Here is a 72,089-nt window from a genome sequence, read left to right on the forward strand (position 1 = left end):
TCCTAGAGTCCTGCTTATCCCCTTCTGATAGCAAATGACAGGCCTCTTAAGAATAGCTTTGTTGGAATCTGATGGAAGACTCAGGGCCACTCACATCCTTAGAACCAACCTTATGGCCTGACTTCAGAGCTCCAAGTATCAAAGGTCATGGGTTAAGTGGAAGCACACGGGGAAGGTGGCAAGAAACAAAGAAAGACGTGCAAGAAATGAGCATATCAGAATGTCACAGGCTGAAACATTCCCTTTGATGGGCTGTGACAGGTTTAATTTCCAGAGTACACCCATTAAAGTGATAGATAGCGGCATTCAGCTCACGCTCAGTCTGTTTGTGGGTCCCTGATGCTGCAGAAAGCATGATATTTAATGGTTCTAATTTATGAGTGTTTCTGCTATATCTGGGCTCCTGTCCAATTTGAGGGGAGCCATGGTACTAGAGAGAGAGGGAACGGGTTGATTTAATGTCACACAGCAGCGTGACTCAGAAAGTAAACAGACATACCATATTAAAGAAACATCTTTTGCAGTCTACCTCAAACCCAAGGGCACTTGCAAGGGTGTTTCTAGGATCCAGAAATTTCTTTCTAGGACATGAAACTTGGGCAGGAAAAAACACTTTATGATTTTGCCAATACAAAACTGTATTCCAAAATTGATTTGTCTAAGACTATCTGAGGCTTGAGAAAGGATAGCAGAGTTTGTTCAGTCCATATGCTGGGCTGTACAGAATACACCCGCGAACCTATGGCATGCGTGGCAGAGGTGGCACACACAGAGCCCTCTCTGCTGGCATGCGTGCCATTGTCCCAGGTCAGAGCTCTGTGGCGTTTCTTTCATGAGCTTCTGTTTTCCTGCAAACGATGAAACCGAAGCTTACGAAAGAAAAAGATCTTACCTCTTGCCGCACTGCCGGTGTTGGGATGCCCCACCTCTCGCTGGCCATTGGGTCTCTGCTGCGCATGCACGTGTGCATGTTTGAACATACGCAAAGTCACACATGTCTGTGCATGCATGCGTTCATGCACACACACCTTTCAGTTTGGGCATGCGCACACGCAGTTTGTGCACTCGGTGTCTAAAAGGTTTGCCATCACTGGAATGTACCAATACCTCTCCTTAAGGCTAAAAACGAAGTGACTCTACTAATAATTAGTAGAATAACTGATATAGATGATTTACTTGTCATTAATATAAGTATTCATTAGCATTACTAATAATTTGCAAATATCTGACCATTTTGCATAATGACTCTACAAGAACATATGTGGGAGAAGCTGCTTAGATATTTTTTATAACAGTCTATTCTCCTTTTTCCCCCAGGGCCTCCTATGAGTAGCTTTTCCAAGTTCATATTTTTATCCTTTACCATAACAGAAAAATATTTAGAATCGAGGAAAAGGCCAAATTACATTAAAACAGGTTTTATTAGAGGTGTGCAGAATGAATTTAAATTTGAATTTAAATCTTAAACAAAGAAGGAAGGAGGAGAGAGAAAAAAAGACTGCTCCTAAACAGATATGTGGAGATTAAGATATGACGATTTTTTAAAAAAGTGAGGCAGAAGGAAGACCTGCAACTGACTTAATAAGAAATCATCTAAGGCAGCAATGTCAGACTAATAGAAGAAATCAGGTAGAGCAAATAGAACTTGTTTGGAAAAGGAGGTCGTGTACAATAAATCCACTTATTTGCTCAGATTTTTCTCTTTTCCCCCCAGAAAGAAAGAAAAGGTTGCAATTTAGGACAGTGGCCAGACTTCAGTCGGCTCTTCTGTACTACCGAATAAGAATCAGGAGAAAAGCAGCGTGTTTACAACGTTCGTTCAGCGCAGGGGTCTCCAACCTTGGCAACTTTTAAGACTTGTGGACTTCAACTCCCAGAATTCCTCAGCCAGCTTTGCTTTGCAGCTTTGCTGGCTGAGGAATTCTGGGAGTTGAAGTCCACAAGTCTTAAAGTTGTCAAGGTTGGAGACCCCTGGTTTAGAGACCATAGGGAAGCATCTCTTTTACTTTTAGGTTTAGGGGCCCGCCGCATTCCAGAGACTGCCTTACCCGCGCAATCTGGTCGCGTCTCTTTCTCCTCCAAAGGCTATTCGCTCTCTCTGCTCTTTCGCGTTAAAGCAGGGAGACCACGAGGAAGCGTGTTCCTCTTCGGCTGCCGTTCTTGGTTGCCCGGGAAACCGGCAGCTACTTCCGCGTGTTGTTTCCGTAGCAACGCCGGCGTCTCGTGTTTTTCAACTTCTTTGATCTTGTGTTTCTGTTCTAAAGCGTTCTTTTCCGGAGCTGGGCGAAGGTGGAGTTCCTGGTAGGATCTTCCAGTAGTGCAGCCACCATCAGCGCCCACTAAAGGTTTACGGGGGTGGAGTAGATGCGATGTTGGATCTCCTATTATTTCCTCTTAACACAACATGTGTGCATATACATATATGTGGATGCATATACTGTACCCATAACGTAAGGCATGCATACAGGTGTCTGTATATAAGGCAAACGAGGTAGCAGCCAATGGATAGAAACTGAGAGATGGGGGCCTCAGAATTGCTTTAGTTAGAATTACTATATCTGGTTGCAAACATCTGGAGAAACACTAGATGGCAGCAAAGCATTCTCCGAATTCCTGCAGTCTGGATCTAGTAGCCTGCCTTCCCAAAGTAGTTCTTGCCCAGGCACTGTTTATCCATATCTTCCTAACCTTCATGTTCCAGGTGTTACAATTTGCATAGGGGTGTTATCAAAGAGCCAGTGTGGGATGTTCTTTTTTTTTTTTTGAATTTTTTTAAACAAACAAAACATAAAACATCCATCATCCATTACAATTGCAAACAGTGTGTCGATTGCTTACAAATCCCTTGTGCTTCTTCCCCATATTCATATTTTACTAATTTCTCATATTTTCAATCTGATATATATCTTTATATCATTATCCTCATTTGTCAATTATTTAACAATGGCATTATCATTCCAAAGAATGATATTATATATATTTCATGGAAATGAAATATGGAATATAAAATGAATCTTATAATATAATATATGAAAATAATTTTCTTTGCAGTGCGGGATGTTCTTAATGCCTTAATGGTATGCTGCATATCCTTAACCCACCAACAACCTTTTGCTTTCTGCTGTCTTTAATAAAAGCTGACAATTCCTATGAAAATATTTTATCCTATACAATTATTCTAGATCTCCCAAGCAGAGGCAGGGCCATGGTGAACTTCAGAAAAAACATGCACTGGTAGTTCCCTCTTTTGATTTGTGTAAAGTCGGGGTGGGGATGAGGTGGTTGGAAAGTATTTGGATAAAATTGGAAAATATTTGGAAATGAATAATACTGGCCTTGAATATTTTGTGTGTAACAACTGGATCATTAAATTGACTGAGTTTAATAGGAGTTACTTTCAAGTAAACAAGGATAATATTGGAGCTATATCATGATTTGATCAAATGCCTTTTTTCACTTTGTATTTTTGAATTGAGAGATTATATTATAAACTGATCATCAAAGGCTCCTGTTTTTTGTAGCTTATTTGAGACTATGATATTTGAACTCAGAAACATGTGAATAGAATTAGTTTTGAACTTCTTAGGTTTTACTTCTGAGTAAACAATGGCTGTCGTCTGGTGTTAAAAACATTTAGAATTCTTTATTAGAATTAGAATTCTTTATTGGCCAAGTGTGATTGGACATACAAGGAATTTGTCTTTGGTGTATATGCTCTCAGTGTACATAAGGAGAATAAAATACATTAATCAAGAATAAAAAGATACAACATTTAGTGATAGTCAAGGTTACTAATAAGCTATCAAATTGTACTAGGAAACAAAACAATATAAATTGAAATATACAAGCGACATAGTTATAGTAATAAGTAAGTAATAAGAGATAGATACTAGTAAGGAAGAGAAGAATAATAGTAATACAGTCTTAGTAAATTATTTGACAGTGTTCTGGGAATTAGTTGTTAAGCAGAGTGATGGCATTCAGAAAAAAAACTGTCCTTGTGTCTAGTTGTTCTGGTATGCAGTGCCCTATAGCGTCGTTTTAAGGGTAGAAATTGAAACAATTTATGTCCAAGATGTGAGGGGTCTTTTCACAGCCCTCTTTTTGACTCATGCAGATCCTCAATGGAAGGCAGGTTGGTAGCAATTGGATGGCAGATTGGTAGCAATTTCTGTAGTTTTAAAAAATATTTTCTGGAAAAAAGCAGTCAGGACCATAATTTCAGTAAGATCATATTGTTACCTTTTGTAGAAAGTAGCCCTGAATTTAAGACAACCCATTTACAAGGAAGTTTAGATAAAAGAAACCAGTCTGCCTTCATTTCTAAATTCTGAGCCAATCTAAGATACCCCCTCCGCAATTGTAAAATTACATAAATGATTCTATTGAGGATTTGGCCTTCTTTAGGTACATATAGTAGGTGGTCTCTTGTGGCTAGCATGTTTAATGCTCTATAATGTTCTATAATTTTATTTTGCTTTTCATTTTCTCAGATGCAGAAATGCTCACTCATCTGCATGGATGTACAGCCAAGAAAGATTCCATTCAAAGACTCTGTCACAATGGTACCAAGCAGGTGTGTAGGTTTTCTAATTTAGTTAGTACGAGATTTCTAATTGCCATTATGTTGAAATCCATTTTCACTCATATCATCTAAACTATCCCAGGTTAGCTGCTGGGAAACATTAGTGGGAGGGTACAGTTCCTTGTGTTAATTGGTTGAATAAAATTGGTTATCAGCCTTCAGATAAGATAATAAGCTAAGCCATAACTTGATTTTTCCACTTCTTCAGACCCTGATGGGTGTTTCTCAGATGTCTTTAGATTCTTCTGTGAGAAAACCCAAGAAGAATATTTTCTGGGGTATTGAAGTAGCTGAGACTCTCAACTGGCAAAGATGGTCACTAGGAAGAGAATTCACTAAACATCTAATATTAAGAAATGTGTGTCTGAAACCCCAGAAGCTGAAGTTCAGGTTTGTACACCATGCAATTGTAAAAGGAGCTTTCCTTTGTTATTCTTTAGCTTTTCCTACTTTTTACCATTTGTTATTCTTTTGGCTGTTCCTCACTTAACCCAAATTATATTCAAGAAAAACACTCTTGAAATCCGATATTGTTCTCTTGAATCTCAGCAGCTATTTTAAATGTCATAAACTTACGCTTCTGTTTTGTGCAAAGCCACATTATGACTTGCTTGGTTTTGGTTTTGCTTCCTTTCTAGACATTATGGTTTATGGACTATATTCTCTGGTTTTATACAAGGAATATATATCCAGGCAACTGTTGATTATTCAACCAGGATTATGGTTGATGGGGGTATGATACGCCCAATGCGTAAATCCAGATAATTTTTCACATTGCTTAGACCAGATCTTATTGTTTAAGTCTTATCCAGCCTGATCTTACGTGGAATTCCTTGGAAGTAATTCCTTGAGATGTCAATGGAATTTTTCCTGAGTATTTAAGTCCAGAAGTCTAGAATTATTATCTTATCCCTTCTAAAACAAACCTGACAAGATGGGGCTTATCTGCCTGTCTTGCATGTCACAGCATGAGGATAGTCCATTAACTGATTCTTGAGGACAGGAATTCATGATCTCACACTTAACCTAACCCATCCTACTGCCACAGCAATCTCTATCCATGGTTTTTCCCCCCCTCCATATCAGTTTTCTCCAAGTAGGGCTATATGGTCTGCCTATTGTGCTTTGTTTCAATGTAGAAGACTGCCTCCACTCCAACTGGCGGCTTGCACAGTGATGGTGATAACTTTCCTCTCTGATCATTGTCCTCCATGGCTTTCATGATACAATGGTGGAACAGTTGACTTTTAAATAAATAAACAAACAAACAAGTGAAATTGATAAGAGTTCTGACAAATCCCTCTTCTAGCTCATGTGACAGGAAGAAGGAAAACTGGTGTTCCACCTTCATGGATCACTGGCAGACATGCCGAAAAAACTGTTAAGTGTGAGGAGGAATCAGTGAAAGGGGGTTCTTAAAATGTGATGCACATGCATAGAATTAGCGGCTGTGATGATTGCCATCAGGCAAAATACCTCGTTGGCATTATTGTCAAAGCTGAAGTAGGAGAGCAGTTTCTTAAGCCAACTTCATTTCTAGCTGGTTTCTGCCCAAGAGATAAGCAACTTAAAGCATCCATGCAGAAGAGCCTCTGGGGTAAATTGCTGACAGGGCAGGAGAGTGGTTCAAAGCTAATGGGGCTATGAGGCCAGTGATGGGAAAACACATATTCTCCAAACCCACCCACGCAGAGGAAAGCAGTTAGAATTAGCTTTCCTAGTCGTAGTGGGAACGATGCATAGGCAGGGCAACCCACCAGTGAGGACATACCGTTGTCTGGAACACATGGATAGCATCGTTGCTATAGTGGAGGATCAGATTGAAATCCAGGATGAAATTCTTAAACTGGCTTCATTTTCAGTTGAGCCCAGGACAGGACACTCACAGCTTAAAGCTGCCATGCAGAATTGATCTTTCTTTATTTGCTACTATCTTTTGGTTGGTTTTCTATATTTTTCAGCGCCGGGTTAACCATAGTTTCCATTTTAACAGTTTTGGAAATACTATCGTTATCTTTCTGTCTCTGAATATTTCAATTTCTTAAAATTTTGCATGCTTGTTTTTGTATGCTTCATATAATGTGATTTATTATGTAATTTTTTGCTTTGTTTACCCAGAATCTCTTCAGTATCACTTCATTTATGCTTTTTGTGCTCCTTTTGTTGCAGACCTCCCACTACACGTTTCTTCATCACCATTTTCCCACAGCCAATTATTCTGACCCCTGGAATGTCCTTAACTTTGCCAATTATCTTCCGCCCTTTGGAAAGGGTAAGTCACGTTTGTACTTATTTCAGAGTTATTATTATTTAAAATAACAGCAGCAATTCCTCTGATTTCTTTGCCCAACTTGGCAGACAAAGAGATTTGGGGCGCTGAAACGAATAGTTTACATCAGGACTGGGATAGTACAATGCTTAATAATACAGTGCTCCACATAAATGCCTGCTCTGCATCAAAAACAAAACAAACAAAAAAAGCAGACCAGGAATAAACCAGGAAATCAAAGTCAAATCTTGTGCCCTTGTTGCCATACTATACTGAGTCAGAACTGCAAGAAAAAATCCCATTAGAAAAAATATTTTGGAATTTATTGCTCTAAAGCTATGGCTAATTCACCAGTTCTGTTTACACATTATACTAGGCCAAAAAGAAGCAAATCTCATTTAAATTTTACACAAGCGGCTAGTGTGTTTTGTTCATTGTGTATTACTTAACTTACTATCTTATTACTTTTTTACTATCTTGTCATATTCGATTCCATATGGAGTCCAAAGTGCTCTCTTTCATTTTGGGCTAATAATCGAAAGAGGTATTTAAATGGAAGATATTTTAATTCAGAATCTGCTGCTTATTTGTTAGTTTGGTTCATTTTATGCTTCATCATGCTTTTAGTTTTAATATTTCCACACAGCAATCTTGCTTCATAAGCATTTCAAATCTTACTTAAAAAAACATGAAGAAATAATTTACACAGACATTCATTAGGTACATTCATCTGTCTGTCCCCTTGTCAGTTATGCATAACAAGGAGATGTCCATCCCAACTACATTTGAAATGGGACACATATTTGAACTGATTATCTTCTGTTCTTCTTATTCAGAGGGAATATGAAGACAGCATCCTCTTTGAAAAGCCAGAAGGAGAATTTTCTGTTGCACTGCTAGCTAAGCTACCACACCTTGAACTCCTTTTCCCACATACCATCCAGCTTCCTGCTTGTGCTGTCCATCATTTTGTGGAGTCCTCCTTTCCTTTGTACAATAATGGGTAGGCACACTTTTTTTATTTATACCCTTCAAAGTTGTTTACTTTTGGGTTGCCACCAGATGTTTTGAGATACAGAAATGCTCCTCATTTCTGCTCTAGATAGTGTAAAATGGCTTCCCCAGCATGGTACCTTCAGATGTTTTAGAGTAAAATTCTCACCTGATTTATGGCGGATGGGAGGAGGAGGCACCAAACTGGGAAAGGTTGCTGAAGGGAAGTGAGAACGTGTTATCAAAACCAGCAGTTTTGAGAGCTATTAGAATCCATAATAGGAACCAACAGGCAAATTAAACTCTTCGCTTGACTATATAAAGTCCATAATACTTCAGTTCCCAGACTTATAAAGGTGGAAGACATATTCAGTTTTCAAGACAGTTTTAAGAGCACAACATAGAGCTGCCATTGGATTACAAAATGGCTGTTTTTTACTGGAAGTAAACCCACAGGGTTCTGTATCAGCCCAGTTTATCTTTGTCTCTTCCTTGGAGTAGGTGGGCATTGTTTCAGAAAAAAACACTGAGCTACTGCCATCTGCCATATTTTTTTCTAACAATTCCTGTGGGGCTCAGGAAGGGTCAAGTAGCAGCCGTATGCTTGTTAGAAATTTTTAATTTGGATTTTTCACTACGGAGGCTTGTTAGGAGACAAGTTAGCTAATATTATATGGACTGGAATATATCACTGTGATACATGGCTGGGTAAGGATGAGAAGGGAGTCCTTATATGAAAATATGCTCTGGGTTTCAGTAACTGCAGCAAGTGTGACTTTAAGACATGGAAGATGAGTAGCAGTAACCTGATGCCTTCTACTTTAGCTAACTGTGAGTGATCCTATGTGTTAAGTTGGACATTAGGAAATTGCTAGTGGTTCTACAAGTGTTTAATTTCCTGCCAAGCAACATCTAATTCTAAAGTCAGGCTGGTCTCTGAATTGGAGTTGATTATCCAAGCCTTTGGTCTGGAGAATTTCAACCTCCATGCACTGGGGCTAGGTCAGGAAAGGTAGGATTTCCTGGCCATAATGATAACCTTGGATTGTCCCAGGGACTCACTTACCACAGACAATACATTTTTTTGTCACCCTGAAGCTTTCAGAATGCAGGGAGGATAGGATTAGGAAGGTCCTCTTCAGGTGTCTTATTACTGCTAGGGTTTTCCAGAGTGCATTTGGAAATGTACCAATGATTATATTGGCAGTTTCAAGTTTCCTCTCACTGAGCTATGGGATATGAAGTTGGCAAAGGCATTGAATGAAATTGCTCCTGAGCAGCCTCTTCCTGATTCCCAGAGGAGTCCAAGGGAATGAAACAACGAATACATAGCGTATCAAAAGGGAAAATGAAAAGCAAACATGATCAGACACAACCAAAAGTGTTTAAGAAACCAATCTTAGACCTCCAATATAGTGGAGGATTACCTGCAGCTACTTGGAGAGTGATGGATGAGAAGATCTCCCTTACTGTTACTCTGATTTCATTCTTTTTGAGATGGATTCATTGCTGACAGAATCCATTGAGATGACTGTAGTGACAATTTATATTCCTTGAAACACGTGGAGTCTAAGGAAATGGGCAGGATCATCTGTAGTAGATCCCTGCCTCTCTTAGATCAATTGAGTTGGCACAGAGAGGGTAGATCCATGGCTTTGAGGAATACTTAATGCTTTTCTGAGAGAAGGATCACATTTATCTTTGTGAAGGAAGCAATGGTGCATCTCAATCCAGAGATTTTAGGCAACTTCTGTCCAGTCTCTAAATGTTCGGCCAAGATCTAGGGGTTTGCCTTGATTCATACTTCCTGCTAGAATAGGAGATGGAAGCTGTAGTCAGAAGAATCTTCATCTGCCTATAGCTATGCAACAGATGCAGCCATATGGAACATGATGCTCTTAAGTAACTCATTCCTTCCTCTCATGGTCCTTATGAAATGACCTGACTCCCAATAGGACAGACCCAATCTAACAAAATCATACCCTCTTTGTGGGTGCTGCATTAGACTGGGAGTACTGTATAATTCCCCTTCATGGATTACTGTTTTGTCATGGTGAAGGGGCTTGCGTAGCTCAATGAAGCTATGAGCTATGCCATGCAGGACCACCAAAGACTGACAGATCATAGCAGAGAACTCTTACAAAATGTGATCCACTGGAGAAGGAAATGGCAACCCACTCCAGTATCTTTGCCATGAAAACCCCATGGACAGTACCAAACGGAAAAAAGATATGACGCCGGAAGATGAGCCCCTCAGGTCGGAAGGTGTCCAATATGCTACTGGGGAAGAGCAGAGGGCTAGTACTAGTAACGCCAGAAAGAGTGAAGCGACTGGGCCAAAGCCGAAAGGATGCTCAGCTGTGGATGCATCTGGTGCTGAAAGGAAAGTTTGATGCTGTAAAGATCTATTCTCCATAGGAACCTGGAATGTAAGATCCATGAATCAAGGGAAGCTGGACGTGGTCAAACAAGAGATGACAAGACTGAACATCGACATCAAATCAGCAAACTAAAATGGACAGGAATGGGTAAATTTAATTCAGATGACCATCAGGTATACTACCGCAGGCAAGAATCCCTCAGAAGAAATGGAGTAGCCTTCATAATTAATAAAAGCAATACTGGAAAAGCAATACTGGAATACAATCCCCAAAATGACAGAATGATCTCAGTTTGAATCCAAGGCAAATCATTCAATATCACAGTAATCCAAGTCTATGCCCCAACCACTGGTGCTGAAGAGGATGAAATTGACCGGTTCTATGAAGCCCTACAGCACCTTATAGAATTAACATCAAAAAATGATGTCTTAATCATCATGGGGGATTGGAAGCCAAAAGATAACCGGAATAACAGGCAAGTTTGGCCTTGGAGTACAAAATGAAGCAGGGCACAGGCTGATAGAATTTTGTCAAGAGAATGCAATGGTCATAGCAAACACTCTTTTCCAGAACCTAAGAGAGGACTCTACACATGGACATCACCAGATGGTCAGCATAGAAATCAGATTGACTATGTACTCTGCAGCCAAGGGTGTAGAAACTCTATATAGTCAGTAAAAACAAGACAAGGAACTGATTGTTGTTCAGATCATGAGCTTCTCTTTGTAAAATTTAGGCTTAAATTGAAGAAAGTAGGGAAAAGCACTAGGCCACTCAGGTATGAACTAAATCATATCCCTGATGAATATACAGTAGAGGTGACAAATAGATTTAATGAATTAGATCTGATAGACAGAGTGCCTGAAGAACTATGGATAGAGGTTCGCAACATTGTACAAGAGGTAGCAACTGAAAACATCCCAAAGAAAAAGAAATGCAAAAAAGCAAAATGGCTGTCTGAGGAAGCTCTGCAAATAGCTGAGGAAAGAAGGGAAGCAAAAGGCAAGGGAGAAAGAAAAAGATACACCCAATTGAATGCAGAATTCCAGAGAATAGTTAGAAGAGATAAGAATGTCTTCTTAAATGAACAGTGCAAAGAAATAGAAGAAAACAATAGAATAAGGAGGACTAGAGACCTCTTCAAGAAAATTGGAGATATGAAGGGAATGTTTCATGCAAAGATGGGCATGATAAAGGACCAAAATGGCAGGGACCTAATAGAGGCAGAAGAGATTAGGAAGAGATGGCAAAATTACACAGAAGAACTATAATAGAACAAGCTTAACATCCCTGATAACCAAGATGGAGTGGTCACTGACCTCGAGCCAGACATACTAGAATGTGAAGTCAAATGGGCCTTAGGAAATCTGAGCAACAACAAAGCTAGTGGAGGTGACAGTATTCCAGCTGAGCTATTCAAAATCTTAAAAGACGATGCAGTAAAAGTGCTACACTCAATTTGCCAGCAAATTTGGAAAGCTCAACAGTAGTCACAGGATTGGAAAAGGTCAGTTTACATTCTAATTCCAAAGAAAGGCAATGCCAAAGAATGTTCAAACTATCACACCATTGTACTCATTTCACATGTTAGTAAAGTTATGCTCAAAATCCTACAAGCTAGGCTCCAGCAGTATGTGAATCGAGAACTACCAGAAGTACAGGCAGGATTTTGAAGAGGCAGAGGAATTAGAGATCAAATTGCCAACATATGCTGGATCATGGAGAAAGCTAGGGAGTTCCAGAAAAACATCTACTACTGCTTCATTGACTATGCTAAAGTCTTCGATTGTGTGGATCACAACAAATTGTGGCAAGTTCTTAAAGAGATGGGAGTACCAGACCATCTTATTGAGAAACCTATATGCGGGTCAAGAAGCAACAGTGAGAACTAGACATGGAACCACTGATTGTTTCAAAATTGGGAAAGGAATCCGGCAAGGCTGTATACTGTACTATTGCCCTGCCTATTTAATTTATATGCAGAGCACATCATGAGAAAAGCGGGGCTAGACGAATCAAAAATTGGAATTAAGATTGCCTGGAGAAATATCAACAACCTCAGATATGCAGATGATACCATTCTAATGGCAGAAAGTGAAGAGGAACTAAAGAGCCTCTTGATGCGGGTGAAGAAGGAGAGTGCAAAAGTTGGCTTGAAAGTCAACATTAAGAAAACTAAGTTCATGGCATCCAGCCCTCTCAATTCCTGGCAAATAATGGGGAAGAAATGGAGGTAGTTACAAATTTTATTTTCCTGGGCTCCAAGATCACCACAAATGGGAACTGCAACCAAGAAATTAAAAGATGCTTGCTCCTGGGGAGGAAAGCTAAGACAAATCTAGATAGCTTACTAAAAAGCAGAGACATCACCCTGCCAACAAAAGTGCATATAATCAAGGCTATGGTTTTCCCAGTTGCAATGTATGGCTGTCAAAGTTTGACCATAAGAAAGACTGAGCACCAAAGAATTGAGGCCTTTGAACTATGGTGCTGGAGAAGACTCCTGCAAGTCCCTTGGACTGCAAGGCAATCAAACCGGTCAGTCCTAGAGGAGATCAACCCTGACTGCTCTTTAGAAGGCCAGATCCTGAACATGAAACTCAAATACCTTAGCCACCTAATGAGAAGGAAGGACTCCCTGGAGAAGAGCCTAATGCTGGGAAAGATTGAGGACAAAAGAAGAAGGGGACGATAGAGAACGAGGTGGCTAAATAGAGTCACTGAAGCAGTAGGCGTGAGCCAGAGGTGGGTTCTAAATTTTTTTACTACCGGTTCTGGGGGTGTGGCTTGTTTTGTGGGTGTGGCTTGATGGTCATGTGACAATTCTTTAGTAGGGTTGCCAGGTATCCACTATTTGAGCGGACAGTCCACTTTTTTCACATTATGTTCACTATTTTTTTTCACAAAATAGTGGACATTTTTTTTATTCAAAAGCTTTATGATGAAATGGTACATAAGTTTTGCGAGTCAGAATTCCATGAAGTTTCGCGCCATGTTCCAACACATTGGTTAAGTTTGTTTAAAGCGGTCGAAAGACTTCTTTTAAACTGGATACTTCTAAAATCGTATTTTATTTCTCTTGGATCCGATGAATGCCATAAGGTTATCTGGAACCTTATTTCAGATCAGGAAAATGAACTCGTAAAGGACGATGAACCAACAATTTCAGAATTGTATTTATATTTCATGCACTTTTTCATGTCAATAATGCAAGACACCCTACTGAAGCTGGAAAGCAAGAAAATTCTTGCATGTGATCTTCACATTATTATGTGTAAGCTGCATGATTCTTTGCAAAAAAAATACGATGAGCAGTTTTTTGGAATGAAAGTTTTATTTGCCTTACATAAAAACATTTGCCTGAGAATGCCGTGCAAAAGTTCAAGAAAGAAGCCATCAACGTGTATCAAAGAGCCATTGCGTACCTAGAAAAGTGGTATAATTTCACCGATTCAGTATATGAGACACTAAATTGTTTCAATCTAATTGATCACAATAATCTTCCAACTTTAGAAGAAATGACGAAGATCTGGTTATTATCACCATGGCGAGAAGAACTTCCACCCAACACTCTCTTCGATGAAATTTCTGCCTTAGAAGAAGTTTATGTTCATCTGCAGGGCAATTCATCCCTTGATAAGTGGACATACTTTTTCAAGAAAGAGCCAGCTCCGAGTTTACTGAAACTGTTCCAGTATTGTGCATCAATTCCGGTATCAAATGCAAATGTTGAATGAATTTTCAGCGTCAAGGGAAATTTGTGGACTGACGAACGTAACTAACTGCTTGTACCATCAGTTTGAAGTGAACTTTGTATATTTTTTAATATTTCTCAATGTTGTACTGAAATTAAAGAATTATTCCTTAAACACAAAGAATTGATCAAAGCTGCGCAGTCAAATAAAAAATACACACGACAGCAAAGTAAAATGTAATTTAATATTTTACATATTACTATAATATATTTGATGTTTTGAATTTTAAGTAAAGTTTTGAAGTGATTATTTTAATACGTGCTAAAATGTTTGTAAGAAAATATATAATTTAATTATATATATTTTAAATTTTTTTACTACTTAACCCCCCCACCCCCGCTTGTCCGCTATTTTTTGGAAGCAGACCTGGCAACCCTATTCTTTAGGATTGAGCAGAGGTACTGGTCTACCAGGCTTTTAACTGCTTGCAGAGCTGTACCAGTCTACTCATTTATTTTTGCAGGCACTGGTCTACCCATTTATTTTTGCAGGCACTGGTCTACTCATTTGTTTTTGCAGGCATTGGTCTACCATCAAACTGCCTTTTAACACTGATCAGCTGTAGGGCGGCCCTTTGAAGTCCAGCGGCAAGAGTTTAAACAGTTTTTTTCCTTCTAGCCAATCAGCTGGGACTCAGGAGGCAGCAATAGATTGAGGGTGGGTCCAAATAAAAGGTAAGAATAACACAGGGGGGACAGGGGGAGGCGGGGGGGGGCAGAACCGGTTCGGTGATGTCATATCGTCACCGCTACCGGCTCGGTGGAATCGGGCCGAACCAGGAGGAATGGACTCCAGAGGATAGTAGAGGAAAGGAAGGCCTGGAGGAACGTTGTCCATGGGGTCACGATGGGTCGGACACGACTTCGCAACTAACAACAACAACAATAACTGTATAATTCATAACACTAGTTATGACGTATGAAGCCTTTTATGGGTCAGGTCCACAACTTCTATGGAATTGCATTTTCCAAGTAGAATCTTTCTATCCTGTATGCTAGACTAGTTGTTCCCTCTTCCCAAATATCAGCATGGGATAATTGTTTTATGTTTTAAGTTTTGTTTAAAAATTAAACAAAAATTCAAAAAAACTCCAATATTTTGAGAAACACTGTTTAGGTTTGATAAAGAACTTTTGGTTTATGGACTGTTTTTTTGCAGGGATCTACTGACATGCTTCAGCTGGGAGGTGCCCGAACCTTTTTTTTTAGTTCCTTCTCGTGGCATGTTGGATCCCGGTGAAGAATGCATAATGAAGGTGACTTTTCAACCTGAGATGGCTTTGGTGTATGATGTTTTAGCAACATGCACCTTTGGAGACAATCAGGAGCAGAAGACTCTTAAACTGAAAGCTGTTGGTAAGAACATTTACACTCTAAAAGTATCAAACGCAACATTTGATATGTATCTTCAGCAAAATTTCAGCCTCCTGGCAGCTCCATTCATCTTTCTGACTTTCAGCTGACTAACCTTCAGCTAGATATGCTGAAGAGCTTAGTTTGTCCATCATCCCCACCTCATTTCTTGTCAAAATTGCTCCTTTGGTAGATACAGTAGTAATTTCTCCCTACATCACTGTAGGGGAGAAGAATGAAATTATATTTTCTGTTCCAGGGGTGAAATCTAAAATTTGTTACTACTGGTTCTGTGGGCGTGCCTTGGTGGTGGTGGTGGGTTATTGTGACTGGGTGGGCGTGGCCAACTTTTTTTTTTTTTTACTTTTAAAAGCATTTTTTCTACAACCTTAAGAGGTTGCAGAAATAACATGTATAAACTTATTACCAAAACCTCAACGATTGTTTTAATAGTTTCCCATTGTACAGAGTCAAAAGCTTTAAAAATATCTAATGATACTATACCTATTTTGTCAGCATTATATTCAGCAACATCTATAATATTTAATACTCTTCTGACAATGTCGGTCATGTATCTACCCTTCACAAAGCCTACTTGATTATAACTTATATATCTATCTATAAATCTACTTAATCTATTACTTATAATGGCGGTAAATATCTTTGCATCTTGATTAATTAAGGAGATGGGCCGATAGGACTCAATCCTTTCTAAGTCTTTATCTGGTTTAGGGATTATAGATATCACCATTCTATTCCATGACAACGGAACTTCTCCACCATGTAAAATTCCATTAAATAATTTTTGCAATTTTGGTGTTATTATTTCCTTAAATTCTTTATAAAACTCAGCAGGTAATCCATCTTCACCTGGAGCTTTCCCTAATTTTATTTTTTGTATTATTCCATTAATCTCGTTTTGTGTTATATCTTCTTCCATCAAGTCTTTATATGTTTGGTCAATTTTCACAACATGTTTTTCTAAATAACTTCTCAGTTTTTCCCGATCAATTAATTTTTTCGAATATAAATTTTGAAAAAAATTCCTGACCACTTCGCATTTTTCTAATTTTTTATAGCATCTTATACCCTTATCATCTATCAAAGTTCCAATTTCTCTCTTCTCTCTTTTATTTTTCGCCATCCTTGCCAATAACTTAAGAGTTTTTATTGCTAAATTCAAAAAAATTCCTATTTAAATATCTCATATTCTTTTTTACCAATTCTATATCCTCTTCTATCAATTTATTTTTTAGCAAATTTAATTCCTCCAAAAAAATTTTTTCTTTAGTAAGCAAAAATTGATTCTCCAATTCCTTAATCTGGCTTTTATCTTTTTCAATTTTATTTTTATAATTTCTATATTTCCTGCTTGATAACTTAATACTTTCCCCTCTAAACACTGCAATTAGATGCTTCGGTACCTGTACCCCGAGAACGTGGATTTTGGCGATCATGAGGATATATCCGAAGAACCAAATCTTCCTTTCTTATGTATAGCACAGGGTGAAGTATTGTATATGTTGTTTGTTTGTAATGTTAATTTAATAATATATAATTAAAATAAAATAAAAAAAAAGAGGTTGCAGAAAAAAAATGCTTTTAAAAGCTTCTGACGATCAGGCAACTCAGCTGGGATCGTCAGAGGTTTTAAAGGCATTTTTTTTCCCTACAATCTCTTTGGCCGGAGAGGTTGTAGAAAAAATGCTTTTAAAAGTAAAAAAACCAGCCTCTGATGATCGCGCAACTCAGCTGGGCATGGGGGGGGAACCCCACAGGGATTTTTGCTACCAGTTCTCTGAACTACCCGCTGCCATAACTAACGGATCGGGCGATCCGGTCCGAACCGGGAGCATTTCATCCCTGTTCTATTCTAAGTCTATATGCTTCTGGTGTGTGTATATATCCTAATGCATCTCCACCTACCAAGGACAAACAATGCATTAGGGGTTACATGTATGGTTGCCAATACATTTATCTGCAATGTTCAAAACCGAGGAGCTTGGGAAGATCTGTAGTCCTGTCCAGAAGTGGGTTCTACTTACCTTTACTACTGGTTCACAATGGGGCTGCGCACAGAAACTTCCTGATGATGTTCGGGTCGGTGGGTGGAGCCTCCTGCTGGTTTACTACCAGTTCTTGTGAACAGGTCCGAACTGGGGGTAACCCACCACTGGTCCTGTCCTATTATGCAGTGTAGCTTATGGCTGTTTAAAAAAAACCAATTTCAGTTTGGGGTTTTAAAGTCGTTTATTTCTTTGTTTCCACAATATCATTGTATTGCCTCTGAACTTTTACTCAGGATACTTCCAAATTGTTAAGAAACATTATTTTCTTGATCAACATGTATAAATGTTGTAGCTGAAAACTGACAAGTCTTTCCCATGTCTGGATACTTGCTTGCAAGAAAATGACAGTTGTCTTATTATTTTTTTCATTTTCTTTTAATAGGAAGTTTGATGTCTCTCGTGTCCATGTTTTGTAGTCAATTGCCCATAATTTAGAAGGCTTTTGACCCTCACCATAAAACTCATGTTAGGAAAATTTAGAAGGGAAATTAATTTTCCCAGAATATTTTTCTTGTAACACGTTTCAGGTCAAAGCATGAATAGTGCCACACCATTGGTGCAGTGACCCAAATGTCAAAATTGACATAAATTCAGAACACAGCCATCTCCAACATTAAACACAGTGATTTTTTTCCCTAGGCAAATATCCCCACCTGCTGGTCAATGTGCCAGAAGACACCTATGAAGATATCAAGCTTATAAAGTTCAGGGATGTGCTTTCCTTTGGCTCTGTTGCTGTTGACAGCACTGTGGAGAAAGAAATGGAGATACTGAATGTATCTGTGGTATGGAAAGGTGTTTCTTGAATGTGAAGAAGAGATTGTTCTATCCAATGCAGCTTGTTCTTCTCACAGGGACATGTTTCCTTTCCTTCCACTTTCGAAGTGGATGATTTTATCCGTACAGGCAACACCGTTTGGGGGGGGGGAGGGGGCAGAAGGTGTCTTCAAGCACCAAATGAGGAATGCCAGTGATACTATGGCAACATTAGTGAGGAACAGGATCACATGTTTGACTTCTTTGGGAGATTATGTGAGATCAGGTTTTCTTTTTTTAAAAAAAAAAAAATCAAATTGGTGTAATCAAGTTAAGTGAAAGAATAACAGATCCATTTCCTTACAATTTTAGGAGAGGAAAAACCCAAATATAGTGCTGAATGTTGGTAATATAATCTGGACGGAGTTCTAGATGCTTCAGAAAATGAGCCTGAAGTCATCCATCTCTGTTGTAAAGGGAGAAATCTGGATGAAAATCTTTTTCCAACTATCAATTTTTTAGGGTTGTCTCTGTTGCTATGTGGACAATTCACGTGAACCGAATGGACCATTTTTATAATTTTATTGGGTGTAAGAAACTGGCCAGGCCTTGCTTTAGTTAACCGATCTGCTCAGAAATGTGGTGGAAAGAGAGGGTAATAGCATGTGTGGCCAAATTTCAGAATGCAGCTTTGTTTTACTTACAGGCCTGCAATTTTGCTAAAGGACCTCTCTAATTCCTTTTCAGCTCGGTGATCCTTGATTGTAAGACTGAGTTAACAGACTTGAAAGACTGGCTTGGCCTATTAAGCATTTCTCGATCCTTAGAGAGTAACAAACAATGAAACCAACATGGAAAGAAGCAGTATGTCAGTGGTTCTTAATGTCTAACCACATCAGCTGCCAACCTTCTTTCGTTCACTTTCCCAGCTAGGCGTTTGTGGAGACAGACTACTCTTTTGCTTTTTAAAAGATAAAGTTGTGAGAAAATCTGTTTCATGCTTTCTTGGCCTATGCTGCCCAATGTAGAACAAACCTCTTTGCTCGGTGAGGGAGAGCTAACTGTCTGTCTCTTGACAGGTTGATGCTCCATTCAGGATTGAGAGAACAAAGGAGCCAATGCTTCGTGATCGTGTCTTTTCCTGCGATGTTACCCAAGCCATTGTTAAAGCTGGTGGCACATCAGTCATCCCTGTTAGGTTTAGCCCACACACTGTGGGTGTGAAAAGTGTGGATTACTTCACTATTGTGCCTTCGGGAAGTAACACACATTCTGTGTTGAAGGTGACAGGATCATGCAAAGGTACGTGAAGGGGGAGCCTATTTGCTTCTTTGCGCTGTAGTGAAGCATATTAGTAGGGACTGGAGAAAAATTTAGTTCACATTTAAATGTAAATTCAACCAATGTGCCCTTCTCAGACCAGTACGCAAATCACAGTATATTTTGCAATCCTAATTTTTTCCATATTTTGCAAAGCAGTTCGCGCATCAAAAAACCTCAAACAAGGCATACCTACGGTATATTGGAGAAAATGTGTGTGGTATCATTACCCCAAACTGCTTATGAGAAAGTCTTATCAAACATTGAGGACTGTTGTAAATTCCTTCCTTCAGAGCTGTCATAACTTGAGGGATACTTGTATTATAAAAACTAAACCACGTAATGATTTTGTGGCGTGTCAACAAATTGCAATGGTGTTGATTTTTGTCTTAATAGAAATACTTCAGGAGATTTTGGAATATATTTTAATACACATGACAATTTTAATTTAATTTAATTTAATTTAAATTCCCTGTTGTGTTGAGTAATGAGTCTGTGTGTCATTACTCAAAGAAAGACCACTTTTATTCAATTTGGTGTAATTCACCTAGGTGTGGGAAGCACTGCCTCATGCTATGTATATTAGGAAATATGGACACAAAAATACAGGCAGGTACAGAAACGCAATTTAAATGTCCTTAATATTTTTTTAAAAAGGAGAAACTGAGCAAAAGCAAATTTCACCACTCCCTATGTCTCAGTCCTAATTTTAGTAAACATAGGTACAGAAACTTGCCTGATGTTGGATTCTAATCATATTATGTAGAACATTTTCTAAAGAATATAATTGGCCAAGTGTGATTGGACACAGAAGGAATTTGTCTTGGTGCATATGCTCTCAGTGTACATAAAAGAAAAGATACATTCATCAAGAATCATAAGGTACAACACTTAATGATAGTCATAGGGTACAAATAAGCAATCAAATCATATTAGGAAACAGTCAATATAAATCGTAAGGATATCAGCAACAAGATTACAGTCATACAGTCATAAGTAGGAGGAGATGGGTGATAGGAATGATGAGAAGATTGAAGTTGATTGGGAATATATTTGTAGCCAACAGAAACTGATTTGTTTGGATAGATTCCTATGCTATTTTCAAGCCTAAAAATTTGTTGCCCTGTGTACTATTTTCTGTTATCTCAATATGAATATACAATTATTCATTATCTGTTAGAAATATTTGAAACGATCCTTTTCTATAGAAAACAGAATTCTGCTCACCAAAGAGGAAGAAGCCGATCCGTGCACTTCTGTTCCTCATATATGTGAGAATGGATCTGGATTTTGGGCACATTTGGAAGCCTTGAAAAATAGGTGACCAGAGTAATTATTTTATAGATAACGTGCAGGACATCCATACTTCAAAGTAAAACTAATAATTGGGAGTTTTTATTGTACAAAAAAAACCATTCCTTGGTTTTTCCTAATTGTCATAGCAGAATTAAAATTGGGTTTGTTTGTCATTCTAGGCCCTGCGGTAACTTTTCTGCATCCCTTTGTTTACTTCTCCTACATTAACCTTGGTGAATACTTAAATCAGCCATTAGACATCAGTAACAACTCCGATGTTCCAGCTTACTATCAATTCGACATTGATTGCACACAGAGTGTGTTTTCCATTGACCGTCCTTATGGGGTCTTGAATGGAATGTCAACAATCACGCTGAAGGTGACTTTCCAGCCTACTCACCCAATTATATGTTACCGGCGTGTGGTTTGCCTTGTGCATCATCAGGTAAGAGAGTTAGAATACATCTTGCCCTGAAACTGGTCTCTGAATTGTGTACTCCCAATCAACTGGATTGGTACCATTCAATGAAATGGTACTCAAGGATGGTTGAGTACCATTTCATTGAGCAGATAGAATAATTCTGGCCAGGCAACTCTGGTTATACTGTATGACATGTTCCTACAGTCTCAGGCCAGTAGCTCCTATTTCTTTTCTTTGTATAACATTTCTAAGTTAAATCAAAGTACTGGCTCTGATTTGAATGTTGATAGCATGGACTTAATTTTCAGGCTCCAATATGTTTACTTTTTTTTTGTCTTGTTATGAAAAATTTGGAAGTACAGAGCACAGCACTGAGGAGATCTATGTTTATTGCAACAAGGATTGGGTGCTTGTTTTACAAGAATGAGGGACTCCGAACAATGGGAAAGTAATGATTTGTTATGTATAAATGCCCACCATTAACCATCCCAGGTATGATAAGGGTTAACTCTACATCCACCTAGATCCTCCCCTGACCCCTCCTTACCTCAGCTCCGCCTCCCAGGTACTTAAGACGTGGTCCAGGAGTCCAGATGTCACTTCCAGCCTAATACCTGTAATAGAAACATTGCTCAATAAAGAGCATTGGTTCACTGCATCCTGTGTTTGGAGTTATTGGGTAAGATCCTAGAAATCAGTCACATGATTTGTATAGAGGTTGAGGACTATAAAGCAGGAAATCCTGGGAATCTGATTTGCTGGCAATTTTGGGGGATGTTAGGCAGGTCCTTGTCCCGGTTCCTGGCAGCAGAACTGGAGAAGTCCACTGTTGAGGAGATGGACTCATCAGACTGATTGAGGATGGAAGGTTGGGATTTCTCACCTTGTTACTATGTTGGAACTCCCTTATTGAGGCTTCCTTGGTCTGTAATGTGAGCTGGTTAGGGAGACTTCTCTTCTTTGGTTTATCTGAGCTTTATCTGGGGAAAATTTGGGTCTGATAGGATTACGCAAAGAGAAGAGTTGGGCTTGACCCTGGTCATGTCCAAGACAGAGGTAGGAAAAAGGTGCAGCCTCCATTTTGTTTGTTAGGTTTATTTTCTCCACAACACTATGTAGTTGTTTTGAATTTTGTAAGCAGAGAATTTCACACATTGTGCTGTGCCCAGTTGTATGGATGACAAAATTCAGAATGACGGGTATGCCTTCAGAATGCCTTTGCAGATGAAATAGACTGTTTTCTTTCTTGTGTTCTTGATGCTGGTCAGGATCCATTGTTCCTAGATTTGGTTGGGACCTGCCACACAGAAACCACAAGCCCAAACCCTCTGAGAATGAAGGATCTGAGCAGGTACAGGACACATATGGCCAGAGGACTGACCTTTTTCCCACCAGACATTCTGGGCACCATGCTGAAGGAAGGCAAGCTGCTGGTAGATGAGAATGGAGCTCTTACACTCCCACCAGAGGTAAAGGATGTTTTAAGAGAAGCAGACTTATTCAGCCTGGTTTCTCTTGAAAAGGAAGCCTAACATATTAATTGGTTACCAATACTTCTGTATTGTATCATCACAATTCCCAGAATATACTATGAATATGGATATCCTCTGAAAATTCAGTCTGTTAAATTTGATAGGCTTTTATCCCATCATTGAATAACCTGAGCTTCCCTATGGACATGGATACATATAATTATTATCTTACTTTCAATAAGGTAGAATGAGCAGTTTCTCTTTTGGCTAAATGCAGTTATTTTGTTTTTAAGATGCTGCAGGACAAACCCCCTGAGGAGTATCCTGTCATTGAACCCCTGGTTGAATATTTCCATGATGGTGTATACAGTGACCTCACGATATATCCTCCCCACGTCAGCCTCAGTATCAAGGAGTTTGATTTTGGCTGCTGTGCAAGTCTTCGAGAAATAGAGCCACTTCCTTTCTCTGTGACCAACCACACAAAGGGGAAAGTCTCCGTTATATGGACAAGAAAGCCAGACAGTCCTTTCCAAGTGATGCCAGAGTGTTGCGACATCCCATCTCTGAAGAGTATGGCTTTCCGCATCACTTTCCAGCCTCCTCAGGTCAATACTTTATATGCAGCAGAACTGGAAGGCTTTGCTTTCTATAAGGTGGGTAGAAATTGAGGTTGAAAATGCTGACCTTTAGCATACGCAGCTTCTCATACCATTAGAGTGGATACCGTATTTTTCGGACTATAAGACGCACCGGTATATAAGAGGCACCAAGATTTCAAAGAGGTAAGCAAGAAAAAAAAAAGTTTTTGCCCTCCTTGGACCCCAGGAGCACTGCAGGCCTTCCAAAGCCTCTGTGCACCCCATTTTTCACCCGTTTTTCACAAAAACAGGAGCGTTTTTGCCCTCCCCAGCCAACAGGAGCACTCTGCAGGCCTCCCAAAGCCTCTGTGCACCCTGTTTTTTGCCCATTGTTCACAAAAACGGAGGTGTTTTTGCCCTCCCCAGCACACAGGAGCACAATGCAGCCTCCCAAAGCCTCTGCACGCCCTGTTTTTGTGAAAAATGGGCCCGTTTTTCACAAAAATGGGGCACGTGGGACAGGGCTTCGGGAGGCCAAAAATGGCTGTATTCGGCATATAAGACATACCAATATTTCCACCCTCTTTTAGGGGAGGAAAAAGTGTGTCTTATACTCCGAAAAGTACGGTAATTTCCCATATCGCTTTGGTATGGTTGGGTATCTGATGTCAAATATGCTGTTAATATATCAAATCCTGGCAAAAGTCATCTCCATCTCCTCACAAAGGGAGGGTAGGAAGAAACTGGTTTAAAAATTCAGTAAGAAGGTTATTTGTTGAAGGGCATGTTCTGTCCTCTACCTGCCTTGGAATTCTGACTTGGAACCTCTTTGTTTAACATCGCTCTAAAGCACAAATTAAGTGGCTTCCTTTGCTCTGTTTCTTTTCACCGGTAGGTGCTGAGACACTACAACAATGTTGAAGAGCCCATCACTATGTGTCCATCCTGGAGTCTGACCATCCGCTTGCGTGGACATACTTTTCAACCTGGGCGACAGCACTTCATCCCACGGTTCATCTTGGACTGTCACAAGGTGAAGAATGTTTGTCATCCCTGGTAAATGTCTGTGGAGTACAAGCAGTTTTCTCAAGGATAGTCACTTATTTGTTGGCATAATATTTTACAACCATTATTTATAGTGTCCAATCCTGCTGTTTCCGTTAGAAACGCTGTGTTTCTCTAAAACATGTTGTGAGAATCCAAATGTAATGAATTAATTTGATTCACTGGATCAAACTGATTTCCATGGTGTTAAGAAATGCCAAGTTATTGTTCAACTCGGAAACCAACCAACAAGCTCGGAGAACAAACCTTCACCCTCATATTTTAAAAGTACTTAAAAACTGAAATAAAGCATTGAATACTTGCTTGAAATATGTTTGAAAAATGAAACTTGAAGAAGATGCAGAGACCACCTTTAAAGCGCTCCATGGCATAGGACCCGGGTACCTTCGAGACCGACTTCTGCCACCAATAGCCTCCCACCGACCAGTCCGCTCCCACAGAGAGGGTCTCCTCAGGGTGCCATCGGCCAAGTTATGTCGGCTGGCGACACCCGGGGGAGGGCCTTCTCTGTGGGAGCCCCAGCCCTGTGGAATGAACTGCCCCTGGAAATACGTAAGATCTCCGACCTCCGGGTGTTTCGCTGCGCACTGAAGACCCTGTTGTTCCGCCAGGCCGGGCTATCAACATAACGATTTTAAATTGGGGTATTTTAAATTTTTGGGATTTTAATTGGAGCCTAATTATTTAATGATTTTAAATTTTAATCGTTGTTTTGTTTTGTGTTTTTAAATAGGCTGTACACCGCCCTGAGTCCTTCGGGAGAAGGGCAGTATAGAAATAAAATTATTATTATTATTATTATTAGATGAAGTGGGTGGCTTGATACTGTATATTTATTCAGACCAGGTGTCAGAAAGATGAATGCATGCCACAACATGGCAACCTAGCATGCAGTGTTCTAAAGGTGAATCTGATTGGAGCCTTACCTTAGCTTCCAAATCACTGACCTCTCCCATAACTAATTAATCAATCAATCATTAATTTCTGTGCAGGTGATGGTTTGCAATTACTGAATAGCTGGGCATGTTTGAGACCTGTATTGTGGTTTTCTGGCTGATACATGGGAGTCAGCTTGCAAATTGAACTAGATGCTATAAATGGCATATGGTCAATTGACTTTCCACGTTCCTTTTTAATAAAAGTTCCTTTAAAGTACAAAAGTTATAGAGGAAAATCACAGAGGGACCGTTTCTCCAATCCAAATCTCTTCCTGTCTCCCAGGTCTTTCCTCCAGTATGTCGGAATGTCAGCACATACTGTAGCATGCTACTCCGCAACGTAGGCACGACAGCCATAAGTTTTAACATTGGCCGAGAAAAGTGCCCTTCTGTCTTGGTCAAGCCCAGCTGTGGCTATATTATTCCAGGAGCCCATCAGATCTTTTTCCTTTCAACTTGCCCCACAGAAACAACTATACAACAGCACACCTTGCTCTTGAATCTCAATTTTTGGTCCTCTTTCACACAGGTAAGCAAGGAAATGCCAATTTTTCTTTCTATTTTTTTTACCCTATTTTATTATGCTATCATGACCCCTTCATCTGCTTGGCACCCTTTCTCTAGTAGTTTTAATTTAATTTAATTTAATTTTGGTAAGGCCTTTAAAGCTGAAAAAACTGTTGTTCCATACCAACGTAGGAACTATTAGATAGCTTAACAACGATCAATAATTCAGAACACTCCTTCACTTATGGCAATGTGTTATTTTATAATCTCTTTCCCTGCTTCCTTATCTAAAGAAAAGGGGAAGATAGCTGAGGCTTAGGAATGTCTGCAAATATAATTTCCTATTTTTACCAGTTCATTAGAAAAAGGAAGGAAATAGGCTTGTCCACCCTGATGACATCCAGATCATAGAGCAGAACTGAATCTGATCATTTAAACGTGGCTTACTTAAGCCAAAATCTAATGATACTTTTTTGGGAGGTAGTGGTGGCAGGAATGGTTGATAGTTGTAACGTCTCAATTTCTTGCTTTTAGCTCAGCCTATATTTATTTATCTATCTATCATATTTATATGTTTCCAATCTCTCAGAAATGTGATTCCAGGTGTTGTACAAAAACCCACAAAATCGTAATCACTAAAAACACTCTACAATTAAAACATCAATATTATTATGAAAAAAGAGCTGGAGAGAACACGCAGTGTAGCCACCCATTAAATCCCCATATCCATGAGACCTCTAAGTCTGTTGACAATCATGTTTTGAAGGACTTCCAGAAGGACAGCCAGGATGAAGCCTGTCTCCTAGGAGAAGGGGGTGGCAAGAGGAGGAGGGTCCATAGGATGAGCACTATAGCAATAGCACAGATATATATATACCACTTCACAGCGCTTTACAGCCCTCTCTAAGTGGTTTACAGAGTCAACATATTGCCACCAACAATTTGGGTCCTCATTTTACCCACCTCGGAAGGATGGAAGGCTGAGTCAACCTTGAGCCTGGTGAGATTTGAACTGCCAAATTGCAGTCAGCCGGCAGTCAGCAGAAGTAGGTTGCAGTACTGCACTCTAACCACTGCACCATCGTGGCACGTATATAACAGAAAAGGACCATCTACTGGGTTCCACTAGATTAACAGAGGGGATCTGTAGCTTGCCTTTTCTGCCAGATCTGATGGGACAGGCAGAAGTAATTGGAAATAGGTAATCCCTCACATTACCCAGTTCTGTACAATGAAGAGGCTTAAATAACAAAACCAGCACCTTGAGTTGGATCCAGAAGCAAATTGGCAATGAATGCAAGTTGTGGAGCAGAAATGTAATGTGTCATTATAGGGTCACACATATCATAGCTGCCCTCACCGTTGCATTTTATACCAGCTGAAACTTCCAGATACTCTTCAAGGGCAGCTCCATGTAGAGCGCATTACAGTAATCCATTCTGGAGGTGACCAGGACATGAGTGATGGTGAATAGAACCTCCTGATCCAGGAATGGGTGCAACTGCCACACAACATGAAACTGAGCAATGGCCCTCCTAGCCACAACTACCACCTGCTCTTCAAGCAGGAGTTGCAAGTCCAGGAGGGCTCCCAAGTTGTACACTGAGTCTGTCTGGGCAGCACAACACCATTCAGTACCAGAGATGACATAGTCCCAGAACTGGAAAGCTTTAGAATCCAGAGCCACTCAATCATACTACGTTTCTGTCAAACTCTGTTATTCCCCTTCCAGATCCCACAGACTTCAAACACTGGGACATCATCAGCTTGCTTAATTCACCAGTGACAACTTTGTATAATTGGGATCATCTTTCTCTTCCACCCCCTCCCCCCTGAATTTTCCACATTCCTTCATTGGCTTCTGTCAATGTCTAGATTTTTGTCATTTATCAGTTCAAATCCATGCATGTATTTCGGAGATTGCAGTTGGTATGTTTAATGGCATTTCTAGAACTTCATTGTATTAGAATTGATTCGGCTAAATTGCATATGAATTTTCTTCTTGTATAGGTCCAGTTTTTTTCATTCTTGCTCATGTCAACTGGGACCCAACTGAACCTCCATGGATGGTTTTCAAACTTGGCTCAGTATGTCTATTGATCTTTGCTTCATCAGGAGATTTTTCTTCAGAGCAATGCTGAGCCTCTGGCGCTACTCTTGGAAGGTGATGGCAACCTGTACTTCAAACCCACCTGTGTGGGAACCTGCTCTTCACGTACCTTCACCATCAAAAACTGTACTCGACTACCTATGCTTTTCAGATGGAAAATCCAGAAGTCTGACCAAAAGCTTCTGTCTGTCCAACCTGCTGAAGGGACACTACTACCTAATGAAGCTTTAGTAAGTAGGAAAATTATCACAGTCATTTAACAATCTTCCTTGTGCCAAATATAATAATATTATTATTTAACTACTAACAGTGTATAGTATATAATAATATAATATAATAATAGCTACCAACAGTGCCTTGCTAAATAATGCATTCACATGTTTATAGTTCTACGCATAAAAATAGCAAGATACGAGCAGTGAGAGAGAAAAGGAAGCTTTCTTTAAGTTCCTCTATTTATTTATTTTATTTTGTCGAGTACATATTAGATAATATACTGCTCAAAAAAATAAAGGGAACACAAGCAGAAGACATCCGAGATCTGAATGAATGAAATAGCTTTATTAAATACTTTGTTCTTTACATAAGTAGTTTATACACTGCTCAAACACCTAAAGGGAACACAAAACTACTGTATGTATGTATATATAAGCATGAATTGAATACATAAAATGAGTACAATTAAAGGGAACATTAGGACTGGGACGGTAGGCACGCTGTTTTGCATGCCCCTTACAGACCTCTTAGGAATGGGGTGAGGTCAACAGTAAACAGTTTTAGGTTAAAGTTTTGGGGGTTTGGGGATGACACCACAGTGTCTGGTAGTGCATTCCAGGCATTGACCACTCTGTTACTGAAGTCATATTTTTTGCAATCGAGTTTGGAGCGGTTCACTTTAAGTTTGTATCTATTGTGTGCTCGTGTATTGTTGTGGTTGAAGCTGAAGTAGTCATTGACAGGTAGGACATTGTAGCAGATGATTTTATGAGCTACGCTTAGGTCATACTGAAGGCGATGTAGTTCTAAATTTTCTATGGCTCTTAACAATTTATTGATCCATTCTGAAAGGGAGTGATCTTTGGGTCCTTTAGCCTCCTCTTCTGTGTATGATTTCAGGCTCAGACATGGACCTTCACTCCTGCTGAACAAATCAAATATCTCCTGCGGAGCTGGGTGATAGTATGGAGAGACCAAGAAATGCTGGATGACAAGACTCCAAAGACTGTTCGCTACGTTCTGCGAGTTATTGGGGAGGGATCGTTTGGCACCATAACAGTAAGTGACAACATCTACTCTGCGAAAAATTAATATAGCCCCGTTAAAGAAGGTGGCTGCCATTTGAAGCATACCCACGTGACACTCAGCCATTGAAGAGCTATGGCGTGTAAGAAGTGAGTATAGCTGCTACATAATGCCATGTAGTCTAATGAAGTCTGCCTCTTGGATATATTATTGAATTGAATATATGTCTTAATAAAAACACTGACATCCTTCTTCCCTTAGTATCATTAATCCCAGAAAGTATTTATATAGAGCAGGGGTGTCAAATTCAAGGCCCGCGGGCCGAATCTGGTCCTCTGGGTGCTTAAATCTGGCCTGTGGGGTCGGCCTGGAAATAGCAAATCTATCTCCTCATCCCGCTTCCCCCCAGCCCCCCAGCCAGCCCATGGAGGAGAACTCAGGGGTGAAATCCAGCAGGTTCTGACAGGTTCTGGAGAACCGGTAGCGGAAATTTTGAGCAATTCAGAGAACCAAGCCTTGGTAGTACAGTGGTCTAAGGCACCCTGTTATTAAGCTGGTTATTAAGACCAGCTGCCTGCAATTATTGCAGGTTCGAATCTCGCCAAGGCTTAAAGTTGACTCAGCCTTCCATCCTTTCTAAGGTAGGTAAATTGAGGAACCAGTTGTGGGGGCAATAAGCTGACTTTGTATAAATATACAAAAGGATGAAGGCTATTGCTTAGCACATTGTAAGCCGCCCTGAGTCTCCGGAGAAGGGCGGCATATAAATCAAATTAAAAAAAAACCGGTAGCGGAAATTTTGAGTAGTTTGGAGAATCGGCAAATACCACCTCTGGCTGGCCCCAGAGTGAAGTGGGAATGGAGATTTTGCAGTGTCTTTCCTCCAGGAGTGGGGAGGGAATGGGGATTTTGCAATATCCTTCCCCTGCCATGCCCACCAAGCCACACCCACCAAGCCACGCCCACAGAACCGGTAGCAAAAAAAAATTGGATTTCACCACTGGGAGAATTACAATGCTGATCTGGCCCTTGAAGAAATCCAGTTTGACACCCCTGACATAGAGTATTTATAATAGATACTTTTTAATACCTTTTTCTGTTGTTTGGCTTGTAGGCAGAAGAGAAACAGATAGATGTTGGCAAGATCCTGGTTGGTAGCACACAATCATGTAACCTTGTTCTATTTAACAATGGGTCCTGCTGCTTAAAGTATGTCCTTAGTGTGGAACAATCAATCACTGGACCATGTGATCCTGAGGAAGTTGCCAGTGATCCCTTAGGTATTTACCGTAATTGGAATGTGAATGTATGGTTCTTTGTACCGTTGGAAGCCTGCCCTTAGTAATTCCATTGTTTCCTTTCTTCTTCTCTCACTCCCCATTCACAGCAATAGAACTTGATCACTACAAAGGGACAGTTTGGGCTCGGGGAAAGATCTACTTGCAAGCAACTCTAAAACCAGCTCACCAGCTGTGCTACACATGGACAATCTATTGTGCCATTTCCACTCCCAAAGGTAAGATTCTGGGAGTAGCTAGTGACCATCAAAGGAGCCTTACCATCAAAGCAATATGTATGTGTGGAAGTAGGAAAATCCAGAGCTGATTTTTTAAAAAGGCTCCTCTTACTCTGATACATGTTGGGTTTATAGAAAATTTATGTGACACACAATTGAGTAGTAACTTAGTGGAGAACTCTCTAAACTATAAAGTGGAAAAGCATTTCTATTTTGCCACATTCTAATCAACTCTGGGCAAATTTTGTTCCTGGGAATTTAGGATTAAGAGCTCTTCTTGATCATCAAGTGAAGCATGTCTTAACTACCTTCAAGAATTGGTAAAAGACATCTGCAGGCTATTCCTTATATGGTAGATGGACCCTGTCACTTTACTCTTAACAGATAAAACTGGCTATTGTGCTCCAAAACTGGAATGATGGCCAGGAAATCTGAGAAGCCATAAAAATAGCCTTTTCAGTGTGAAAATTGGTTCTGGGGTTTTGCTATCTTATAGGGTGTCATTGTGGCTTTTGTGTAACCAAACGAGAAGTACTTAAGAAGCACCAGAAACTAAACGGGAGCACTAACACACCTAGGGAACTCCAGTGATTGTGGAAATTTCAAAATAGTGGAAAAGTAGCATAAGGGCTTTGCAAACGACAGGAGTAGAGGAGGCAAGAGGGAACAGGGGAAGAATATATTCCTTCAAATATTTGAAGGGCATAAATACTGCTTCCAGTGAGGCTTTTATTTGCAGTCCTCTTAACTCAAATACAGAATCCACAGAGAGGGCCAAACAGGGTTATCTTAAATATTGTTTCTTGTTTCTTCCATTCTTTCATACCGCAAAATATCCACCAAGAAGGAAAAGAAGGAAGAGTTGCATAGTTTCCCCTCTATTCTGGAAACTGAGGAACTTGTAGCATTTTTACAAGAGAACTGCAGTTAATAGGAGGAGCACCTGAAGAAGTCTGTCAAGCTTTATTTTTTTATGGATTAATCTGTAGTGGGAGATAAAAGATCTTATTTATTTATTTTACTTTACTTTACTTTACTTTACTTTACTTTACTTTACTTTACTTTACTTTACTTTACTTTACTTTACTTTACTTTACTTTACTTTACTTTACTTTTTTTTTTTTTTTTTTTTAATTTGATTTATATGCCGCCCTTCTCCGGAGACTCAGGGCGGCTTACAATGCGTTAAGCAATAGCCTTCATTCTTTTGTATATTTTATACAAAGTCAGCTTATTGCCCCCACAAACTGGGTCCTCATTTCACCTACCTTAGAAAGGATGGAAGGCTGAGTCAACCTTGAGCCTTGGAGAGATTCGAACCAGCAGAAATTGCAGGCAGCTGTGTTAATAACAGGGTGCACTAAACCCCTGTACTATCAAGGCTCTTTACTTTACTTTACTTTACTTTTACTTTATATTCCACCTTTATTATTTTTATAAATAACTCAAGGTGGTTAAGGTACCTACTCCTCCTCCTTCCTCCTATTGTCCCTACAACAACATCCCTGTGAGGTGGGTTGGCTGACCCAAGCTAGCTTTCGTGGCTAAGGCAGGACTAGAACTCATGGCCTCCCACTTTCCAGCCTGGTGCCTCAACCAGTAGATCAAACTGGCTTTCTCATGGGTTTCAACAAGTGCCTCTGCCACTTATTTGTATTTATTTTATAATATAAGCGCTCTTTTCTTTCTATTCAGACCAGTGCTTTCGTTTTGGAAGCCCCATTCAGGTAGTCATCCCATTTTGGATGCCCAGGATTTTTGATGTTTGAGGAGTTTTGTGTTGCTCCTGGTGTTTCCTGAATTGCATACTTAATCCATGATTAATTTGTTTTATATGCAATATATGGGGACTGAAGAAAAAAATAGAACGGATTCCACTTTTTCCCATTTGTGCCTGGTGGTGGAAGATGTGAAGGACTTATCAAGGGAAGTAGAGCAGGGGTGGGTTCTAAATTTTTTTACTACCGGTTCTGTGGGCGTGGCTTATTTTGTGGGCATGGCTTGATGGTCATGTGACTGGGCATGGCTTGATGGTCATGTGACTGGGTAGGCGTGGTCAACTCAATGTCACTCACGTCAAGGGGAGTCATATTTTTTTGACCACACCCCTTGTTCCTTCCTCTCAGGCCCGGTTTCAACTCAAGTCGGCCTGAGAGAAACATCTCTAGCAGATCTGGCTTTCAGTCATTGTCTGTTTGATTATCTCAGAGTCACTGTTAGTTTTTTGACCAAACAATTCTTTAGGATTTAGCAGAGGTACTGGCCTACCAGGCTTTTAATTGCTTGCAGAGCCATACCATTTGTTTTTGGAGCATACCATCGAGAGCATTGGAAACCGCTTTCAGGCAGCTTGGCCTCAATTGCCAATCTACCACCACCGAGCTGTTTACAAGGAGTGGATCGGTTCTAGCCGATCAGTTGGGAGGCTTCTTGGCTTCTCAATTTAAAGCTACAGTGTCTTGTTTTTTTTTTCTCTTCTTTGTCAAGTGACCCTGATTTTTTCCTTTTAGCTGTTCAGCTGGGACTTTGGAGGCAGCGAATAGATTGGGGACGGGGCCAGGCAGAGGTGGTATTTACTGGTTCTCCAAACTACTCAAAATTTCCACTACCGGTTCGCAAGAACTGGGGAGAACTGGTAGCATCCCACCACTGAAGTAGGGATATTGTTGGCTACTGCCTTAATTGATGTAAACCAGACAGAAAGAGACATAAGATCGTAATTAATTACAAGCAATGACTGAAAACCAAGTCCCTTCTTTACCATTTCCTGCATCCCAAATGCCATATGGTTGTATTTTGGATAATAAGGTTGATTTACATTGTACTGACTGTTTTCTTGCTTCCCTTGCAAGCTGCAAACCCTTTGGGGGAAAAGCTGTCTGTTTGCTGTGTGGTAGCAACTGGCATCTACCCTTCTATCTGCATCGTTGATGCTTGTGGGACAGGCAGTGCCTCTGGCATCAGCAAACTGCACCTCTGGAGGCTCTTTTCTTTGGAGAGACTGAACCAATATCTGGAGCGAGAGCCGACACCACAAGAGCTCACTTTCCGAGTGCCTACCAGACACAGGTAAGAGTCCTGTTTTTCTTACTAATTTTTAGTCGATGATGGTGATGATGATATCCATTCGGTCAAGTCCGACTCTTGGGGATTCTATGGACCAAGTTGTTCCACATCTTCTGATCGTGCACTGCTTCTTTTGAGTTTTTCTATGCTCTGGCTGGTGTCAGCTTTGATGATGGCTTAGTCTTTAGTTCCTCCATACAGAAACACTCTTGATTACATCATAGTCTGAAACCAATACTTTCTTTTCTTTCTTTTCCTTTTTTTTTCTTCTTCAAGCAAGACATAAGAAAATGCAATATGTAAGCAAGCCAGATTCTGGGACTATTGAACAAAGGAACAATTCCTCCTCCGTTCTTCTCACTTTTCATTTCTCTTCAACATGCAGCACTCAGCGAATCCCCCCAGTTTACACACCTGTCATGGTGGATTTCAATTTTGGAGCCGCTCCAGTTGGATGTGAGTCCTCTGTGGTTGTGCTGATGATACAGAACAATGGAACGATACCTGTAAACTGGTATGTAATCCTCAACCACTGACTTAACCAGCAATAGCTTTTCTTTAGAGTTCAGAATTTTTGCACTTTCTTCCTCCTCCACTTGAATTTAGGATGGATCAGATAAGTATCTTCATGGTATGGATTTAATTTGGGGGAAGTTTTCTCTGCAGTTAAGCACAAATGTTATCCCTCATGCTTGGTTTGTTTAACAGGCCAAGTGGTCTGATTTATAAATAATATTGAGGCATAATTCATGAATATGCAGGTAAAGAAAAATTCTATTAGAATGGTGTCTTCAGTGGTGCTTAATTATATTTCTGGTGTTCAGAGTATGGCTGTGAATGTAAGATTTGACAATGGAACAAGTTATTTGGGGAAATATTGGGCTCTTCATTGCTTAAAGAGGTTTGCTAGTGAGGATATTGTAGCAATGTCTTTCTTGCATTGAGAAGGAAAATAGATTAGATGGCTACCATCTATGATTCTGTAGAGCAGGGGTCACAAACCTTTCGGACTGCGGGGACCACTAAATTCATAAATTTAAATCCCACGGACCACTAATATGAATTTTTTAAAAAAAGATAAATAGTATTTAGTGCAATATAAACATGCAAATAATTTTTCTGCGAATCACCAAAATTTTCTTGCAGACCACCAGTGGTCCACGGACCACCAGTTGGTGATTGCTGCTGTAAAGCACTGTATAGAGATGTTGTAAAGTTCCTTGGGTTCCTGGATCTGGTTCAGTGGTGGGTTGTCCCCGGTTTAGACTGGTTCACAAGAACCGTTAGTAAAACCGGCGGGAGGCCCCACCACCGCCCCGGATGTCGTCATCAATGATCTGTGCATGTGCAAAAGCTTCTGCGCATGCGCAGAAGCAAGGCATGCACGCAAGCGAAGCAAGGGCACGTGTGCAATCCCATTGTGAACTGGTAGTAAAGGTAAGTAGAACCCACCCCTGATCTGGTTGATCATAGTCTGGATAGCATATAAGATAAGAATGGACCATTGATACTCATCAACTGAAAGGAGAATGATCAGAGCTTGCATAGCAATGAGAACATTTGTCAACCGGGCAGTCTCCTGGCATTTAATGTAATTCTGTCTTCTAAAGATTGGAGCTATTCATTTTCTTCCTTCTTTTCTGGGCTTTAACTGCTTTTGTAGGGATTTTCTGTTTCCTTCTGACCAGAAGATTGACATGGAATATTGGGCAGAAAGTACTGAGTTTGATCCCAGTGAGTTGCATCAGATGCGGATCCAGGATAATCAACTTTTTACTGTCGCTCCCAAGTCAGGAAAACTTCCTCCAGGGCAAGAGCAAATTATACAGCTATCTTACAGGTATTCATGTACCATATATGGTTCCTTACTCATGTGGGAGTTGAGCTCACTCAAATGTCAATTTCGGCTCCTATGCTAGATAGGCCACACCAACTTAACTCACAGTTTGGGACCCTGTTATTATCATCTGAAGTACAAAATTCCAACAAAGTTCTCTTAATACCATTCCCAAAGCAGAGGACTTCATGAATTTACCTTCTCCTGGACTCAGGTTTCCAATTCTTGAATTTATTTAGAACCTTAAGGCAGCTGTAGGTTAACTTTACATTGTTCTTTCTTATCCAATGCTATCGTTGTGCCCAGGAGGCTCTTTATGTAACAGCATACTTCTGCAACAGGGAAAGAATTGTTCCTGAACTCTTAGTTGATATAGGATTCATCAGTTAAAAGAGTTTGGAATGGTTTCATTAATGCATTTTTAAAAAATACTTACATCTGTTTTTCCTTTCAATAGACATGATTTCGTTGGCACCGACCGACTCCCAGTCCTACTAAAAGTATCCCATGGTCGAGAAATTCTGGTATGATATTAAGTGCAGAGGCTCATAAACTCCCCAGAAGGAAGTGATACTATTCTTCCTTAAGGCCACACTAAATTCTTTGGCTGCTATAGCTATAGGAGGCAGTGCACTGGTGAAATGTCCTTATCTTGGACACAGAGTTCCCCTTTTTATGATTCACATACTTACCATAACATATCTGACCTCAGTTTTTCATTCATCAGCATCACTATAGTTACTACTCCAGGCACTATGGAGTGTGTGTGTGTGTGTGTGTGTTGAATAATACTGATAGCAGAATTTTCTATTTAGCAGTTACTATTTGAAAAAAGTGTTGTCTTATGATTTGATGCACTTTCTCTGAGTGATACCTAGTGACAGTCAAGAGAATGTGATTTTATTTCTGTGGTTTGTAGATGGAGACAAAGAAGAACTAATCCCAATTTGGTATCTTTCTTGAGAAAAAGAGAAATCACAGTGCTGGTTTTTATTTGATATGATTCCATTTTATACCGTTAGTGGTTTCATCATCTCCTTGATCTCCAAGGTTGTTCTTAAATTGCCTTTCCCAGTTTGGCCCTCCCTAATTTTTCAGTTAAAACCCAATTCCCTTATTCCCCAGTGATACCTCCCTCCTTCTTTACTGACCTTCTATTAGATGCCCATTACACATTCAAGATTTCTATGGAAGTAGTGGATTCCCTTTCGTTTGTATTTTTCCCCCTCTTCCAGGAATTCAGAATTTCAAAAAAAAAGCTGGAAATCCAGATTTGTGTCCACACCAACCCGTGGTGTGAGATTTAATGAGGAGAATCCTTGAGAATGCTGAGGGGCTGCTCCCTTTAAGTTTCACCTTTAGTTTTAACATTTTTAAGAATGAGAGTGGGGGAAAGATGCTACTTGTGGTTGCTATGAATGCAGCTTGTATGGTGCAAGTAACAGCCCATTTATTTCACCTCTTTTCTTTTTATTCTGTCTGCAGCTGAATTTCATTGGTGTGACCCTGAGGCTGGGATGCCACTACATTCACTTCACTTCATCTAAACATATGTTCACACCTATTGCTATTGGCACATATAATTCTCCTAAACAAGTGAGTCATCAAAAGCCCACCTTCTTTCTTTGACTGCTTTTGATTTGCTGGTGCTGTCTCCTTCATCTTTGCAGGGAGGTAGGATCCATCCAATCTTTCTCCAATGAATGGACCTGGATAATTTCACGGGGAGTTTGGGATTTTCCCTTGGGAATCTGGTAGGCAGTTCCACCAAGGTCTTAATTCCTGCCTGGAAGGGGTGTGTGATGAGAGCCTTGGACCAAATTGTGCTTTTGCAGCCTCTCTTTGTGCTTTGATCCCATGGTTCTCCTTGATGGTTCAAAGAGCTCCAAGAGATTAAGCAGCCTCTTAATGCCTATAGGGCTGTTGAAGAAAAGCAAATAACAAACCTGGGTAAGCTTGTGTAAGAGCTTATATTTGAGACTACATTGTAGTAGTAAGAGTGGCAAAATGTAGTTATTTTTCAGCTCTTATTACATCCACAGATGGATTGCTGATGACTCTGTTTAACATAACCCTGTAAAGTGACTACAGGAATCTGAGTGACTTTTTCTGCAGATGCCAAAAATATTGTTTATATTCTGAATATACTGTATACAAGGAAAATTCTAGACATCTGGCAAAAAAAAGTACCTCAGATCTACTCTGTTAGATTTCAACCAGGCAGATTTTTTTTTTTGAGTTATCAAAGGGATGATCTTGTGTTATTACCTGGGAAGTGTTTGACCCAGTGATGCCAGAGGAAGTGGACATGATCCTTAGGTTTGTTAGTATAGCCACCTGGGTTTTAGATCAAAATTCCTCCTATTTGGTTAAGGCCTCCCAGAATGTCACGTATAATTAGGACCATGCAATGATAAATTGATTTTGGAGAGGAGGTCGTTTTGCCTGTCTGGAAAGAAATGGAAGTATACCCTTTCTTAAGAAAGCATTGGTGAACCTAATGGTTCTGGACAATTTTCATTAGGTCTCCAACCTTCACCTTTTAGGTAAAGTTGAGATGGTAATTGGACTATCATTTCAGAGGACCCTAGAGGAAACAGGACCAATTGCAGTTGGATTTCAGGTTGGGGCACAGTTTGGAGACAGCATTGGTCACATCTGTTGATGATGTCTGGTGGAGCCAGGATAAGGGTAGTGTGACTCTCCTGGTTTTTCTAAATTTCTCAATAGCTTTCAGTATCATTGATCATGGCATCCCATTATTCTGGATTTGTGGCTTGGAAGTGGGGGGGGGGGGGGGTTCTTCTTTCTCTATGCCAAGTTCTGGTCAATGTTGACAGATAGGGAGAGATCCAACATGAAGCCCCTGATTTGCAGGATACCTCAGGACCTGACACTCTAGCTTCTCCTATTTAACATCTACATGAAACTGCTAAGTGAGGTCATCCACCAATGTGAAGTCAGATATCGTCACTATATTGATGATACATTTTGACCCTAGTCAACCAAACAATGCTTATCAATGTCATATTTGTTCCTGAAAGCTGCTTTCAGGAAAGATGGGAAGGAACAAGCTCAGGTTTAACCCTGACAAGACTGAGTGAGTATGGGTGCTGATTATTTGGTCCCAGTGATTTTCCTTCTTTGATTCTGGATGGGTTTCAGATCAACTTGTCTAGACTTTGAGTCTTCCTAGACTCAAAGCTTCTGAATAATGAGCAGGTAGTAGGTAACAGCTATGGCCAGGAGGGCCTTTATGGCCAGATTTATGTGGTAAACTAATTGCACCCTTTTTCTGGACTGTGAATCTTTTCTCACAATCATTCATACCTCGGTCACCTTTCATAAGGATTGTCCTTGAAGATATCTTGGAAGCTACAGCTGATCTAGAATGCATCCACCCAAATAGTTATGGATGCATTCCAGAACACCCATGTAAGATCTATACTATGCTAGTGCACTAGTTCCAATGAGCTTCTGAGTGCAATTTAAAGGACTGGTTACAAAATCCTTCATGGCCTATGCCCTGGCTATCTGAGAGATGACATCTCTCCCATTATTTCTGCCTGCCCAGGCAGGGCTGGTATGCGTCATGTCCCAGTCATTAAGTAATGTCATCTGATGGGACCTAGGAATTGTGCTTTCTCTGCTGTGGCACTTGCCCTTGGAATGTTATCTCTCTGGAGGTTTGCACCACCCTGACCCTGCAAATGTTTAGGCAATTTTTTAAAATGTGGTCATTTCCCCAAGTTCTGGGATAGATCAGTGATACATCATTTGCCATGTATTGTTTGGTTTTGTTTATGTTTCCTTTGCTCTGTGATGTTTTTTGTTTATTTGGTTTGCTTGTGTAGGTTCTGACCATGGATGGATGGATAGATAGATAGATAGATAGATAGATAATAGTCAGACAGACTGCTGGATAGATGATAGACTGCTAGACAGATGATAGATAGATAAATAGATAGATAGATAGATAGATAGATAGATAGATAGACAGACAGACAGACAGACAGACAGACAGACAGACAGACAGATAGACAGACATGCATACATATATAAATCCATGGCAATATTATTGACAAATAGCTTGGGAATCCTGCTAGGGAATATTTTTCATTCATTCATGTTATGTCCATGTCAGAATATATCTAAGATTGCTTCATAATATCACTCTTAGTTAATATTAAATATTCATATCTGCCAAATTAATTTTCCCTTAGCAATGGTTATATAATAGAGAAGTAAGAGGCTGGAATCATACAAAATGAAGATATTTGTGCACCTATAGTCGTCTTGTCAGAAAATACTTAATAGTCTTTGCCAACAGACCAAATGGAACTGGTTTCTCTCTCCTGCAGATCTATGAATTGTATAATGGAGGTTCTACCAGTGCAATCTATGAAATTCAGATGGATGCCCTCCTGCAAGCAGAGAAAGAGAATCACCACCATGCAGTTTTTACCTGCCTAAATCCAAGAGGAGAGATTGGCCCCGGATTAACAGCCCACACTGAATGGATTTTTTGCCCACTGGAAGCCAAAATGTACTCGGTAAAGACATTATCCTTAAGAATAAGCACTTTCCTTTTGGAATTTATATTCCTTGCCATTCTTGATGCCCTCTAGCTAGCCCACTGAAATGTATCAGTCCTTCATGAATCATGCGAAATCTGATTCAACTTGTTGGTTGATTTGAAAAATCAGTCCCATTCTGAGTTTATGAGTGAAACTAGATTGATCCAGATTTCCAAACTGATTAGTAAAAAAAACTGTTTCTGTACACACACAGGAACATTCTAAATCATCTCACTTGCCAAATCCAATTTTGTCCAGCTTTAGAACTTTAGATTCTGGTGACTCTTATTCAATTAAGTTCTGATATTTTGTTCACAGCAGCAAAGCTGCTCTTTGTCTGTTTCTGTTCAGAAAGGTTTCTTAGTCGTTCCAATTTTTTTTAGCTATTACAGATATTTTATTAATTGATAAAATTTATAGGCCACCAATCTTACCTCAATTTACCTGATCTATGATTGATTCCACTTTCCTAATCTCAGTTCTTCATCTTGATTTGAACAATATTTTGTTTTTTGTACCCCCAAACACCACAAGATTTGCTACACAGATGTTCCCCCAAGCAAATTGATAGAAGAGTTAATTTCAATCCCTCTTTTATTATGTCCATTGTTCTTTTAGCTTCAGTTTTCTTTTCTTTTTTTCTTTGCACAGGTGGACGTACCTATACATATCCTTGACGGAGATTCTGCTTTAATTACCTTTCAAGGAGTAGGCTTTGATCCGCAAGTTATGGGAGAAACTGCACAATTTGATAAAGTTGTATCTGCTGCAACAACTCCAGTCTCTGCCAAATTAACAGTACCTGGTCTGGTAAATCTGGGAGTTTACTTGTTCCAGTATCACCCAAGAGAGTATTTAACAGAGATTTCAGATTGCCAGTAGGAGTAAGTGAGCCACTGGCACTGGGAAAGCCATTCTTATATGATGCTGTTTTATCTCAAGTAATGTCTTTCCCCCCCTTTTTAAAATAATAAAAAAATAACGGTTCTTGTTTATCTGATGAGCATCTGGCAAGGATACAGTTTTCATGCTGTATCAGTGGTGGGTTCCGCCCGGTTCCGCCCGGTTCCACCGAGCTGGTAGCGGTGACGATATGACATCACGTAACCGGTTCTGCCCCCCTCCCCCCGCGTTATTCTTACCTTTTATTTGGCCCCACCCCCAATCTATTGCTGCCTCCTCAGTCCCAGTTGATGGGCTATAAGGAAAAACTGTTTAAACTCTTGCCGTGGGGCTTCAAAGGGCCGCCTTACAGCTGATCAGTGGTAAAAGGCAGTTTGGTGGTAGACCGGTGCCTCCAAAAATAAATGGGTAGACCAGTACCTGCAAAAATACATGAGTAGACCGGTGCCTGCAAAAATAAATGGGTAGACTAGTGCCTTTAAAAATACATGAGTAGACCAGTGCCTGCAAAAATACATGAGTAGACCTGTGCCTGCAAAAATAAATGGGTAGACCAGAGCCTGCAAAAATACATGAGTAGACCAGTGCCTGCAAAAATACATGAGTAGACCAGTGCCTGCAAAAATAAATGGGTAGACCAGTGCCTGCAAAAATAAATGGGTAGACCGGTACAGCTCTGCAAGCAGTTAAAAGCCTGGTAGACCAGTACCTCTACTAAATCCTAAAGAATTGCCACATGACCATCAAGCCACGCTCACAAAATAAGCCACGCCCACAGAACCGGTAGTAAAAAAATTTAGAACCCACCCCTGTGCTGTATCCATTGGTCAAGCTGGACATTGTGCAGGCTTTTATGTGTTCTGAGAAGGTCCAGTATGACCTCTTCAATGATGAGCCAGGCATACTAGGACATGCAGCCCAGTCAAATGAAAGATAAATGCACTGATGCTGGTATTGTTCTGTTGCCATCTGTAGGATACCAGAAATTGTACCAGCAGGTATTTGTCTTAAACATTGGGGAACACGGCCTTGTGACTCTCGGCCTGCATGAATATTGGCAGCTCCCAACAAAACAAATTTGCCATAATTTCAATATTTGTTAATCTGTTACGCAGAATTATTGTTGTGTCCACCTATAGGCAGAAAGTGGTGTTGGACTTGTAAAACTGAGAATGGCGATCTCTTCAATCAGATTCTTTTCCTACAAGCTAAGGGTGTTACATTGATGATAAAGCTCCTGAGTCTCAAAGGTGCTTTTTCAAAAGGCAACTGGACTGGGTTTTTTTCCTTCAGGAAGAAGAAGAAGACATTTCGCTTCTTGTCCAAGAAGATTCATCAGTTGTGATTGGATGGTGGGAGGATGGAAAGCTACGTTCTGACAGGATGATGAGGGGAGGGAATGGAAGGATTGTAATTCTTTGCAATCCTCTGGTTGAAATATAGGTAGTCCTCGACTTACAACAGTTCATTTAGTGAACGTTCAAAGTTACAATGGCACTGAAAAAAGTCACTCACGACTTGGTCACGTGATCAAAATTCGGATGCTTGGCGGCAGGTTCACATTTATGACGGTTGCAGTATCCAGGGGTCATGTGATCAGCTTTTGTGACATTCTGACAAGCAAAGTCAATGAGGAAGCCAGATTCACTTAGCAAGCATGTTTACTTACTTATCAACTGCAGTGATGCACTTAACAGCAAAAAAATGGGGCACTTAACAAACTCACTTAACAAATGTTTCACTTAGCAACATAAATTTTGGGCTCAGTTGTGGTCATAAATTGAGGGCTACCTGTAGAATCCTTCCATTCCTCTCCCCATCCTGTCAGAACCTAGCCTTCCATCCCCCCACCATCGAGTCACAACTGATGAAGCTTCTTGGATGAGAAGTGAAACGTCTTCTTTTTCCTCCTCAAGAGAAAAAAACCCAGTCCAACTGCTTTTTAAAAAAACATCTTTGAGACAACTGGACGACTGAGAATCTCCATAGACATAAGCCCCTGAGGTTGCTAAGATATCCTATGGGAGATTTCAAACATAAATATCACATGATTAAAATGAAAACAACATCAGGTTGCTTTGCCTGCAAGGAATCCATGTTGTGCCATAATGTTTCTAAATTGGATTAAATGGTTCTCATAGCGGAGCCAGTATCTCCATGCTGTCGAGTCAGTCCCAGCTGTATTGCTTATACTTAGTATGCTTGAGGCTGGAAGGTTTGACAAATGGAAATATTTTCCATTGGTAATCCTGGTGCATTTGAGTTTGGCAGGGTACTAAAAAGACATAATTAATGAAATAGAAAGTTTGGATGTATTATGCATTCTTTTGAAAGTCAGAGATTCTTCTGTTTTTTCCAAAAATATCACGTATAGAGAAATAATAGAATAGCCGCAAGTGTGTGTACTGCCCCCCCGAATACACTTCCATCATACATACAGTATACTGTATATTCGTCCTTGCTGCCACAACTTCCATACATTGCTTTCTACATTGCTTTTTTGTTTTTTAAACTTCTCAGTTTTTGAGAATCTCCATGCAATTATGATTCTTTGACTTTTATATATAACTTGCAGTCATTTACTCTGTTTGTTAACTGCAATCATTTTGGTCTTTGGAACACTAATTTTAAAATACCTATATAAAAATATAAAATACCTATACTTTTGCTGCATTGCATAATCTATTTGACTCAAAAAAAAAAAAAAATTGCCCTGTTCCAAGCAATTTTCACATCTTCTTCCTATTCATTCTGTTGGAAGTTATCTATGTTCTAATGCATTTTCAAGGAACCATATTTTTCTCATCTTGCAGTCATTCTTTCTCTGTTTTTCTTCCATGTTCACTTTTTCCAAATCCACTCTTAGATAAAAGTTTGTTCCATATTCAGAACATTTTCATATCCTTGTATCCTTCACTAATTTTCTTTCATCATAAACATTCTTTTTTATTCATGCTTTTTGATTCAATCCTTTCCAATATACTGTACCTATGAGTAAGAGACGCAGTGGCTCAGTAGCTAAGATGCTGACTTTGTCGATCGAAAGGTCAGCAGTTCAGCGGTTCGAATCCCTAGTGCCATGTAATGGGGTGAGCTCCCGTTACTTGTCCCAGCTTCTGCCAATCTAGCAGTTCGAAAACATAAAAAATGCAAGTAGAAAAATAGGGACCACCTTTGATGGGAAGGTAACAGCGCTCCATGCACCTTTGGCGTTTAGTCATGCCGGCCACATGACCACAGACAGCACTGGCTCTTCGGCTTTGAAACGGAGATGAACACTGTCCCCTAGAGTCGGGAACGACTAGCACATATGGGTGAGGGGAACCTTTACCTTTACCTATGCCCGCAGGCATAATTCTCATTATTCTCCAGTGTCTGAAGACCTAATGAATTTTTCTGTACTCTCTTGACTATTTTCTACCCATCCATTTATGCTGCTTACAGAATAATATTTTCCCTCGATCCCATTCATTTCACTGTAGCAGTACTTTATGTATGAAATGCCCCATAAACATCTGCCATTAGCTACAGGCTCTAGGTACCACTGTAGATCACCTAGCTTCCTTCCACTGGATAGGCCAAGAAAATAAAGGGATCCTTATTTATTAGGCTAGCAGTTCATTCTGTTTATTTTCTTTCCAGGCAGTATATTTATCTCAGCCTCGGATATGTCTTGGCAATATCCCTGTGTACAGCAAATGTAGTCGCCTTTTTTTCCTCAACAATGCTTCTGAGGATGAGGCCATCATTTTTACCTGGCACATACCAGGGATCTCTCCTGCCATGATGGTGAGTTTCATCTGCATGATTGTTGTTTTGGCTTCCTTGTCTTTCTCCTAGCGATTCTGTTCCTTTCAAGTTTCCTCAATGGCAATGTGAGAACACTTGCTCAATTGGCTTCAACTTTTATCAGCTCAGACTTCTGAACCAGGTTTCACCACAAATGCAAAAATCTCCAAAAGTTAATATAAACATTTGCTAAAAAGAACAGGATGGCCCAATTGCAGTGTTGTATTTTATGACTTCAAAAACAATCAGTATTCTGCTACTGTGGCTATATTAGATTATTCTAACTCTTTTTTAATGTCGGGAGGAAAGAGTCTAGTTTCAGAGCAACCAACAAAGATATTTAATGTGAATGTAGTATCTTGCATGCTTTCTGTACTCATTCATTTATTTCATTGTTTTATATGGCCACCCAATTTACAAGAGTAAGTTATAGTTTAAAGAAATATGAAATGTCTTAAATATATAATATATAATGTAATATAATATGATATGATGTAATATAACATAGTAGACTTAAGGACATAAAAAAACAAGATAATGGAATAGCAAAGACAATTATAATAACAAAAGCAACTAAGGCCAACCAAACATGCATCTCATTCAAGGTCCTTGCATTCTGCATAGGCTGATGTCACAATCTTTAGGGACTCATGGAAGGACAGAAGGATGAGGGCTGTCTGAATCTTGATATATTATGATATAATAATCAATTGTTTTGTTTCAAGGCACTGAAGATCATACCTCAAACTGGAATTGTGCAGGCTGGAGAGAGCACTCACTGTGTTCTTACACTGCATGCTGGTGAAAATCCATGCTTCTACAATGTGGATTTGATTTGTGAGGTGAGACTTAGTGGATACCTCAGATCAAAGTTCCCTTTAATACCAAAAGCCAGGGGTTTTTGGTTGCTTACATTCAATACAGGAAATTTTGGTACCAAACAGAAAGGCTATAGTTATAAAGAATATGAGACTGCACTGAAGTCTGTCACTGATCAGTTCATTAAAATTAATTAATAACAAATGCGGGATTTATGTAATAGAGTAATTAAAGCTGACTGGCTTTTGTCAAGGGAACATCTGCACAGAAGCCTCAAGAAGATAGAAATAATGTATACTTAATACAAATTATATTTTTCCATGATGCATGGGTCAGTTAGAATGCATGATTGAATATGCATGATTTCATTTCCTCTTTCCTGTAATCCAAGCATGTTGGATTAACTATTGTGCATATAATGATTTTGTTTTCTCTTTGGTGAGATAGTTGTTTCCAGTAATTTCTATAAAGTCATAACATCAAACTAAAGTGCTGCCAGAAATTAAATTTCAGAAGGCACATAAGGGGTGACCATATCTCACCAGTTCAGAAGAAGAAAAGTAGTAAAAAACCCAGGTGAATAATGTTAATTTTAGATATTTTCCCTGTAGATTTTTACTCAAAACTCATTAGATCAATATGAGAAAGAGCTGCAGGAATGGGAAACTGAAAATGCTCGCCAAGCTGTGGAGTTTACCATCACTGAGAAAGACCTGGATACGATGAAGGACCCAAAGGAACCTTTCAAGGTAAAAACTAGTGTGCTATGAAGGGACATCAATTGTATATCTGGATTAGAATGTTTTGTTATCAATTGATTCTGTGTTTTGTGAACATATGTAAGAAGATGGGTAAAAATACCTGGAGATGTTTTCAGTTTGCAGGATACTCTGATATAAGACTTAGCCACATCATTTAGATGCAAGGATCATTCGGCTCCTCAGAATTAGCAACTACTTATTCAGAAATTATAATATATATATTTGTAAATGATTGTAGATGTAATTTGCTGACAGTGAGAGCAGTTAACCAATGGAACATCGTCTCCTGGAGTTGTGGGTGCTGCATCACTGGAGGTTTTCAAGAAAAGATTGGACATTCATTTGTCTGGGATGGCATAAGGACTCCTGCCTTAGACAGGGGTTGGACTAGAAGACCTCTAAGGTCTCTTTCAGTCTTGTGATTCTATATTCTATGTTTTCCTGAATACATTTTCTAAATATACCAGGGAAACATAAGTCGAAATTAGTGTTCAGGTTTTAGCTACATAATTTTCTTAAGGCCAACCAAGTCCTTTGAGTTGCTAAACTGGAAAACCTAAGTGGCATCTTCCTCTCACTAATTTATTTTCCTAAGTTATCTAGGAAACTTTCTGTGGAAAACTCATTGGTTCTCATTCAGTTCATTGAAGCATGTATAATCGTGTGTATTATTATCTTAGTTCCATTTGTATTGTTTTATTATTTGTATTTCTAAGTACAATTAGAAATATAAATAAAATTTGTTTTATTTATTGAATGTGTATGCCATTAACTTCATATAAATGCCTCATGTCAACTTACACAAAAATTAAAACATCCATGGTATGATATATAAGTGATAAAGGGTACACAATACATTTAAAATATCAGTAATAAAGCATGCACAATAAATTTGAAACATCAACATTTCAAATTTAAAATATCCATGGTCAGAACCAACCCCATGACATAAAAATACAATGAAATTATAATGGTTGCAATGTTAAATAAGTACATTTATTTTCTATTAGCACATCTTTTTACAAGGATTTGGGAATTAACAGCCATGGGCAATGGTAGAGAGAAGACAAGAAATTTACAAACCCCCCCCCCCCCCAATACTGTATACCAGGGGAGTCAAACTCGATTTCATTGAAGGCCTCATAAGGGTCGTATTTGACTTCAGGGAGTCAGGGTGGACGTGGCCAGGGTAGGCACGGCCAGCTCGATGTTGGGGCACCTGTGGTGGCCTGAGCACTCTGCCAGCAAAAACGAGTCCCCAAGCTCTGTTTTCAGCTGCGATGGCCTCCTGCAACCCTCTGCCAAGAAAAATGGAGCTCGGGAGGGCCGTGTGTGGCCCTACTGAGCTCCGTTTTCACTGGCAGAGGCAGCGCAGACTGACCCTTTGCTGTTTCCAGGGCAACCCTGCGGGCCAGATCTAAGCACCCCATGGGCTGGATCCGGCCTCTGGGCCTTGAGTTTGACACCCCTGCTGTATACAGTAATATGTCAATAGTTTACTAAACACCGGGAATTTTCACAGTAAATCCATGGCTTGATGTTGAGGGGGAAAACCAGCAAGGGCAGGAGCGTACGCTTGACTTTTTCTGTGAAGGCAATTTTGTGCTTAGAATCCATCACTGATTTTTTCTCCAGCCTCATCTAGACACCCACAAGGAGAAAAGGATCTTGGAGATTGCCCACTTTGAGCAGAAAATTGATTGGCAGAAAGAAGGTTAAGGTTTCTTTATTCAGGGTTGCAATCTTCTTTTTTAAAAAAGGCCACATCCTACAATTTTGTCTACATGGGTTAACTTCCTTCATTCAGGTGTATATCACATCTATTCAAATTCTATAACTTTTTGTTACAATTATCCTCTTTTTCTTTAGGGAGCTCCAAATATGCCAGGATTATCAAAGTTTTCTAAAGTATTTACGAAGATAAGAAAATACAAGGTAATTAGTTATATGCCTTTATATAATTATAGTGAGATCCCTTGTTGTCAGCCTCTGCTCCAGAAACCGAGTAGGAAATGTAAATCTTCCAGGCATATTTCTTTATTGTTCCACACCTATAGGTATAATGGATATAATTAATCATGAAAGACATAAGATCATAAGTTCATGCCATGAAAAATCAAAGGATGAGATGTATATAGATGTTTATATGCAAATGCTAAGAATAGGGGGAGTGTTTGATGTTAGGAAAAAACATAGCATAAATTATGGAAATGTGATATAACCAGTGGGATACAGTTATCTTTGTGACAAGACCTCTGAAGAAAAGAAAGGGAAGGACATAATGGGAGCAGATCTGCTTTGTATGCAGACTGACATAAAGCAGAAGCCACAAAATGGAGCAGAATCTTCTACTGATGTCCATATCAATCCTCTAAAGCAGGTTAGTACTCAGCACATACTATTGTCCCACACCAAGAGGCTAAAGCTGACCTATGGATAGAAAATGAATTAGAGAAAAACAAACAAAAAACATAATTTCCCTTCATGTAAGCATAGTTTGGGAAAACGAATGTTCTGGACAGGACCAAATTTCTAGATATTCTAAATAGTTGTGCACTCAAAATCTATTCAAAAAGTTAACAAGAGGAGTGTTTTGCATATTTTATTGATGCCTTATACTTTTTGGGTCAACATTTTGCAAATGTTCTTTTTGTTTTCATCCACTGCAACACTGACTCTAATGCTAAGCACAGTCCTGAATTTTGTTTGAGAGATGTATTGAACCAATTGGGAATCAAAAAGATATTATCTTCAGGTGTATCTAAAAAGCCCAACTCAGTCTAATGTGACTTCAGAAGATCATGCTTTTTAAAAAATAAATGGATTAATGAAAAGAAGATAGAAAGCAAGAGTCAAGAAAGTCAGTGTCTAAATGTTTGGCAATGTTTTCAAAACAACAATAGAATCTTAGCTACAGTGTCCAGAAAGGGTACCATAAATCCCAAGAGAATATCAGAGGATATCCAAATATCATTTGGAAAATGTTGACCAAAAAAAGTATGAGGCATCAATAAAATAAGCAAAAGATTTTGCAGAGCACATAAAGAAAAGAACATTAAAAGCAAAAAAAAAAAAAAAAACACCACCCTTCAAAAATAGGAAGTAGGAAGCCTATCAGCTAGGGCATGTGGGGAGGAGGAGGGGGGAGAAGGGGAGGGAGGGATGGGGAGAGAGAGAGAGAGAGATCTGCATATAATTCCTGGGCGATTCAAGGGAAAGGCTGCAAATAGGAAAGATGTATGAAATGAAATGAAATTAGTTCTCACCTACCTATTCCTTCTGTTACTGTATCTTCTCACATTTAATTACTTAGCAAGATGCTTGAATGTTACAAGTTAGACTGGTTAGATAGTCCCTTTCGCTAAACGATTTATTTTAATTTCTTCTCAACAGACTCTTCCTCCTATTAAGAACATCTGTGAGCCAAATGCCCCTGCTAGCCGTAGCCAGAGGAGGCAGATAAGAGACAAGGAGGCCAGCAGGTTTTGGCCCAAGCCCGAATTCCCCAAGCCCTTTCTCATGCACCTCGGCTTTATAGCCAGGTCCCACTCAATTGATGATTTCTTGTCCAACTTCTCTAGTGACTTGCCCCAGCACTTCCTTTATCGGTAAGACACATTGTTTTCCTTGCTTTCTCCAGTTCTCCCCTCTCCAGTTAGAGATGTTGGATCTCTGCCGATTCTCCACGTAGAGATGTAATGTGTGCCTTACACTAAGCCACAGTTTATGTTGCTAAGTGAAACATTTGTTAAGTGAGTTTGCCCCATGTTATGACTTTTCTTGCCACAGTTGTTAAGTGAAGCATTTGTTAAGTTAGTAGCACAGTTGTTAAGTGGATAGTGATTCCCCGTTGACTTTGCATGTCAGAAGGTCGCAAAACCTGATCACATGACCCAGGACACTGCAACCATCATAAATACGAACCAGTTGCCAAGCATCTGAATTTTGATCACATGACCATGGGGATATTGCAATGGTCGTAAGTGTGAAAAACAGCCTTAAGTCAGTTTTTTCAGTGCTGTTGTAACTTTGAACACTCACTAAAGGAACTGTTGTAAGTCAAGGACTACCTGTAGTGAGTTTACCAGATGTACTGATCTGGTTTAGTGTGTTTTATGATAGGTGAAACCACTTAGCTTTTAGCACTGAGATGTTATCTAGTTTGGTAATGAAATGCCTGCAAGAATACAACTAAGCTCAGAGAGCATCAAGAACCCCATCGAAAACCACTTAGTACTTGCTTTAATTTTGCAAGTTAAAATTGCTTGTTTTAATGTGGAAATATTGGAATTGTGGCATGAGAATATTTAATAAACTGAGCTGAAGGACAAATCCTATCTGCTTGTTTCTAGGCATCTCATGGTTGTAGAAAGACTTAGATCATTTAGAAAAAGAGTCTTAATGTTTTTTTACAGCCAGCTGAAGAAGAAAAGAGCGAGAAAAGATTCTGCACGTAGGACATCTCTATTCTCAGTTTCGAGCAAAACTGGAAGAGGATCTATAAAGGATGTTACCTGGATGGATCTAGAAAACTGCACAGAACAAGAAGCCCAGCTACTGACGGACATGCTATCTATGGTGATCAAGTAGGTGGCTTGTCTGTCAAAAGTCCTGAAATATTTGGATGATATATATGCACTGCCTTACTCGATATAAGCCAGGGGTGAAATCAGTGGTGGGATTCAAGTAATTTAACAACCGGTTCTCTGCCCTAATGATTTCTTCCAACAACCAGTTTGCCAAACTGCTCAGAAAGTTAACAATCAGTTCTCCTGAAGTGGTGCAAACTGGCTGAATCCGACCACTGGGTGAAATCCAGCAGGTTCTGACAGGTTCTGGAGAACTGGTAGTGGAAATTTTAAGCAGTTCAGAGAACTGATAGCGGAAATTTTGAGTAGTTTGGAGAACCAGCAAATACCACCTCTGGCTGGCCCCAGAGTGGGGTGGGAATGGAGATTTTGCAATATCCTTCTCCTGAAGTGGGGTGGGACTGAAGATTTTGCAGTATTCTTCCCCTGCCACGCCTACCAAGCCACACCCACCAAGCCACACCACGCCCACCAAACCACACCCACAGAACCAGTAGTAAAAAAAATTGAATTTCACCACTGTTATAAGCTACGTATTTTATAAATATATAGACTGTAGGCTTAGGATATGTATCTTATGTATGGCCTGCTGTTTCACCAGGCAGGATGCTGAAAATAATGTAGTTTGAGTTATTCCTGTTTACTTTCAGAATAACTCCAATAAGGAAGGTTAAATTACTGTAAATCAATTATGAGAAATGCGAGGCCTTACAGGAGATTGGATTCCTTGTCCAGATCCAGTGTACCAAACTGATATGAACCACCCAGGTTCAACTTTATGCTCCAATCAATAAAATTCACTGGGGAACTTTAGGCCAGACATTATCACTCAGTTCAACCATTGTCTGCCTAGCCTGTATCTCTGCCAGAGTAGGGATGACTCCCAGTAATTTTGCCTTCTTTTATCCCTGACACATAAATGAATCATCTTAAGCATGTATTAGTTTTTATATTAGTAGGTTTTCAGGTGCTATGGACAACAAATCTTAATGATCATTAAATTACAATGGGTATCCTTTTTGATATTCCAGGGGTTTGTTGGAGGAGACACAGTTCCAAGAAGCAGTGGCTAGAAGCCTCACAGAGCCCATACCTTACTTCTACCAATTCTGGAGTGAAAAGTCAGCAAAACAGAAGAAGAGTCCAACTGGCAGCTCTCCAGAAACTCCTTCCCCGGAGTTCATTGTTAAGGGTAGGACAGATGATGAAGACTTGGGAAGGGAAACAGTAACTCCCAGAGTCACTTCATTTGTTACCGAGAACCTAAGTGTCATTATTCGCAAGGAACAGTCCCGGGAAGAGAAAGAATTCATTATCAGGTGAGACAATGTGAACATCTCTCAATTGAAAGTGCAGGCAAAATAGCTGTATTCTAAGCCATCATTCCTGTAATGCAATCCTCCTCCTCCTCCTCCTCATCATCATCATCATATTTATATATTCTATTTATAAGGCTGTTCCAATTCAAGACTTTTCTACAGAAAAATATTGACCAGAGAAGTTAATGATCAGGAAGCCATATTTGTCCTGAGAATCTAGAACAATGTATCAATATGTGCAATTTGAATCACAAAAAAGATTAACTTAATAGTGTGCATAGTTTACCGAGAAGCCCTCTCTTACTTATAGGTAAAGGAAAAGATCTAGCAAACATGGCAACAGTGTCTTTTGAAAGCTTAGGTCCTCACAATGGCCTTAGGCACAGAGCTTCAGTGTCTTAACAATTCTCTTTTCCTGCCCCTGCCTCCCGTTGGTCTCTTTCATGAAGCATAGTCCAAATCAGGCATGTCGAGTTCCAGCAAAAGAGTATTAGAATAAGAATCTAAGGGACCAGAGGCAGGTATGTGATCAGAAGAACAAAAAGATGCTCAAATTCCCAGACAAATGGTACAGAAGAACCATACAGAAGGAACCATATAGTCGGAGGTTAGAATTCAAAATATTAGTACCAGGCTGGAGAACCCAGAAGTAGAAATATGGCTAAATCCAGCCAAAATTGCAATCTGGATACAATATACAGTGTGAGAAGTTTTCTATACATCTGTTTAATGTTCTGGCATTGGTACTGAAGTTTGAATGAAAGCTTAAGTCTGCCAGGCTTGTTGTGAAAGTACAGGAAGTCCTTGATTCATGACCATTCACTTAGTGACTGTTCGAAGTTGCAACGAACCTCTCTGGAGGTACTTACAATCCGGTTCCAAAGTTACAACAGCTGCCGCAAAAAAGACCGTAAAATTGGGTCAATCGTGCACATTACCTAATTTACAATCATCACAACTTACAAGTCATAAGTCAAGGACTAAGTGTAGTATTAGAGCCATGGTGGGGCAGTGGTTAGAATGCAGTATTGCAAGCTAATTCAGCTCACTGCCAGGAGTTTGATCCTGACCGGTTCAAGGTTGACTCAGCCTTCCATCCTTCCAGGGTCGGTAAAATGAGGACCCAGATTGTTGGGGAAATATGCTGACTCTGTAAACCACTTACAGAGGGCTGTAAAGCACTGTGCAGCGGTATATAAGTGTAAGTGCTATTGCTAAGTGCTACTGCTATTAGTAATGTCTCCTTACAATGTTAATCCTGGATGAAGTTTTCCAAATCTTTCAATATAGAATATTGCCAAACAAATTATAAACATTCTCTAGTCTTATGCACTGCCAAAATATCCCTCATTACTTATTTCCTCATATCAATTTAGTTTCTCATTATATATAGTATTTTCTACATAGCTGACTTTAAGTACATCAAGGTCAGGGTTGGTTTTTTTCCACCACAAAAATATTATCTTCGATGATGAATACTGGACTGGTTAAACCCGGGCATGAGTTTGCACTGTTGACTATGGCATTATAAAAGGTGCCGTGGGTACAGTCCCGTGACAGCAAAATAGGAAACACCAGCATCAGTGAGCATGAAGATTCTGAAATGTGCTTTCTGTTAAGGATGCCGGCATTTGCAAATGTGGCTGAAATGGTGCTGGATAACACCATCCAGAACATTCTGGTGGAGGCCAGTCGTGGGGAAGTAGTGCTGACAGCACGGCCGAGAATCATTGCACTCTCTCCTGTTTTCTCCCAAAAGTGAGTAGATCAGCAGGGAGGGGATAAGGGCTCCTAGCATGAAAGGGCTGGTTCAAAATTAAAATATAATCTAGTAGAGCAGAGTTGATGCCTGTTTCAGTGAGTTTAGGAATAGCCGAAATGTGTTTCTGCACAGGTTCTCTTTTGTAGTCCATGGATTTCTTCTTTGGCTGCCTCCTGGGCTGTACAGGTAGTCCTCAACTTACAGCAATTCATTTAGTGACCGTTCAAAGTTACGACACCACTGAAAAAAGTGACTTAAGGTCATTTTTCACAGTTACCGCCTTTGTAGCGTCACATGATCATGTGATCTAAATTCAGCTGCTTGGCAACTGGTACATTCTTATGGTTATTGCTGCGTCCCAAGGTCATGTGATCTCCTTTTGCAACCTTTTGACAAGCAAAGTCAATGGGGGAAGCCAGATTCACTTAACAATCGTGTTACTAATTTATCAACTGCAGTGATTCACTTAACAACTGTGGTAAGAAAGGTTGTAAGATGGGCCAAAACTCACTTAACCAATGTTTCACTTAACAACAGAAATTTTGGGCTCAATTGTGGTCATAAGTCAAGGACAACCTGTATAAGATCCAGAAGAATCCCAAGGAGTCCTTGAAAAGGATTGTGCAGAGGAAAGGAAACAACAGATAGTCTTCAACTTACAAAAGTTTGTTTAGTAACCGTTCTAAGTAATAATGGCACTGAAAAAAGTGACTTATGTCCATTTTTCACACTTATGACCATTGCATCATCCCCATGGACGTATGATCAAAATTCAGACACTTCAGACACTTCAAAATTCAGACAGTTGCAGTGTCCCCGGGATCATGTGATCACCTTTTGCGATGTTCTGACAAGCGAAGTCAATCGGGAAGCCAGATTCACTTAACAACCATATTATTAACTTAACCACTGCAGTGATTCTCTTAACAACTGTGGCAAGAAAGGTCGTAAAAAGGGGGGAAACTCTCTTAACAACCGTCTTGCTTAACAACAGAAATTTTGGGCTCAATTGTGGTCGTAAATTGAGAACTACCTATAATTGGGAAAAAAGCTTAAATGAGGACCATGGAGTCAATGGGTAAGAGACGTGAGAACTAAGGAACAGTAAGGAATTGACACATTCCTTAAACTGAGGGAAAATTGTGCGCAACAATCTTGTGAAGGAAAGGCATTCATCTGCCAAAATAGTACTTCCTTTCTAGAAAAGGACTTGCCCAACCTTGTTCTTTAACAAAGCAGGGACTTTATAAAATTAATTTACAATGGTTGTAAAGTTGTGAACATTCAAAGGTATTTTTGTCTTTCAGAGGTGTCAGCCCCATAGTTTCGATGCACAGATCCAGTGAAATCAAGAACTGTGAAGGGCAGCGGCACATTGTCTTGGCCCCATAGAAGCGCACGGAAGACTCTGGGATCACTGTGGATATTACTGGTGGGAAGACGGCCTTTTGTGATTAATATCCCTGCTAGAAGATGCCTCTACAGAATTAGGTCCAAAGAGAAATGACATTTGCAATAGAATTTGATCTGATTTTGCTCTGTGCAAAATCATAATAGCAGAGGGCCTTGTCCTGGATTTAACATGCAAAATAAAATTTCATTTTGTATCACAGGAAAAGTGATTCTAATTGTGTCATAGGAAAGAGATGGCGCTTTTACCTTTCATATAAACATATGTGATTCTGCTTTCATTTTTGTGTGGTAAGTGTTTGGTTTTCACTCCAGCAGGGGGCAGCTTAGGCTTCTGGCCTAGTTTGTCGATAGCAGGTTTCACTATATGTTAAATGCAGATGATACTTTCCTTGGTTACTGTGATCTCCGGGTAACAATGAAGTTTAACAACTGCACATGAATACAAAGCTATAGCAACTATAAGAAATAATATTGACCAGGAAGGAAGTTGGCTTCCTGGAGCTGGTTAAAAAACAGGTCATACACAGAAAGAGTCCTTTATTCCTTTTCAGTTTTAATACGGTGCTTCACAATTTCATTTCAACTCTCTCCATGGGGGTTTGCTTTGCCCTGTAATCAAATGTTTCAGAGTGCAGTGGTTTACCGGCATTATAAAGAAAAAAGAGTTTCCTTCAAATCATGTTGAAATAGCGATAAAGTCATGGGCACCTCTATATAATGTACTTGCTAATACTAAATGGATGATATCGATGGAAGGATCTTGGAGTAAAGGATCTAGTAGGATTCTTTTCGGGATTTTTTTTTTTAAAGGATCAGAGAACATTCTGTGTGGTTCAGTCATCAATCTGGCCTGTGCTGGACATCACTTCATGCTTCGAGGCATGGAGTAGACACACCTTTGGAGCACATGATTGGTGGCAAAATGCCATCGCAGCTCAAATGGAATCAAATAGAATTGCATGAGCATTGGAAACAATGGCTGCATTCAACCTTTTCAGAGAATTTGCCTTCCACTGTAAACACTTCTGTACTCTCCATACTACTAGCACTTTCTCATGTAATTTACTTTAGCAGTAGAGTTTGACTATCACGGGAGAATGACTGAACTGCCCAAGCCCATAATCCTATTAAATTTTTAAAAAAATAATTTAGACTGAAGCTAATTTATTGCAGTGAAACCACATTGGCTTTAATATAAATACTTTTGATTTTGTTGGGTGTCTACATATGAGTTTCATTGCTCACATGCAAATCAAACTCTCTCAACCTTTTTTACATACTGCTGCATTTTGGCCACAAAAAACAGGAAGATTCTCAGGTACAATTTCTTATTTAGAGAATTTATCCCCTCTTGCCTTCATTTAAACCCAGTTTGCTACTGTGGTTAAGGCATCAAGCAGGAGATTGAGAACTTTAGTTCCACCTTAGGCGAACAGCCAACTGGGTGACCTCGGGTCAGTTAGTTTCTCTCAGCCCTAGAAAGCAGGCAATGGCAAACCTTACTGAAACAACCTTGCCAAGAAAATTTGGTGGACACGTTCCATTTTAGTATGTTCATAGTGACAACTTTTAAAAAAGTGCTTCTAAAACAGAAACTAGAAATAGGAAAATAAAGCTGCAATTAAAGTACATCCTAAAACGATTAAACCCTGAGAATTCCCCAAAAAGCCACTGGTATTATTACACCAAAGCCCCCCCCCCCTCATTTCATTTGCTTACTGTCCCACTTTTCATACAGTACAGAATAAAGTGATATAATCTATCTGGGATAAAGAGAATTTCAATCTAAAAAAGAAGCCCAGGACCAAGTCATCTCACACTTTCACCTTGCTGCAATAAGCCACCTGATCATTTGTGACCATTCAAAATAATATAATCACGGAACTTGGATGTTTGGATGTTTTGGGAGCTATTCTTCATATGCCACTAGTCATTGTCAACTCTGAGTCACTGCACAGAATTTCTCTGTGACTACCTGTCCCTAATTTGGTCTTTCACATCTTCCAATAATGCACTCATTGCCACTGGATGTTAATTCTATGAATGCAGTTAAGATGCATTGCCTTGGATGGGATGGGGGTGGGGGAAGGCATAGGTAATCTTCAGATATTTTAAGCTCCCTCCTTGCCCCGAATCTGTTTTCTAATGGTGGTTCTGAACATGGAGGGGAGATTTCATTGGCACTCAAGTCGTAAGCTTTGCTTCCCATCTTTACCCCTTCTAGCATTAAGTTTGTTCGGTTTTTCTGTCACAGTTACCATTACCTCAGATTTGGCCTTCTGACTTAGCTCTGTGACTATTTCAGATTTCTGTTTCCTAAATTTAATGAGCGTTGGCAATGTAACTATGTCCTAATAGCATAAAGATTACAAAGAAAAGTAAAGAAAGGCCCTTTGCAACCATGGTTTAGATTTTTCCTTTAGCTTTCCTTTATGAAAGTCATCTGGAACAAACCTCTTGTTTGTTGTGAAATAGACACTCTCTTGGAGGACTTTCCATTTAGTCCCCCTCTGTATTGTGCCTTTTACAGTAGCTAAAGAATACATTTCACTAAATAAAAAGTACCATCTTCCTTGCTGGGTTCATACACTGTATCCTAAACCAGATAATACTCTAGTTTTGGCATATGGTGTTGTGTGAACCCAACTGGGTCCCTTGGAAAAAGTCTGTAAGTCAAAAAGTTGTTGAGGTTGAATTGCCAAAGTTGTTTGTGTTTGCATTGAGTCAGCTGGCAACTATACACACCATGTGGTAATTGTGGCAGGCAATCCTGTAACAATCTATCTTTTCTTTCCAGAATGTGCACTTCTTAGCCCCCCCTGTTATCTTCCTCTATGTAGAATATAGCTTTTGCTTTTCATCCCCTCCTAATTGCACAGCAGTCCCTGGTTTCCCAGGCTACTATAATGTCTCCTTAATGCTGCTCTCAGTGGCTAGGATTGTCAATTGCTGCTTCTCTGATGGGCTCCTATAGCTTTAACCGCATGCAGTAGCAAGAAATTAAATAATTGAATGTTTTCTATCACAGCCATGCTCTCTTGTATCTGCTGAACTTTTGTAATTTAGGTAAGAGCCAGAAGCCCTCCCAGAGCAAATGTGGCTGTCATATGGCTATAGATCTGCCCATATTCAGAATCCTGGAAGATAAAAGAATCTGTTTCCCCAATTAAATGCTATAAATACAGAAGCAGCTCCTTTCATTTTTATTGCCTTATCCAGTGACTGTAATAAGTTGCATTGGCAGTTCTTCAATACTAAATAATTGTGACCACACACACTCAAGATATAAAAGTATAGGATATATACACTGCTCAAAAAAATAAAGGGAACACAAGCAGAAGACACCCGAGATCTGACTGAATGAAATAGCCTAATTAAATACTTTGTTCGTTACATACAGTAGTTTTGTGTTCCCTTTAGTTGTTTGAGCAGTGTATAAACTACTGTATGTAAAGAACAAAGTATTTAATAAGGCTATTTCATTCATTCAGATCTCGGATGTCTTCTGCTTGTGTTCCCTTTATTTTTTTGAGCAGTATATTTGTATGTGTGTACGTATGCTGAAAGAGAAAACAGTACAACGTTAAGCTAAGTAAATACATAAGGTTTAACTCTTTAAACTTTCAAGGTTTATCAGTATATTGTACTGCAAAGTCTTCACATATATTCTACAAATGGGGTTAATTTAGAGTGGAAGAATGAGATTTTACATGTAGTAATTATATATATTTAAATTAAAAGATAAAGGATATCATAGTTACAGTCTAAGACCAAGGGACCCTAATTATTACAAAATAAATTTTGTTGGTTTAAATTTAGCATTCTAATACCATGACCAGGATAATGACAACAATCAAGTAATAATTAGGTCATGTGGTTTCCAGTTGCCCCCAAAGAATCTTGGAGGAAATATTGAAGCTTTCCCAAAATCATAACAGAAGAAAATGTGTTAAAAACATTAGCATATATATTATAGGGACTATTCTTTATCATACTCTGTGTTTAAAGGTTAATCTATGCTGCAAAAAGAAATAAATAGTCAAGTAACATTCAGCAAGTAAGGAGCTTAGAAAAATTCTGCTGGAAAAGGATTTCCTTGTTTTTCTAATTTTTGTAACGTTTTCCATATATTGTCCATCTCCTCTTGCATAAACCATCTTGTCTTTTAATAGAAAACCCTTTTCTCATACCTACTTTTCATAGAAGGAGTCTCTTTTCTGACATTGTTGTTTCTTCTTTAAGAGGATATGAGCAGATATCCAGCTTTATTGTCAACTCACCACGCCCCAGGAACTTTGTGATTGTAGGATATCGGTGTCCTTCCTTTAAGGCTTTTGCGGGTGGGAAAACCGGTTTTACTCAGACTAGGACTTCGTAGCTGTTAGCAACTGTCATCCCACTCATTGCATTAGTTATACTTTTATCAGTTTATTCTTGCATATTTGTCACAGGTACATCTTGAATGCCACTTACAATAAGAGAGCAATGTTCTCTCTCTTCACATAATTTTAATAAAGATTTCCTCCATCTCCTCTCTATGGCACTCACATAGTTGTTTAGAAACCATTTTCCAAATTCCTAATGTAAAAGAGTTGATAACAGAGCAAAAGTTTCCACTTAAAATACAATTGAGGATGCATATGCCCCAGATTTGTTCCAAGGGCAAATCTGTTCCAGATTTGTGAGGACAAGAGTAATTCAATTTCAAAAGTCTGACAACACAATCAGGTTATTTTATTTATTAATTTAAATAATTATGATGAAATATGTGGAGATTTGATCTAAACCAGTGGTATCAAACTCAATTTCATTGAGGGCCACATCAGGGTTGTGTTTGACCACGAGGGGCCAGGTGGGTGTGGCCAGGGTAGGCATGGCCAGCTCGACACCACTCATGTCAGGGGGCACCTGTGGTGGCCCAAGCGCTCTGTCAGAAAAAACAGAGCTTGGGAGGGCCATGTGCACAGTGGGCCGGTCCTTCACTATTTTCAGAGCAGCCCCATGGGCCAGATCTAAGCACCCCATGGGCTGGATTCAACCGGCGGGCCTTGAGTTTGACACCCCTGATCTGGGGTGAAATCCAGCAGGTTCTGACAGGTTCTGGAGAACCGGTAGCGGAAATTTTGAGTAGTTCAGAGAACTGGCAAATACTACCTCTGGCTGGCCTGAGAGTGGGGTGGGAATGGAGATTTTGCAGTATCCTTCCCCTGCTACGCCCACCAAGCCACGCCCACCAAGCCACAACCACAGAACCAGTAGTAAAAAATTTGGATTTCACCACTGCCCTGATCTAAACTATAATTGGAGTGATGCTGCCGTCATTCTTGATGCAAGTGACAGATTTAACATGATTTTCACAAAAATAGGCAATGTCTTAGCAAGTTAATTGAAAGTGTTCTATTTAAACAATCTTATTATTGCATATAATATGTCTGAAAATACAATATTTATTTTGATTCAAAAACTTGCTTTTAAGAAAATTTAGGGAGGGAACACACACAACATTAGCATTTGTCTATGGCAAGACTCCCCAAATCCCTCATGCATTGACCCCTTTGTGAAGTTTCAGTTAGTTCATCAACCCCCAAACATTTATTATGTGAAAATAATTTAAATGATGCCATTTTAATCATACTAATGAAAGCAACAATGATGCCTTGGATAGTCCCTTTGACCCTTGAGGGTTGATATTGACCATTTTTGGAGAGGCTTAGTCAAGAATATTCTCTTCTTTAACAAATAGAATAGAATAGAATAGAATTTTTTATTGGCCAAGTGTGATTGAACACACAAGGAATTTGTCTTGGTGCATATGCTCTCAGTGTATGTAAAAGAAAAGATACCCTTTCTAAATGTGCCTTTAGATGTGACTCCACTAAATAGAATAATCAAATTTTATTTATTTAGTCTATATGCCACCCACCTTGTTTCAACTTTCCATACTGCCAAATACAGTATGGTATGGCTCTTATTATACCTTACTATATAGCTTTATACCTTATTAAGCAAATAAGGTATAGAGCTATAGTAGCTATACTAGCTAGGCTAGAACAGGTGGCGATTTGCTTTGGATGATATTAAAATCTCATTAACCAAGCTTTGGTTAATATTTGGTTGGAGGCTACCACCTAGTTAGTCTATTATAGACTAAAAAGTCTTTTTTTGAGGGTGGGGAGGACTGAGAAGTCACTTTTGTACCATGCTAAGATAATTCTTTTTCAAAGGAAAACAAAATCAGGGAAGCCAAATCTGACCCCCCCTTAATTAAATTTAAGCATTTCATGTTGTTATGAGCATGGCTGGTTTATTCGATTTGCTGAATAAGCCACAATGGATAAAATCAAACAGGATGCTAAATCAAGATTAAACAAACCATGAAGTGATGCGGCGAAGTCAACCTAAGACAACCGTAATCCAGAAATGGCTTTCCCTTATTAGTTTTACTACCCTGTTTCCCCCAAAATAAGACATCCCCTGATAAGAAGCCTAATCGGGCTTTTGAGCACATGGCAATAAGGCCAAGCGTTTATTTCAAGGTTCAAAAAAATATAAGACGGGGTCTTATTTTTGGGGAAACAAAGTACCTCCTTATCATTCAACTGCTAAACCTATTTCCTTTTTTCTCAGTTAGCTTAAATTTAAAGCAAAATCATCTGGAAGGGGCAACCAATCATTACTACTCAAGTTCATATAACTGGACCTTGAAGAATACGTTTAAGATTTTGACTAAGTCGATTAAGCAGCTTGTTACCAAATATTGTATATGGAGTTTCCCTTCCCAGTGTACAGACCCAGACATCCATTTACAAGGAGACCTTCAAAACTAGCACAGCTCTCAGCAATGAGCTCCAAGCACAAGAGAAGAACCCACTCTTGCTGCTTGCCATCTGACAGCCATATAGGGAGAGAAGGGGCTCTTTACACCAGGTGTGATCCTGAGGCCTGTTAAACATTTAACACCTGCTGAATCCCTCCATTGTCAGGCTGGAAAAAAAATGAGCAAAGGAACAAAAGCAGCACATGGGATCACCTGGTGGAAAGCTGCCTCACGCAGGTTTAGATGAAGCTTTTTTTTCTTTCAACAACAGGAATATCGATGTCCATTTTAAGGTACCTTTCTAAGGCTTCCTTGTCCTGGAAAATGTATGAGCTGTCGTCTAAGATCATATATACTGCATCTATGTTTATGTCTATGTCTATGTCTATATCATCTATCTCCTTCTATATAATCAACTTTTTAAACAGGATGGAGAGAGAACTGTTAGCCTGTTAACCTAACTGTTAATTGTTATAAATATGTCCCTGTCTTCTTATTCACAATGATTTCAACTGAACGTTCCAATAATTAGGTCTAGTGCATGGGTCAGCAACCCACGGCTCTGGAGCCGCATGTGGCTCTTTCATCCCTCTGCTGCGGTTTCCTGTTGTTGGTCGGCTCCACAATTGATAGGGCTTTCGGTTAGGACTGGTAGAAGAAAAAGAATGCCGTGCTAGGAGGAGACTCTATGGTGGGGGAAACCAGACTTCTCGTTGGCTCCAGAATTGAATGGGGGCTTCCGGTTAGGACCTTTGTGGCTCTTTGAGTGTTTAAGGTTGCCGGCCCCTGGTCTAGCGGTTAAAGCATCCAGCTAGAATACAAGAAAATGTGAGTTCAAGTCCCACCTTAGCCATGAAAGCCTGACCTTAGGCCAGTCATTCTCTCTCAACCTAACCTACCTCACAGGGTTGTTGTTGGGGGGAAATTAGAAGAAGGAAGGTGTCTTGGATATCTTCGCTGCCTTGAGTTATTTGTAAAAAAAATAAAGGTGTGATAGAAATAAATAAATAAATAATGAGTAAAAAGGTAAAACATTAGGAGGGGTCATTGTTTTATAGTAATGTTTTATAGTAATGTATTGAAAGCTTGGATCATTTTGTATTTTTGTAATGTATTTTGAAAAACTAAATGTGTTTTTCAAACAGAACAAACAAGAGTGCCTGAGATTCAGGTAAAACTGCCATCATTATTGCACAGAGAATTTCACATATGAAATATTGTTCTCTTAACTGTAAAGTTAACATAACCCTAAAATGTTTTTTTTTCCAGTTAGAGAATATTAGGGCTAAGCATCACCTTGGAAATAATTTGGAAAAGATGCTTTGAAGCAGCTGCCATAAGATCCTAGAAAAACTATGGATGCTTTAAACGGCTGTGGCCAGGTGTTAGGTTTGTGCCTCTCATACACTGAAGCATATTTTTGGAATTGATTCTGAAGTGTTGACAGCCCTAGAAAATGCAGTCTACTGTAATGTCCATTGAAAGGTTCTGAGGACCATCACATACCTCAAGCAATAGATAACTTGTGGACACCAAGGGACATGCATCCCCTCATTGATCCTTGGGACCTCTAAAATACACACACATACACACACCTGGACTTGAGAACTTGTGAGATTCCCAAATATGAGATTTTAGTGCTCCACTTGAAGATCGGAGGATTAGAAACTAGATCCTGGTATGTGTAAAAAATTAGAAATAATTAGCCTTGAAACTATACAGAAAGATATCTGAAAGGATTTCTCACAGAGAGCCAAGACTTCTTCTCCATCATTCAATGTACAAGATAAAAAATAATAGTTTTCGGTTATAAAAAGATAGTTTCTTATTGCTTGTTACAAAAAAATATTGTAGATGTGACAGTAGTTTGGTCATGGAGCCAGTTGCTAAGTTCTCCATCTCAATTTATTAAAATACTTTGTATTAACATAAGCACTGAGGAAATGGTTGGACCTGATAGCTGAAGGTTTTCTTCCAACTTTAATATTATATTAAATATTTTGAAATTTGAGGAAAGAACATCAATATTTTATGATGAATCTCTCCATATTTCTTTTCCTATCTTGTGGATCAATTAGAAAGGGGATATACTGTATTATATAATGTTATTATTATTATTTTGGTGCTCTCCAATCCGTGACTGCCTGGACTGCAGTTTTCTTGACAAAATTTCAGAAATGGCCCTCTTTCTAGCCTGAGACGAACTGGCCCCAAGTCACCAAGCTGGTTTTGTACCTAAGGTGGGACTAGAATATGAAGTCTTCTAGTTTCTACTCTGATGTCTTAACTTTACCCCAATCTGGCTTTATGCAGTTAGACGATTCACCAAAATCTCCTCAAGCATGATTTGAGGAACTACAGTTTATCAAATAATCCTGAGTTAGTAGGTTCACATGTACAAGGAAGCTAAAACATGGTTTATAAACCACAATACCCGGGTTTACCTAACATAGTAAACTGCAGTGTGTTTTATTGAGAAAAGGGAGACTCAAGATAGACACAGCAGTTCTATTTTTTTGTGATCATTTTCTCCTGGAAAGACCATTGATTGGGACAGATGTTTTCAGATGTTTGTGTGATGCCCTAAAGACAGAAATCAGTATTTTTCAGTTTCTGATTTACGATGTTTTTGTTTTGTGTTTTTTTTAAAACCTGCTTTGGTAAATCACATTCTTCATTAATTCAATCTGGGATTTTTTTTTTTTATTTGCTGCATAGAATGAGAATCCAATAATATTACACTCACACACTGGATCCACACATCATCTGAAGTTCCTGTTTGATTCTGTGTTAGTATTGTGTATAATCCAGCTATTAAGATTCAATTAAACCGCGTCTTACCTTATGTGGAAAGCAGTTTTACCTATTTTACAGCAGTGTCCTATATATTTATATATAGAACATTACTCAGTGGTGGAGTTCAAATTTTTTACTACTGGTTCTTTGGGCGTGGCTTGGTGGGCATGGCTTGGTGGGCGTGGCAGGGGAAGGATACTGCAAAATCTCATTCCCTCCCCACTCCAGGGGAAGGATTCTGCAAAATCTCCATTCCCACCCTACTCCAGGGGAAGGATACTGCAAAATCCTCATTCCCTCCCCACTCCTGGGGAAAGGATATTGCAAAATCTCCATTCCCACCCCATTCTGGAGCCAGCCAGAGGTGGTATTTGCTGGTTTTCCGAACTACTCAAAATTTCTGCTACCGGTTCTCCAGAACCTGTTAGAACCTAATGAATTTCACCCCTGACATTACTGTATGTAAAAATAAATATATATATTTACTCAAGAATAAGAATCACTGGGTTCAGGGAACTATACTTCAAGCAAACTACTTTTGTCCAGAAACTAGAAGTGACCCATAAAATTTCTAGATTCTGTATGGTTCTTAATGCCTGGCTTTAATAATAAGCATTTCATTTTTATTGCCATTTTGGTGTGTCCACACAGGTTTTTTAGAGTGAATGGCACCACCATGATGCCAAAAAAAAAAAAAAAAAAAGAGAGAGAGAGAGAAACTAAGGAAGATTAGTTGGTAAGAACAGAAGCCAAAGTTAGCTAGTCTAGGAGCTTCTTCCTCCCAACACCCCCTGGGTATCCCAACTGTATCAACCCATATTCTCAGCCAAAGCAGAGGGACAGGTTATCTGTGGCAGATTCTTATAGATATACACCTGGAGTTTAAGTCTCATCTCGGTATTCACTGAAAGAATCCCAGAGGAAAAGCACATTCCTCTCAGCCTCAGGATTCTGCCTGTACAATGGGCAGATTGTACAGGGGCTGACTGAGGCGAACGGTGAAAAGCATTCAGGAGGCTAAGAAAACAATTAACATGAAGAATGGCCCTTGTTTCCTACTGGGTAGACCAGCGCAACAACTTTCCATATGTCTTGCAAAGTTTTCCTAGTGGTGTGCATTTATTTGCATTGGGCTGTTACCTTCCTGAGTCCCAGCCAGCCTGTGACACTCGCTAATCCCTCTAGCCCATCCCAAGGGTGCTGAGCCAAAGCACCAGAGCGCTGTTCCTCCTTCAGCAGGATTTGAACACCTCAGCCTCTCCCCGCATGAAGGAGCAGACCGCCCGCCTTCCTGCCCCACAACCTGCAATCTTGCTCTTTTCCCAGGTGTGCAAGGCCAAAGACTTTCTAGACTTTCTTCTCTCTTGATCGCTCTCCCCGAACCTCAGCCTACTTCCTCCCAGCACCTGCCAGCCCTCCCCTGCCCTCCCACAAAACCAGGACGTGGACATTTCCCCCTTCTCTCCCTCCCTCCCTCCCTCCTTCTGCCCTGCCTCTGCCTGCCCCTGGACATCCCTCCTTCCCCGTTCCCCACAGCACCCCATAGCTGCCCTGGCCTCCGCTCCCTCGCCACTCTGCCAGCCCTGGGGCAGCAAAGAGAGAGAGGCAGGTGGGTGGAAAGCGACAGCTGGTGTTGTTCCAGGGAAGGTTTAATGAGCATCTTTTCCCTTCCCTCCCCCTCTGCTCTTTGTGGAGCGAGTTGCCGGGGCTGCTGGCTCTAATCAACCCCATTAGCAAAGGCTCTGGTGCTACTCTGGGGGGCTCCCAATGCCCCCTCCCCCTGCATGCCCGGCTTGCCTTCCTGCCCTGCTGTGTCAATATTTGCCCTGAGTAAATGCAGAGCCCATGACAGGTGTGCAGGGGAGACGGCACTCTCGGTGACAACACAGCCCTCTGGCTTGTCGTCCGTGCAGCCCCCAACACCCCAGCCCCCCCTCCCCGCTGCCTGCCAAGCCAGAGCTATTTTTATCAGGCCTATAAAAGGCACTGCCAGGCCAGCATCACCCTCATTTTCCACTCGCTTGGCTGGGAAGGTGAGTCGCTCACCTGGAGCTGCCAACGTGTCACCGGAGCCAGGTGAGATCTTCCCAGCCTGAGGTTTAAGGGGGGAAGGGTGCTGGGAGGGGCTGGGCACTGGAGGCCCCAATGGCCACTGCGCACCCTAAGTGATGGGGGGGTCCTTTCAGTTATGAAGCAAGGTTGGGGAGGGGGAGGCTGAGAAGAAGACTTCTTCTCAGAAGAAGAGCTGCCAGGGTTGATTGCCTTAGCACGGTACTATTCGGCTTCTAGTGGCTTTTCAAGGGAGAATCTAAGTCACTAAAACTTCTGCCAGCATGGTGGGAATAATTACATTTGCCAAAATCCTCCCCTCTGACATTACTATTACTATTATTCAACCTACAGCAACTAAGAAATTAATTGAGTGAAAGTGAAACTTGAGTTTCAATCCTCTGTTCTACTTCTAAGAGTAAAGCTGCTGGATCCTGCTCTAAGTGTTGCATAGTTATGGCTATTGCTCCTCTGTTTCTTTTATTTGTTTCTTTTATTCCTTTCTTCTCTCTCTTTTTTTTTTCATTAATTGTACCCATTTCTTCTATTCCCCTCTTACCCGCTTTATCTATGTATGCTTTGTCCTTCACAGATGCCATCTTCCAGGAGAGCCGTGAGACCGCAAGGGGCCATACGTAGTGGCTGATGGGCCTGGCAGAACAGGACCCTTTCCTCATCCTGGGTGCCAGCTGGGCTTGCCTGGCGTCGAGCCCCACGCACAAGACCTGACGTGAATGTTTTGTTCGTTCGGCTCGCGTTAGGCAGGTCCAGCCTGTCTGCAAACACATGCACCTCTTACATGGCATGCACGCGTGATGAAAATGTAGCATGTATGTAGCATTCATGTCTATGTGCACAATTCAGAAGGCAAAGTGTATATAAAATTGTACACTTATCTCCAGCAGCTTATGCCTCAAGAAATCTACATTTGGCACTGAACATAGAATAAAATTGTCTGGTAAAATTGCCTGCCTGTCCCATACAAGTCTATCCACAGTGGGATATTTTGAGATTTGATGTCCCTTTTTTTTCCTGGCAGCCAGGCTTAGAAAAAGACTTTCTGGAGGCTTACAAGCCCCTTAACGAACTGCTTTCAAAAGCCAGCACAACTTTACAATGGATGTTTGTGTGCTGCCAATTTTGTTCTCCATCTGCAACATCTACTAATTTACCTTAACCATTCCAAATTCTTTCCCTTGCCACCAATTTCTCTGAATTCCCACCAAGCCCAAGGGATTTGGGGTTCATTTCAAAGAAGGAAACGGAATGCTTATCTCTACTTACGATCCTTTGGAGTTTAGCTTTCTTGGCTGGTGAATTCACGTTGTCAAAAATTCAGATTCTTTCTCCCACTTTGCTTATCTTTTAGACAGAAAGGATGACCTTCCCTATGGGGCTGCGACAAGAGAGAGACAGTTCTTTCTTTCCCTCCAAATGGTTCGCCCGCTACAAGATGCTACTGAGAAAACAGGCTGTGTTTGAAGGTTCAAAAAAGGGTCACCATCCCCTTCTGCTCAGACACAAAATTAGATTAGGAATGAACTAGGGATGTGGATGGGAGTCTAGTGGGAATGGAATTTCTAGTAACAGGCTGTTATAGAAGGGCTGGATAAGTGAGCCTGAGGACATCCCCCCCTGCCTCTCAGCCCCATTGGTCCAGCATTCTAGAAAGTTCCTAGAGTGCCTCAGGTAGAGAGCAAAAGAGCCTAGGGTTCTTCTGTTTTACATAAGGTCTCTGTTCTCTCTGAGAGAAACCAGAGAAATCGTTTGCATCTGGGAAAGATTAGTGCAGCCAGCTCCAGTTTTGAATAAAAAATTACCTGACTGTGAGCTATTTTGGGAAAAGCCAGAGCGCAGTGATAGACCTACTAACATGTGCAAGAAAATACACACCCAAGGAGGGTGACGATGCCATGTCAGTGAAATTCTTTACACAGAGCAATGTTTGCTATTACTATTGCTGTAGTTAGGAAGAAAAGAGAGTGACTCCCTTCAACACAACTAGATAAAGATTTTAGGGTTGAGATATATTACATGGATCTCATTGTAGCTTAGTTCAATGAGATCCATGATTAATGTGATTAACAGACTAATTCCTTATGTATATATCCTTGGTACCATTGTTTTAGGAACATATTCATATGATCTCGGTTTAAAGATGCCAGTCTTTTATATACTTCCTTGACATTTCCATAAATGACGTGCATATTGCTCTCTTGAACTCTGGCAAGTTTATCAATAATTCCATACAATATTTTTTATCGTAGTCAGTTTTTTCTTGTCACAAAGAAATTGACAATTTCTCTTTTAGGTCTTACAAACTTCCATATCAACTTCTAGTTATAATCCACCTACAAATACACTACAGAGCTGGAACAAATGGTGTACATTAGGAATCTCTCAGATGGCATCTAATATTTCATGCATGATCATATATACATAATTTATTGTGCATAAAAAGGTCCCTTAATCCAAATCTCTGTATTTTCAGAAGACAAATAGTTTCAGTGTTACTACTCATACATAGCAGGATGAGTTGAGGATCCAACTTCAATATGAATTTCTTATTTTTGTCAGAGCTCATTATGGCTGTAACTAGCCCTTTTCTTGGCAGGATTTACTTTTACACCAATGACAAACAGACATTCAAAAATATGATGATCTTTCAAGTATGGATAGGGAAAAATAAATATACAAAACAAATAATGAATAGCCACCCATCTTCCTTGGCCCAGTCTCATAAAAACAGCAGAAAGCTTTGTAATCCATTCAAATGCAATTAAATAGGGCTTCTGCACAACGCTTAGTAAATGTTCTTACTTTTCAAGCAGACCTTGAAGAGTGTGATGTGCAGATATTAGCAGAGGATGATGCTGATCTCCACGTTGTAAAGATTTTTATCTCCTGATTTCTTGCATCAAGGAGATGTTACAGGCATCAGCGCAGGTCAAGACATTTCTTATCCTCCTGGTGATCAACCTTTGCTTTCTGTTGCCTTTCCCTAAAGATTCAGAGATTCAGAATAGGTTATTCAAACAGGAGCACTTAGTGTCTTGGTGTCTGTACAAAATCAAGTTCATCAGCTATTAAACTTGGTTCACTTGTTAGAGTTCAAATCCAAAGGTTCAGAATATAAAGTTGCCATGTTGTTGTCTGGAGATGGCATTTAATTATTTAAATGCCTTTGTTTCTTCACATATTATTTCTTTGATTATTGGGTATTTTCTCTCCAAAAAGAAAAAAAAGCAGTTCTCTCTCTCTCTCTTTCTCTCTCTCTCTCTCTCACACACACACATGCACACACACACATGCACGCACACACAGAGTGGGAGGGGGGGAGGGAGAGAGAGAGAAGAAAAATATTGCCAGAGAAATGGCTGATTTACTCAAAAATAATTGCAGTTTCCCCCAACATAGTGTATCCCACCCATGTAGGATTCCAAAATTCTCCAATTCCAGAAAATGTTGGTTTATATGTTTGCTATGCTTCCTGGATCTAAAGCATAAGCAAAAAATTATAGCCATAAATGTAGATGATCTTTAGGAAGTTTACCCCACTCACTAAAAAGACAAGCTGCTCCTCTGAAAGAATAGCAAATGTTACTTTCTTGTAAGATCACGTGATGAATTCTGCCTATTTAATCCAGCCTCTCTTTCCCACTATGGCCCTCCCCAGAGGAAATAAACAGGTAGAAGAATCCTCATCTTGTTATGGTGGTTCTCCAGCAACTTGCCCTGGTTCCAAAAGTAACACATATTAGCTTCTGATCACTTACACTGTCTTTATTGATCAGGGGTGAAAAAATACAGCAGGTTCTGACAGGTTCTGGAGAACTGGTAGTGGAAATTTTGAGTAATTTGAAGAATCAGCAAATACCACCTCTGGCTGGCCCCAAAGTGGGGTGGGAATGAGGATTTTGCAATATCCTTCCCCCAGGAGTGGGGAGGGAATGGGGATTTTGCGGTATCCTTCCCCTGGAGTGGGGTGGGAATGGAGATTTTGCAGTAGCCATCCCCTGCCACGCCCACCAAGCCACGCCCACCAAGCCACACCATGCCCACCAAGCCACGCCCACAGAACCGGTAGTAAAACAATTTGGATTTCACCACTGTTATTGATGTATCAGTTTGTTTCTCTGTTAAAGATGCTGAAAATGGTAGTCATCACCAAAGGATCTTACCTCACTTACCCTGGTTTAGCAAGTCACTGTTTGCTAAATAATTGTTTGGTGTTTTCTACATCTGCCATCATTCAGCTTCTTTGGACGAAACCTCAGTAAATGGATATGGAGCAGAGTGTTGTTATACTTCATGAAACAAAAAGAAATACATTCTATAACCTGTAATATTTGTATGTTTGCTAAATTGGAAAGCTCTTCAAAGCAGCCACTTTGAATCAAAGTGATAAATAGCCAAGCAATAATGTATCTACTATCATCTCCCCATCAACTCAATTCTTCCAAGCGAATCTGTCTAGTAAAGGACAAAGAGATAACTGTGATAACTAATTATCACAGACTTTTTTTACCCAACATACTATCCCCAGGCTTCAACATAAAATGTAAAAAAGGCCCTGTTTTTCATAGGTTCCTCTAATCTTGTAAGAGTTATTGTGTGTGTAAAAATTAACATTTAGGGGAAAAATGATTAATGTTTATTCTCTCATGACTACAGCATTTTGATAGGAAAGAACACCAAGTTATTTCACTTTTTGGTACAACTTTTACAGATATCAAATAAGGCCAAACCAGATATTTTGTCAGATGAGAAAACCCTCAAGATTATTTTCTGTCTCGATTTTTACACACACTATTTATTATTTATTATTTATTAATCAAATTTCTATACCGCCCTACTCCCGAAGGACTCAGGGCGGTGAACAGCCAAGATAAAATACAGACAATACAAATATTAAAAATCCCTTAAAATTATTAAATATTTCGGCCGAAACACAGATTAAAACA

At 39.8% G+C, this 72,089-nt stretch overlaps 1 protein-coding gene across 1 annotated transcript; it reads left to right on the forward strand.

Moving 5' to 3' along the window:
• Window positions 1–4,501: 4,501 nt before the first annotated feature.
• CFAP65 (cilia and flagella associated protein 65) lies at window positions 4,502–55,442 on the forward strand. The gene is made up of 32 exons (XM_070957144.1): window positions 4,502–4,576; window positions 4,794–4,975; window positions 6,755–6,857; window positions 7,691–7,857; window positions 15,142–15,338; window positions 18,044–18,189; window positions 19,240–19,462; window positions 20,956–21,221; window positions 22,466–22,666; window positions 22,963–23,325; window positions 24,146–24,283; window positions 25,537–25,782; window positions 27,876–28,100; window positions 28,987–29,145; window positions 30,227–30,392; window positions 30,500–30,628; window positions 33,481–33,697; window positions 34,080–34,208; window positions 35,358–35,534; window positions 35,989–36,055; window positions 37,017–37,127; window positions 39,893–40,084; window positions 40,760–40,918; window positions 44,654–44,800; window positions 45,526–45,642; window positions 46,231–46,368; window positions 48,250–48,315; window positions 49,774–49,988; window positions 50,796–50,966; window positions 52,001–52,288; window positions 53,909–54,046; window positions 55,358–55,442. The coding sequence occupies exons 1-32, from the start codon at window positions 4,502–4,504 to the stop codon at window positions 55,440–55,442; spliced, it is 5,403 nt and encodes a 1,800-aa protein (XP_070813245.1).
• The last annotated feature ends 16,647 nt before the right edge of the window (window positions 55,443–72,089 follow it).

Source organism: Pituophis catenifer, unplaced genomic scaffold (assembly GCF_029215685.1).
Source record: "Pituophis catenifer annectens isolate HBS135680 unplaced genomic scaffold, rPitCat1.0.hap2 SCAF_1, whole genome shotgun sequence".
NCBI classification, from domain to species: Eukaryota; Metazoa; Chordata; class Lepidosauria; order Squamata; family Colubridae; genus Pituophis; species Pituophis catenifer.

Excerpts from the sequence above, each read along its gene's own strand:
- CFAP65 (XM_070957144.1), top strand. The coding sequence starts at position 4,502 with ATGCTCACTCATCTGCATGGATGTACAGCCAAGAAAGATTCCATTCAA. Across the intron at positions 4,976-6,754 it reads CCCCAGAAGCTGAAGTTCAG|ACCTCCCACTACACGTTTCT; the intron begins GTTTGTACACCA and ends CTTTTGTTGCAG. Across the intron at positions 33,698-34,079 it reads CGAGTGCCTACCAGACACAG|CACTCAGCGAATCCCCCCAG; the intron begins GTAAGAGTCCTG and ends TTCAACATGCAG.